Raw genomic sequence first — 65,339 nt, forward strand, 5'->3', positions numbered from 1 at the left:
CCTGAAGTTATCATGGCTGCTTCATTTCACTCTCCAAATGCTTGCTTAAAAGCCATGTTTTAAGTAGATCCCTAAACGTCAGGAGGGAGGGGGCCAATCTGATCTCGCTGGGGAGAGAATTCCACAACCGAGGTGCCTAACTCTCGTCCCCACCAGTCGTGCCTGCGAGGGCTGTGAGACCAAGAGCAAGACCTTCTCAGCCGATCTTAATGCTCTAGCTGGCAAATAAAGGGAGATATGTTCGGATAGGTAAGCTGGACTGGAACCATTTGGGGATTGATAGGCTAAAGCCAGCACTTTGAATTGTGCTCGGTAGAAAACTGGCAGCCAGTGGAGCTGGCTCAGCAGGGAGGTTGTATGCTTCATGTGAGTCACTCTAGTTAGAAACCTGCCTGCTGCTCCTTGGACTGCTTAAAGCTTCTGAACAGTCTTCAAAGCCAACCCCACATAGAGTATGTTGCAATAGTCTATTTGAGATGTAATGAGAACGTGGACCACCGTGGCCAAGTCTGACTTCCCAAGGTATGGGCACAGTTGGCGCACAAGTTTTAATTATGTGAATGCTCCCCTGGCCACCACCGAAACCTGAGGTTCCAGGCTCAGTGATAAGTTCAAGAGAACTCTGAAGGGAGTGTAACCCCGTCCAGCATAGTTTGTGACTCTATACCCTGTTCAGCCTTATGACTGATCAGGAGTATCGCTGTCTTGTCCAGATTCAATTTCAATTTGCTTGATCTCATCCAGATCATCACAGCTGCCAAGCATTGGTTCAGAACCTGAACAGCCTCCTTAACAGAAGGTGGAAACGAAGTTTGGCGAATGGCACTGAATGACAAGCTAACATCAAATTTAAAAGTAAAGAAGGGATTATGGAAAAAAATGATTTTGAAAGTATTTGGAGAAAATTTCTAGAAAAATTATTGGAAAAAGAAGATGGGAATTTACCTCCAAATGAAGAATTGAACTTTTGGTGGGACTACAGAAGAAGAGATGGCTCTGGGGAAGGGGAGCACAGGGGTGAATGTAAATAAAAGAGGGGGAAATGTATAGAATATGTTTATATAATTGTAACTTTTTCTCAATAATAACAATAAAAAATATTAGAAACGACATCATCTGCATACAGATGACATCAAACTCCAAAATTTCGGATGCTCTCTCACAGTGGCTTCATGTAGATGTTAAACAACATGTGGGAAAGTACTGAACCCTGTGGAACTCCACAGGAAAAAGGTTGCGGGGTCGAGCAGGTGTCCCTCAACAACACCTTCTGAGAATGACCCTCTAGGAAGGACTGGAGCCACTGTAAAACAGTACCCCCAAGCGCCATATCTGCGAAACCAGCGGGCACAGCTGTTAATGTGTGGATTGAAATCCATATCAGTTTCATTGCTCTCTAGATGTGGAAGTCACCAGTTGCTGTTGCACTCACCACCTACATCACTGGTTATGCTGGCTAGCGGAGCCCCTGGTGGCGTAGTGGATTAAAGCCTTGTGACTTGAAGGTTGGGTTGCTGATCTGAAAGCTTCCAGGTTCGAATCCTACCCGGGGAGAGCGCGGATGAGCTCCCTCTATCAGCTCCAGCTCCATGCGGGGACATGAGAGAAACCTCCCACAAGGATGATAAAAACATCAAAACATCTGGGCATCCCCTGGGCAATGTCCTTGCAGACGGCCAATTCTTTCACACCAGAAGCAACTTGCAGTTTCTCAAGTCACTCCTGACACGGAAAAAAAAATGCTGGCTAGCATTGATAGAGAAAGCTGACTCCAAGACGGACACAGTTTATCCTATCTGATACATTCCTTTAACATGGATATGGAGGAGGAATTGTGGGCCTTCTGATGTCATTGTACTGGAGGTCTCCTGATAAGGTTTTAGAGCAACACAGTTCCCCAGCTCTGCTTTAATATAATTTACTCCCAATTTCAGTTTATTACTTGTGCCAACCTAGGATGTTGTCAAATTATAACTCTAAGCACAATATCGAAAAGATCATACTGTCCTCACCCTTATGTTGTATGATACCATGTGCTGATATAGCCATATTCAAGGGTTGTCACAATTAGGCATACATAGAAGATACAAATTTGTTTTCGTCTTGAGGGATAGCCTCTTTGTACATATGATAAATATAAATAAAATAAAATATAATAAATAAATAGGTTCTGCTCCTGATTGCATTTATTCCTTTCGCAAGAGCTTGCAAATTGTCATGACGACAGCAAGTCTTGTTTCCCAGTGAGTGGTGGAGATGAGTAAAGTGTGATAGTGGAGCACACAAAGATAGATTTCAAAACTTTCAAGTTTCATGCAGTATATGCAACTTCTATTTGCCTTTATTTATCATAATGATGGGGGAGTGTTCACGTGTGCCAGTATATTATAGCAATAAGGTGTCTTTAAATGGCAATTCATCAGAAATGAATTTTTAAATTTGGAAAGACCTCTCTATTGCTGTCTCAAGAAAATGTGTAAGGATACCCTACTTGCATTTTATATTTCATAACTAAATCAATCTTTCAGAAATCAGAAAAGTACTTAAGGGATATTATTGCCTTTGTGTTATCACATGTTATATTCCATATTTCTCAATCATCAAGAAAGATTCAGTTCAAAAGCCTATGGGTTGAGGGAGGGTGACTTTCACTATCATGCTTTGAAAACATAACTTGCATACATTTTATAATTTCTCTGCAAGGAAAACAGTGAAGAAGAGACTCCTAGCTCCGGTTCTGATCCTGTGGTTGTTACAGAAGCCTCGTCTGTCACATTTCCTGTTTGTAACTACAAAAGGTTTAAAACTCGAAATTAAGAGCCCAACACAACTCGAAATTGGGCTTCGAGAAACCAGTCTTCAGAACCTCTGAGGTTCTTGGTCTTCAAACCCATTTCTATTTCCCCTATTTGAGTAAAATTCCCTTTCCTGCGGACAATTAAAAGGTACGTATATACTATTCCTCCATACTGATAATGTTAAGTGTCCTTATTCAGGTGAAGTTCCTTCTAAACATTTTAAAATCTTAAAGCAGGTTATCCAGAGTCTCTACATTTCTATTGATAGAATGAAGGGCTGGTTATTATAATAATCTTTATAAATCTTAGCTAATATCTACTTAGGGGAAATGTCCATTAATATTTCTTAGGTAAAATAAATGTACATGCTTTATATTGTTAACTTATGCAAGGAAGCACTGTGTTTTACCTTTTGAAGCATGAGGTTTGAATATTATAAAACCCAGTTAACACTTTTCTGATGAACTGCCATTTAGGGACACCTTTTGGGAGAATTTACATTATCTTGAAAGGGCACATGGGTGAATATTTTATGTAAGATGATTCAAGATTATGGAGTCTCTTAATGGATTAAGTTCTGGTAGGGGTTACAGAATCCTTCCTGGAACCTTTTAATACCAGGGAGTATTTGGAGAAGATTGTCTAGGTAGAAATATGAGTCTGTGACCCGTTCCCTCTTGAGAATATGATGTGTAATAAGTACAAAATAAACCATATTTTCTAAAAAGTGATTTCTTAATTTAAAGGATTGAGCTTTTTATGGGTCTAAATTGCCTGCTCCTGTGCTTGAGAGTATTATTGAATGATTATTAAAAATGCAGCCTTATCCACTCAAATACAAGCTCCATAGATTTCAATGGGATTTGATTCCCGACAAGCACAGATTATAAGAGCCCATGCATTGTAATAGTTTGAGTGTTGGGCTATGACTCTGGAGATCAGTGTTCGATTCACCACCAGGTGACCTTTGACAAGTCACACACTCTCAGCCCAGCAGGCCCCATGATAGGTTCTCCTTAAGGTCGCAGTAAGTCAGAAATGGTCTAAAGGCACACAAGTGTAAATGGAGGAGGAGCTTTAATCTTATATGATGGTCTCTTACTATGTGTTTAAGGAGAATGTGTTACATTTAAGAATGTGATTTACTTTTGATGCTAATTTGTATTTTCTTATGTGGTCTTTTAATAATGCTGGCATTTTAAAAGATCTGGTATTTTTATTGTTTGCATCTGTGATCTTTTTTTATGCTTTCCTTCCATTTTTCCTCAGTTCAGTATACAGCTACCATTTGCTGTGTCTTGGAACCTCTTGAATACTATTTTCCATATACATGGGATTGGCATAATCTAGGGATCTCCATTTAACCATAGTTAATTTTTAGGAGTATCTGAACATTACACTGAAGAATTCAGAAAGCATTTAGGCCCCCTCCACACTGCCCCTATATCCCAGGATCTGATCCCAGGTTATCTGGCAGTGTAGACTCATATAATCCAGTTCAAAACAGATAATCTGGGATCAGATTCGTGGATATAGGGCAGTGTGGAAGGGACCTTAGATAGCACCCAGGGGCATCTACGCTGTAGAATTAATGCTGTTTGACATCACGTTAGCTATCATGGCTCAATGTTATGGAATCTTGAGAGTTGTACTTTGATGAGGCCTCAGCACACTTTTACAAGGTAAAAGTAAAACTGCAACTCTCTGGATTCCAAAGCATCAAGCCATGGCAGCAAAAGTGGTATCAAATTGCATTCATCCGACAGCACAGATGCACCCTTCATCTGACAACAGGGACTTACCTAAATGCCTCTCAGATGTCCTCTACTCGCTACTAGCTAATAAACTTAACTATAAACATAATATTGTTTTTTCTCTATGTTTTCTTATGGTAAACATTGACTTTGTAGGGTCAGGAATCATGCAAAAGGTGAGCTTAAAGGGATTTGGGTTTGTTGAATGATGGAGAGGGAGGATCCTGAACTCTGTAACAAACAAAAATGTGAGTTACAGAGACAGAACTCACAGCTAGAAACTATGTCCTTCATTATTATTTAGAAATGTGGCCTTTTAACTATGGTTCCAATCTGAAACATCAATTTGTTTATAGCTGATAATTGTTGTTAGCACCCTGAGAACTCCAAAATCCTGGATGAAAACATTTCACCTAGAGTTCTCTCTCCTTTATTTCCATCAATTTACCCTTTTTCTTTTCATAACTATGAAATGACAAGTTTGGAAAGGACTTCTCTGCCTTAGGTCTTGCTGAACATTCTGTTAGAGGAACTTGTGTCCCACCTTCATAGAAAAAAAAATCTGCATCTTCTCTCTGGTGGATATTTTTATGTTTACGGGCATCCTGTTATTCCACAATATTGATCATTCATTTTAAGGACATCACAAATACAGTGATATTGTTAGGACTAAGGACAAGGGTTCAGAGTTAATATTAAAATGCCCAAATATCAAAGCTCTGTCAATTTTGGCAAGTATGGTCAATAGGAGGCACAGTGTTCTTCTTCCAGGGACACATTCACATTCATCCCTTAGGTTAGTTTGAAACTGGCATAGAAGGAAGTGGTGTTGGTGTATGGATAAGTACACTGGAAACTCTGGAACTGGTTCAAGACCAAAATGGTGACTGCAGCAATTTCAGAATCTGCAGTATTTGTGGCTTGACAGTAATGGGTTTATTTCCCACCTCCACCATTGGAACTTGCATGTACAGATTGGCAGAGTGCTTTGGATGTCCACACAGTGATTCTCATTCTACAGAACCCATTTAATTGTGTGATGTGACTGACACTAGAGTATGCCGGGCCGGGCTGTGGCGCAGCTGTTGAGCAGCTGCCTTAAATCACTCTGACCATGAGGTCATGAGTTCGAGGCCAGCCCGTGGCGGGGTGAGCACCCGTCAATTAAAAATAAAAAATAGCTCCTGCTCGTTGCTGACCTAGCAACCCGAAAGATAGTTGCATCTATCAAGTAGGAGATAAGGTACCACTTATAAAAAGTGGGGAGGCAAGGTTAACTAATTTACGACCTGGTATGAGGAAGTGCCGTCAGTGTGGATGATGAAGCAGCTGCTCCCCCCTGTGGCCAGAATCGAACATCCCCTCAGAAGAAGGTTAACTTGCCTCTGCGTGTGTGTCTCTCAGTCTCTGTTTGATGTGTTTATGGGCATTGAATGTTTGCCCTATGTGTGTTATAATGTGATCCGCCCTGAGTCCCCTTCGGGGTGAGAAGGGCGGAATATAAATACTGTAAATAAATAAATATGCTGATGCATGTTAAGGGTTTTATTTCAGACTTTCCCCTGATTTTGCTTATCTCAGTTTAAAACACTGAAACTAGTTTGAAACTGGATGAAATGATCTGTGTAGACATGATTCAGAAGGGTCAGAGAGAGAGTGATTTCTTAGTGCCTGATGTAGGCTTATGGAGATAGTAACTGGTGATGGTAGGAGTTGGAAGAGACCACAAGAATCATTCTGTCACGCACAATTGACTCTATGTTTAAAAACCCCTGAAGAAGGAGACTCCACAACACTCCAAGGCAGCATGTTCCACTGTTGAACAGCTCTTACAGTCAGGAAGTTCTTCCTAATAGTCAGGTGGAGTCTCTTTACCTGCAATCAGTTGCTCCATATCCTAGTCTCCGGAGAAGCAGAAAACAAGCCTGCTGTATCTTCAACAACCTCTGTCAAGGCAGTCTATGTTGTGGTAGTAACAATATACAGATTACTTTCCTATAAATTGGAAGTCCATTTCTGCTTACCACTAAAAATGCTTCACCCCAACTGCTCCATGCTTCTAAAAATGTATAAGGAATTATAGGAAGCGATTTTTGATGGAAAACCAGGCTAGGTATCTGCTTGACTCCTTTTGCTTTTAACAAGCCGAACATTTAAAAAGATTCAATAGCACAATGTAGTGTTTGACAATAATATGGTCTGTAGCGGAACAGGAAATTATTGTCTATTCAAACCCAAATGAATGGAATGTAATTTCCTGATAAATTCTAATTCAGACATCTAATGTTGTTGTGTTTTTTACATATTTCCTTTCCTTCAATTTCTTTTTCCTATAGGCAGAATTAATATAAGAATGAATATCAATAAAAAAGAAGGGCAAGGAGGTGATTCATTCAGCTCAAACTCTCTATTACAAAATTAGTTCTTTCTCTGCTATTAAGGGGGCATTTTAAGCACTGTTAAAATTAGGAGTTCAGTTTCTGCCAATTCTGTCCAATTTTTCAAATTAGTTGCCTGTGAGTGCAAAATTGCCTTTATTGTATAAAAATATCTTTGCAATCATAATATAGCAGTTGTTCCTAAGTCAAAATTGATGGGTTATAACATTTTAAAATTAAAACATTAAAAGCTTCCACGCAAAGGTATGGTTTGACAGCATCTATATGAAGGAGAGTCTCTTCCATTTCCCCGCTTATGTTTTGGTTGTGTGCTAGTTTTATAAAATGGAGCTGTAAAGGCTTGAAAATAAAGTGGAACATGAAGGTCAATGCCGGAAGAAGCAGTGTTTAAGTTGTTTAGCCATTTTTCTGTTACAGATGCCCCTTGTTATCTGTCACTTGTAGTTGAGTTGTAGAGTTCATATTTTGCATGAAAACTATACTAGATTAAATCCTCAACTTGAGCTACCATAGAAGGTTTCTGATTGGAGAGCCACTAGCCTCACAAATTCGGACCCAGATGGACCAGAATAGTCCATCATAGCCATCTCTATGAAATGGCTTTCTCTGCTCCTGTGTCCTGTTCCATCACATATTATTTGGCCCTCATAAGTATCCTAAAGGCTTTATGTTGGTCTTTCCCAAGTGAAAAGGCACTTTGTGTATTCCATCATTTGATCAACACAATGCACACGGACAAAGACCTTTGTGGTGGTACCTTCTTTGGGCCAACATAATGGTTCAAAATACAGTCACTAGCATTGGAAGCTTTACAGGGTTCTTCACTAGGTAAATATAGAAATAAACAAACAACTGTAGAAAGAAAATGACAGCCTGAGGGCCACAGTGTCTACTTTTGGGATCTTACAGGAAGTATATGTAGAGGAAAAGTGTCCAGCGACAGCTTAGCTTGTTAAACTAAGAAATACAATGCCTGACCAACTGGGTGGTGGTCATGTTGCAGTTTGGGGTGGTGTGGCCTGTTTTATGGCTGCTACAACAATGTATCTTCTTAGCGTGGGGGGAGGCTGTGTAGCTTGTAAAGCCACATTGGTGTTCCTCAGTTTGGCCATTGTATGGCAAGCAACCCATTCACCCAACTGTAATGGTGCAGATGTGGTTTCCACTCCGATTTGGTGTCTAAATTTAAACTTAAGTGCTGGACTGAGATCTTCTCAGTCCGCTTTGATCTTCATCCCATCCACCCTTCCTTTGACTTGTGGAATTATATGCTTTTATTGGTCACAACTTTATGGGGTGGTTGGCATGGGTGACCAGGATTGGGTGACCAGTGTACTCCAGGTATTGGTGGTGTAAAGGGTCCCATCAGGAGTCGAGGTGTGTGTGGTATGGAATAGATCATGAAGAATGTATTCAATCTCTTGGGGATAACTTTAGACAATGGAACAGATCATGTTTGCCAAATCAGGTGGTTTTATCCAGTATTAGATGGGCCAAATCTTTGGAAAAACACTCTCTAGTGAAAGATGACACAAAATTAACCTTCTTGGGTTTAGGATCCACTTGTGTGTAACTGAATTTGGTGTCTTCAGGTTTTTAAGGTGTTTCTGCATCAAAAATGGTGAAATAGCATCCCGGGGAAAGAACATGCCAGCTTCTGACATTTATAGAGAGCATATAACAGTAACACTCCCTTTCCTCTTTTTTTTTAGCCCTAAATGTTCTAAAATTAAAATGTACGTGTGCGGCCAGCGTCTGCAAAAACCTCAGAAGCCCAGCTGAGGTGTGCTGCCACTGAACAGGATTTCCAGTGGTTAGAGGACACAATTGTAGTGCTATTTATATATTGTGTGTCCTACTGCCATGATAGGTCACCTTAAGGTTGTCACTTGCCATATGTCAGAAACAACAGAAGAACCTCACTTAGTAGCTTCAATTACTGTTTTGTTGAGCATCACAAGCAGGTTGAATTATATCAAACAGATAGATCCACAGATTTTTGTTTCATTTATATTTTTGCAGAATTGATCTCTGAGCCTAGTCATCTGGCCCTCGTACCTTTCTAGCTTATGAAAAATAGACATTTTAAAAATGTTAAACAGAGTAGAATGGGCTCTGAAACTTGTGTAAAAGATGAGTTACCACTTCCAGAGGCTTTCAAGAGAGACAGTTTGCCACAAAACAACATAGTTTTGGTCACAAAATGATAGTTCACAAATCGAGGAGGTGAGGACTGAATAAATAATCTTCAGACTATATGAGTCCCAAGACAGCAGTTTGGCCATTCCAATACATATAATATATTGGATATCTGTATTCAATTTTGCATTTGATGAATGGAAGAGACAGAAGACAATAGCTTGTGTTTCAGGGAGGTAATACTTGATGCTTACCTAAGTTGTTTATAATTGACTTCTCTGTGTGTACTTGCACACCTATATGTTTTTTGTATATTTTCCTGTCTACTTTAATAGTGCTTTTGGTAGAGTTTATTGCATGTTTACTTTTTTGGTTATAAGTTGTGGGTATTCCATTTACTTCTATATTTTTGTATTATTGTTCATTTGTTTTTTATATTGGTTGCATATATTGTTTTAATTAATCATTGCTACAATATTCCATAACATTTTTTGTGTATGTATTTATGATACCTTTGTTTGGTTTGTGTATTCTGGGGCAGAACCTCTGCTAGAGCACATGGTTTAAAGTGGAATAGCTACATGGGAGAGGAAGAGAGTCCGTTGTTGATGTGCTAGCAGCCACTAGATCTATATAGCTTCCAGGTAGGGCTCATAAACACAGACTCAATAACTCACAGCAGACATGAAATCACTACTGGACATGTGGTCCAGAGACTTCTGATCTTTATCGTAGGGCAAACTAGGTTAAATTGATTTAGTCCTACACTAAAGAAAGATGGGAAATGGAGTTGGGGTGAAACCTCGGACAGCCCCACATTTTGGGCACAGCGCAATCTGGTCCAATGTGTCTGCTGTCTACATGGGCCATCATTATTCACCAAGAAAAAAGGGGATGTGTTCAGCCCATTTCACTCCTGCTGCCACTGCAGATGGCCACAGTGCTCCAAGAAATCTCTTGGCTGTTATAGGCATCCTATGCTGATAACAGCATAGGCACCCACATGAAAAGTAAAGGGGATTATGGCAATGGCAATAGGGAAGGCAAGGTGGCTATCCAGTGGGGTTGAACTAGTTTCATTCTGGCTGAACCATGTAGACTCTATCTTGCTGCCCCTGCAGGTCTGGCACATAATGCGTGGCCACCTCCTGAACCAGTCTGGAGTTCCAGACTGGCCACCAATTAAGCAGCTAATGTAGTCTTTGTGCATTTGAGAACAGGGAGAGTAAACTGATATTTTATTCATTTGGATTTAGGAGAAAAGTTTTAGAGGGAGATATAGAGTGCTGTGCCAACAACTAAACAGGATATGGAAAATGAGGGGGTGGCATCTGCATCTATTTCATGTTTACTTTTGTGTCTTAATATATAGAAAACTATGCCTGCAGCAAGAACAAGAGGGTTGCCCAGCTGAAATACTATAGCTTGAAATGCATGTGTCCCTATGTCAGTTTATCAGAGAAGATGAAGATCAAATGAGAGCAGATTGTCTTAGGAGAGTAAAAGGATGTGAGAATGTTTCTAGATATGATGGAGAGACAAATACATAAAAGACTGTATCACAAATAAGCTATCAGGAAGCATAATATATCTTTGAAGGTACACATTTCATTCCAGTCCTCCTGTTGTACAATGATTATTGGCCACAATTTCAGCTTCAGCACTTTCAAATCTCAGAGAGTATGAATGTCACCATAGGGGGTTCTGTGGATGGAAAGAAACCTGTCACTTCTCAGAAAAAGAGGAGGATATATGTAGTGTTAATAGTAGACAATTTAGTATTTAGGGTGTCAAAGCTAGTGATATATGAACCCGACAGGATGCCTCAATATGTATGCTGTTTTTCAAGTATAAGACTCCAAGATGTGACACAGAAGTTGCCAAAATTAATCAGTCTGAGTTATCATAATCCTTCTACTGAATCTGTGAAGGAAAAAGTTATACAGCCTTGAATACATAGCAAGTAACAACGAGCTTGGGAAGAGAGACAAGAATACCAATGTGTCACCAATATGTTGGCGGGGGGGGGGGGGGGTCCACCATTGAGACTGTACTGGGAAGGCAGAGATGTGATCGAATATACCAACACAGGGAGAAGCACAACTGAGTCCTTGTGACTGTGAAGCGAGATAGGCCAGAGAGCCAGCATGACAGTCCCCCTGGGATAAAGGTTCTGCTGTTAAATGCTAGGTCTGTGAATGGTAAAACAACTGCCATTCAGGATTTAATCCTGGTTAAAGTAGCAGATCTAGTATGCATTACTGAGACCTGATTGGATGAGCTGGGGGAGGGGTAAACCTCACCCAGCTCTGACCTCCAGGCTTCGGGGTGCATCAGCAGGCCAGGTAGTGGGGTTGTGGTGGTCTATCGTGATTCCATCGCCCTGAAGCGTACACTTCATCACCGCCAGCTCCCCAGTAAACCAGGGGGCTGGTTTGGATTGTTGCGACAAGAGGGGATGCTCAGGGATGATTGTGTCAACTGCCCTAGAGACCTCCGAGTTATAGAGGTCTACCAGAACATCGACAGGATCATCAGCCAGCATGGCAGGAAAATCCCCAAGAGACGTCAGGAATCCATACGGATCCATAAGTCTCCTGGGGCGGACCAACTTAATGGGTCCTCCACCCCTGTGGGGGTTAGAGGCTACAGTGAGTCTAAAGCTGATCAGGTGATTGTTGGTCCATGACAATGGAATAATTTTTTTGCTTTCCCACACCGACATTTCCCCCCTCCGCAATAAAAACTTCCAAAGTGTGGCCAGCTATATGGGTTGGCCCAGATCTCACCTATCTGTCAGGTTTTGTTGGATTCATTTTTACTTGTTCAGCCTGATGACATAGACAAGGTTCTTGGAGTGGTGAGGGCGACCACTTGTGCCCTAGACTCTTGCCCATCTTGGCTTATTAAACTTGCCAGTGGGGGATTGGCTGATTGGTTTATGGGAATCATTAATGCCTCTCTTCAACAGGGGCATATAACATCTTTCCTCAAAAAAGCAATTGTAAGACATATACTGAAGAAGGCAACTTTGGATTCGTCATTATTGAACAACTACCGACCAATTTCCAACCTCCCATTTTTGGGCAAGGTACTGGAGAGGGTGGTCGCTTCTCAGCTCCAGGAATTCTTGGATGAGACCGATTATCTAGATCCGTCACAGTCTGGTTTCAGGCCTGGTCACGGGACTGAGACGGTTTTGGTCACCTTGGTGGATGACTTCCGCAGAGAGCTAGATGGGGGAGTGCATCCCTACTGGTTCTCTTGGACATCTCAGCGGCGTTCAATACCATCAACCATGGTATCATTTTGGGGTGGCTCTCAGGAATGGGTCTTGGGGTCGTTGCTTTGCAGTGCTTCTCCTCCTTCCTGAGGGATCGCACCCAGATGGTGAAGCTGGGGGATACCTGCTCAGACCCCTGGCCTTTGACCTGTGGGGCCCCACAAGGTTCCATTCTATCCCCCATACTTTTTAACATCTGCATGAAACTGTTGGGTGAGGTCATCCAGGGTTTTGGAGTTCGGTGCCATCTCTACACAGATGACACCCAACTCTACTACTCTTTTCCACCGAATTCCAAGGAAGCTGACCAGACCCTAAACCAGTGCCTGGCAGCAGTGAAGAACTGGATGAGGGATAACAAGTTGAAGCTTAATTCAGACAAGACAGAGGCCCTCCTGGTCAGTCACGGGGTATTGGGTGGCAACTTGTGCTCAATGGGGTTGCACTCCCCTGAGGCCACAGGTCTGCAGCTTGGGGGTCCTTCTGGACTCATCACTGACACTTGAAGCTCAGGTGTCAGCGGTGGCTGGGAGGGCCTTTACACAACTAAAACTTGTGCACCAGCTGCGTCCTATATGGATCAGGCCCTGCCTATCTCCGTGATTGCATCTCCCCCTATGAACTGGTGCGGGCCTTGAGATTGGCCGGGGAGGCCCTCCTCTCGCTCCCACCACCATCCCAAGTGCGTTTGGTGGGGACGAGGTAGAGGACCTTTTCAGTAATGCCCCTCCGGCTCTAAAATGTCCTTCCAAAGGAAATCAAGCAAGCCCCTACCCTGTCCACTTTCCATAAGGAATTGAAAACCTGGTGGTTCAGGCAGGTTTTTGAATAATCCACTCTGGTAAACCACTAACTCATGGCCCTGAAATATACTGTACAAGACTCATCTATCCCTAAAATGGATCATGTTAATCTATTTGGTTAATGATCCCCGTCCCCTCAATCGAAGGGTTGTTGTATTGATTATCTTAGTTGTATAGTTTTATTTTGCTTTAATAGTGTGTTTATTGTGCTGTTTATGTAGTGTATGCTGTTTGTATTTATGGTTGGAAACCACCCCGAGTCCCCTCGGGGAGATAGAGAGGTATATAAATAAAATTTTACTTACTTATTTTTACAATAGTTATCATGGTGCATATGATACTGAAGCAGTAATATGAGAACATCTCAATGGGCAGAAAAAGCAATAAAGGAACAGTTGGATGGAATGACTCATGGTTTCAGATGTCTCAACACTAATGAACTTGGGAAATAAACATAATGAACTTAACCCCTTAACATGGAGATATATATATACCCTACTGAAACATGATGGAATGAAATATCATAACTGAGAGGTATAACGTATTCAACAGGAAGATTTTAAATGATGTGAAGGCACTGAAGGCACATTCAGAACAATTGAGCAAAATTATAAGGGGGGAAAGAACCGTGACATCATAGAGAAGGTCAACTATAGACCTTCAAGCTAGACTGAAGACTTGCATGATGTCTACTCAAGTTAACTGAAATACTGAATGAAATATCATGATTAGAAATGCCAAAAAGAAGGGAGTTCATGTTCCATGAGAGTTGATTCAAAGTGAGACACTGGAGGCACAATTTGCGTAAACGAAAGTAGTGAATTTCTCCTTCTACATTAGCCAAAAACATTCAGTACTTTCAGTTATGCCTAAATGCATGCCAACCATATTAGTATTATGATATGCATATATGCACATGTGTGCACACATGACTATATTGCGCACAAAGATACACCATTGTTTAAAATCAGATGATATTAATGGAATGCACATTTCTATCCACAGCTATTGCACCAAAAAAGCTTAACTAGAGCCTATAAGCACAATTCAATTCACAATTGAGTTGGCAAGAAATATAAAGTTAAAATAAATGTGCTAATTTAGGTATGCTGAAACATCTTTTGGACTGCAACTGTTAGAATGAATAATATTAATTTTCTCTGTGTATGTCAACTCTTTTTGTTACAGACATGGGGAATGAGCAGTGCACCTATTGCTGGGTACCTCTTGCTTTGGTAACTACAATTATGATTATTTCCTTGCTGAAAAATATTTCATACTATTTAAAAGAAAAGAAACAAAAAGGTAAGAAACATTGTAGGTTTGGGCTTAGAGATAATTCAGTAAGAATATTAATATCATGCAAAATGTTAGCAGAAAAATAATGATGTTAGTTGTTTGGAAAGATTTAGCAATGGGTGTTGGGTGAGCGGGAAAGTATGGATTCTGCCCCCACAATTTCTCTTCTGTCTTCAAATTGCAGAGAATGAGACGCTGGAAATCATTCCCACCTAAAACTCTTTTATTTGCTATGTTTACACATTCTGGGACCTGTGAGTTACTGCAATGCTAAAAAAATCAGGGAAGGAAAATTTCATTAGGGGATGGCAGAATACTTTTTGAGGTGACACATACCCTATTATTATTATTATTATTATTATTATTATTATTATTATTATTATTATTTCATGTTTTCCCCAGAATTGGGACTGTAGGCAGCTTACAAATTTAAACAAGTAGAATATAGCTACATACAAAACATACAAAAGAGCAACATTGAAATCAATAGCAGCTGATTGAAGGACAGCAAGGAGTGAATCATTCTGTCGTATGTAGCATATCTGGATTTCAGTAAGGCCTTCGACAAGGTCACCCATGACTTTCTGACATACAAACTAGTCAAATGTGGGCTAGGCAAAGCTATGGTTAGGTGGATCTGTAATTGGTTAAGCGAACAAACCCATCAATGCTTGCTCTTCATCCCGGAAAGAAGTGACAAGTGGAGTGTCGCCGGGTTCCATCTTGGGCCTGGTTCTGTTCAACATCTTTAGTAATGACTTAGATGAAGGGCTAGAAGGCATCAAGTTTGCAGATGACACCAAATTAGGAGGGATAGCCAATACTCCAGAAGACAGCAGCAGAATTCAAAATGATCTTAACAGATTAGAGAAATGCGCCAAAACTAACAAAATGGAGTTGAATAGTAACAAATGCAAGATACTCCACTTAGGCAGAAGAAATGAAATACAAAGATACAGAATGGGGGGGCACCTGGCTTGACAGAAGTACGTGTGAAAAAGATTTTGGAGTCCTCATGGAAAACAAGTTAAACATGAGCCAACAGTGTCATACAACAGCTTAAAAAAGCCAGTGGGATTTTGGCCTGCATAAATAGGAGTATAGTGTCTAGATTCAGGGAAGTCATGCCTTGGTCAGGCCACACCTGGAATCACACTATGTCCAATTCTGGGCACCACAATTGAAGGGAGATGTGTCCAGAGGAAGGCAACTAAAATGATCAAGGGTATGAAGAACAAGCCCTTTGAGGAGCGGCTTAGAGAGCTGGGCATGTTTAGTCTGAAGAAGAGAAGGCTGAGAGGAGACATGATAGCCATGTATAAATATGTGAGGGGAAGTCATAGGGAGGAGGGGGCAAGCTTGTTTTCTGCTGCCCTGAAGACTAGGACACGGAACAATGGCTTTAAACTACAAGAAAGGAGATTCCACCTGAACATCAGGAAGAACTTCCTCACTGTGAGAGCTGTTCAGCAGTGGAACTCTCTGCCCCGGAGTGTGGTGGAGGCTCTTTCTTTGGAGGCTTTTAAACAGAAGCTGGATGGCCATCTATTGGGAGTGCTTTGAATGCAATTTTCCTGCTTCTTGGCAGGGGGTTGGACTGGATGGTCTCTTCCAACTCTATGATTCTATGAGTCTATCATCTAGACTACACTGATCCAGAAAGAAATGTCTGTGAAGAAGAAAATCATTCTTCAGCTTGTTCTTTAATGTTAGTGCTTTAGACTTCGTATGAACAAAACCATTCTACTTCAAAGTTTATGCTTCAGCATTTAGACTTAAGTGTTGCATTATTTATCTTGCATTTTATGTGTAAAATCAATACACAGTGCCTATGTAATGCTATAATAATCTCATTAATAAAAGGAAGGCCATTCCTGCCATTGTATTTTACTTGTACATGGGTATGATCCTTGGCATCTCCACTTGGCATTTCCAGGTATTTGGCATGTGCAAACACCTTGCTGCTGCCACTCAGCATTGATTTCGTAGAGCAAGACTCGGGGTTGGTATCCAGACTACAAATTCCATAGTTTGTGGATCACAGAAACACCAACAGAGGCTGATGAGTTAGGGTGCAACCATACCTCAAGTTTAGAAGCTCACAGATTATCCTTCCTTGTTGCAAAGCATACTAAGTGGACTAATATTCTGACTTCTCTTGAATTAATCTGAATAAAATATTTGAGAGCAGAGCTATTTCAAATGCAGTGAGGTAATTGTTGTTCAGAAAGCCGACACTGAATAGTGGTTTTAGCATTGGATTGTGATTTTGGAGAATTCAAATCCTTGTTTAAGTATGGAAACCTTCTGGGGGACCTTGGGCAAGTCACTATCAGCCTCAAAAGATGGGAAAACAATGTCCCTCTGAAGAAATCTTGCCAAGAAAACCCCATGACATATTTACATTAGTGCTGCAATACACTGAAATTGACTCGAAAGCATACAACAACAACAACTTTTTTGTCCATGGTACAAAGTAGGAAATGCAGCAGATTGACTGAATCAAACAGAATCCTTTTGTAAATTACAGAAATAACCGATGTTGGTTTTTCAGTTTTGTGTATAGTATAGTAAGAGGATAAATGCTCCTGATGGTCTCTGGTGGGAGAGATGAAAGAATGTTCAGTTTATATTTACTAATTCATGGACACATGCTCAAGATTACTGTATACACTCTAGCATAAGCCTAGTTTTTCAGCCCTTTTTAGGGCTGAAAAAGCTCCCCTCATCTTATACTCGAGTGAGGGTCCTGGCCGGGTTCTGTTCAGGTCAGCTTATACTTGAGCATATAGGTATTCAGAGTTGGACAGTCTTATCTGAGGATTATCTGCTTTGATAATCTGGATTATATGGCATGTAGAATGGGCCTAACAGAAAACCACAAACAAGACATTATCTGGGTAGCCGTGAATTTTCCGGCTATATAGTCATGTTCCAGAAGCATTCTTCCCTGACGTTTTGCCTGCATCTATGGCAGGCATTCTCAGAGGTTGTTGGCCTCGCAAACTCTGAGGATGCCTCCCATAGATGCAGTCGAAACGTCAGGAATGAATACTTCCGGAATATGGCAATATAGCCCGGAAAACTCACAGCTACCCTAGTGATTCTGGCCATGTAAACCTTCAACAAGACATTAGTTCCTTCCGAGCAATAGGTATGCAGAGTTTACTGACTTGGATGCTGGACTTTTCATCTAGACATCATAGATAGTAAACACCTATGTACTTTTGGATTTTCCCTCTCCATTTTCAGCGTTAAACTAGAAAAAGATAGAACAAACTCTTGAATATCTCAAAGATCTGGGATTTCATCAGAGATAGGCTTGCACAAATGCAGACAATAACTGCATTGTTTAGAGTTGTAAAAGAAGCATGCGCCTATTCCAATGCCCGACACTGCACTGGATTTCCTATTACAGAGGAGGTTAAATATCTTGTAAAATTCTAATTCCCAGGATTTCATAGCATTGTGCATTAGTTGTTAAAGTGGGGTCAAATTGCAGTGATTCTAGAGCGTAGATACACCCCTAAATTAATACTTTTCTTTGCTACCTTAAATCTATGAAAAAGCAAAGAGGAAATAGGAGCTGCATCGAGAGGCAAGATGTTACATAATTTGTTCCATCACATATCTTTTAATCTCTGACCTGATTAGGCAGGATGCAGTCTCCTTTTCTTCTTCTTTATATCATATGTCTAATGGCATTGAATGTTTGCCATGTATATGTGCAGGCAAGTGACAGGAATCTATTTGTACACACTAGCCGTGATTTATTTCTTGCCTCTCTCAAAGCTCTCCAGGGACCAACCCCAGTCCATGGACTACTTACTATGTTGAATAGTGTGGCTCTAAGTAAATTGAAGGTGCATGTGCAATGTAGAATTAATGCAGTTTGGCACCACTTGAATTATCATGATTCAGTGCTGTGCAATCATGGGAGTCGTAGTTTTGTGAGGCACCAGCACTCTGTGGCAGGGAAGGCTAAAGACCTTGTAAAACTACAATTCCAAGGATCCCATAGCTTTTTGCCATGGCAGTTCCGGTGTACATGCACTATGAGTGAGTTATCCTTTCAGGTCACTGAAAAGCTCTTATAAATGACAAAGTCACAGAACTGCATTGCATATAAGCTTTTCTACTTTTCTTCCCAGAATACTTTCCAGGTTACATATATGAAGACAACCCTGAAAATAGCCCAAGGTATGGCCGATATTCTGACCATTTTCTCTCTCCGGAATGGACGAATCTTGTGTTTATATTTCATAGACATGTAATATAATAATAATTATTATTATTTTATTTTTATACCCCGCCCCATCTCCCCGAGGGGACTCGGGGTGGCTTACATGGGGCCAAGCCCAGGCAAAACAGACAATATAAAACACAACAATAAAATAAATCAATCAACAATAAAGCAAGTCATAAAACAAATGAGATCACATAAAACAAGCATGCTTGATAAAATCCTGGGTTGGCTCCTAAAAAGAACTGGGCCATAAAAGTGCTAGTAGTGTCAGAAGTAGGACTGGATCATAAGGTATCCTTTCACAGATAGTCTTTGATGTGAGGGAATTCCCATATTGTTCTAACACAAGAGAGGGGGCATTTTTCCAGCATTATTTTTCATATTAGTTTGTACTTTTCCTCAGCTTTCTAAGCAGAATACTCAAAGTTTAGAGCCAACAGTGAGATAGTCACAATAAATCTGCTGTATCTATTGTTGTGGACACTACCATCACCCTTTCCACTCACATTCATGGGATATAATAATACAGTCCATTATTCAATCAAATCGTGGTGGACTATCATTAATTGCATTGTAGTATTTGACACTACACAATTATGGCACTAGGATTCCCTTTAACAGCCAAGGCTACATCTTGAGGAATCCATGGATCTTCAGTTTGCTGATTCACCAGAGCCTCTTTCATTGTGAAAGAGCCCCTACATACATTCAGGAACAAAGAACTTAAAGAAAAATAACTGAATTTGTATCTCCATTTATATTCTGAACAACTAATTTTAAACTAAGTGTATCTATTGTCACATGAACTGCTTCACAGTATTTTCAGAGATCTAACTCCTGTCACTCTTTTTACAGTTATGGTGAATTTAATACTGAAGAATCTCCTGTTTATGACAACCTAAATCACCGCCGTCTAGAAATGCTAGGTAAGTTGCATTTAAGGTTTTCATTTTATTTCACTTCTGACATGGGAGGTGAAACATAATCTCAACCACACCTACCCCTCTATATTTGCAGGCTGCACCATCCACTCCTTGAAAATACCTCACTCCCCAAAATCCAAAAAGCAAACCTTTATTTTTCCATTGCAAATAAGGGATACTATTTTCCTACACCACTTTTATCATAAGACTTGAGCATCCAGCTTTTAGTATTCATGAAGTTTCCTGGAACCAAGTCCCAGCAGATATCAAAGGACCACTTCCAAATCCATCCATATATTGCACAAGATTTCTCTAGCCTAAAATGATAAATTTTAATATATTGGGTTTATGGTTCCCGTCCCCTTGATCAGGTCATGTAAGTGTTATTTATTGCTATAATTGTATTATTTTACTTTGCTTAAATCATGTGTTATTATGTTGCTATGTAATGTTTGTGTTGTTTTTATGATTGGAAACCACCCTGAGTCCCATCTGGGAGATAGGGCGGTATATAAATAAAGTTTTATTATTATAATATTATTATTATCTTGAGCATTCTGAAACCTGCAGAACATTCCACTTCTTTTCAAGCAAAAAATCACTTCTCTATTGCACAAAAATACAACCTAGATTGGACCCATAATGGCCCTCTCACCCCAGTACCTGCAAACTATTTTCAGCAACTTGATTAATTAAAATACATTAAAGAAAAATTTAAAAACTCAAATATTTAATTTTGGAAGAATCTCCTACCTTCAAACAGCAAGTCTTCCATTAAATTTCCCCAAGGCAACCAAGCTCATACATTTCCAGTTGTAAAAATGGCTGTGCCCTCCAGAATTGTTGGAAATCAACAGGCTCAACCCTGTGACCTCCAGAGTTATGTCAATTCCTTCCTTATGTAAACTTCCTGAGTCCCTCCGGGTGAGAAGGGCGGGATAGAAATATTTGAAATAAATAAATAAATAAATAAATAAAATAAACTTCAATTTTCATCTGAAAAAATGGATGACAAACCTAGACGTGAAAATGGACATACACCACCTATGACACTGATTTTTAGCTGAAATTCCTGAGATATAGCCTGCCACTAGGGCAAAACGTCCTTGCTCCAATTGCCCAGTCAGATAATATAACTGAAACCAAACATTCTATGTGGGGTGAATTACTACATTTTGTTTTGAAAAGAAATAGAACGTCTATGAGAACAAGCCCTATGAGGAGCGGCTTAAAGAGCTGGGCATGTTTAGCCTGCAGAAGAGAAGGCTGAGAGGAGACATGATAGTCATGTACAAATATGTGAGGGGAAGTCATAGGGAGGAGGGAGCAAGCTTGTTTTCTGCTGCCCTGCAGACTAGGACACAGAACAATGGCTTCAAACTACAGGACAGGAGATTCCACCTGAACATCAGGAAGAACTTCCTCACTGTGAGAGCTGTTCGACAGTGGAACTCTCTCCCCCGGACTGTGGTGGAGGCTCCTTCTTTGGAGGCTTTTAAGCAGAGGCTGGATGGCCATCTGTCGGGGGTGCTTTGAATGCGATTTCCTGCTTCTTAGCAGGGGGTTGGACTGGATGGCCCATGAGGTCTCTTCCAACTCTACTATTCTATGATTCTATGATTCTATGATTCTATGACTAACGTCATATTTAGAAATTATGATATTGTAAAATGGTTTTAAGAACTTATAATTTAGAATTCACATTTATTATTATTGCTGATCAAAGTGAGCCTGAAACACTACCTTTGCTAATAATGCCCCAACCAAAAGGTTTCTGAGATTCTGCAAGGGACATTAAGGACATCATCACACGGCCCAAAATTTGGTGGTGGCATGGTTTTTTTGTACTTTTGTCACGGAGCCTGCCGGCTCCCATCACACACATTAAAAGTACTTTTGGGGCAGTTCCATGATGGAACTGTCTCAAAAATCATGCCACTGCTGAAAAATTTCCAGCAGTGGACGATGGGAGGATTCCTGTCTTTCCATAAGAAAAGATGGGTTAGCCCCCTTCTAAGCCAGCTCCACTGGCTGCCGATATGCTACTGAGCCCAATTCAAAGTACTGGTTTTGACCTATAAAGCTCTAAACAGTTCTGGCCCTATTTACTTGTCTGAACGTATCTCCTTCTATGAGCCAGCAAGATCCCTAAGATCATCCGGAGATGCCCTGCTCTCGGTCCCACCTGCCTCGCAAGCACAGCTGGTGGGAATGAGGAACAGGGCCTTCTCGGTGGTGGCTCCTCGGCTGTGGAACACCCTCCTGAGAGATATCCGACAAGCCGCAACCCTTCTGGGCTTCAGAAAAGCTGTAAAAACATGGTTGTGTGCTCAAGCTTTTAATGAGTAAACGTCAAGTCGACATGGTCCGTTGTAGGACTGAAGCATGAGGATTTGGGATGAATATAATTAACTACATATGTTTTTAAGGTTTTATAATGTATTTTAATAGTTTTAATTGATTGTATGTACAATTTTGATTTATAATTGTATTTTAGGCATTAAATTTGCCAACTGTTGTAAGCTGCCTTGAGTCCCCCTGGGTGAGAAGGGCGGGATAGAAATGCTGGAAATAAATAACTAGCTGGCTTAAAGAGGCTTCCCCCTGTGTGATGAGGTAGGGGGGTAGCAGCCACAGCAATTCTTGGTGATTCCTGCAACGTGTGTGAAAAGATTGTAAGATGTAACATCTGCAATGCTCTCCTTTGTGGGGCTCATTGAGAAATACAGTTGCGGCAAGATGCCAAGGAAAGTTTTCAGTTTCTCCTTCTCAATGAGTCCCATGATCAAGAGAGCCCACCAAATGCCATTTCCAGCACCCAGATGTATGGTGTCTCAAAGCCCTTTAGTCAGAGCCTAGCTGAAAAGTTTTTTTTTAGTGAGGTGGCATCATCTGACATAGCTATGATTGTGGAGCTCTGTAATCACAGTTGCATCTGATGAGGCAAGATATTAGACACGGTGCTTCATGGGCAGTTCTCCTAGCTATGATATAAATACAAATATTGTTGGCCTTTCACATTTCTGGTTTTGACTTTTGCAGATTTGGTTATTCACAATTTTGATTAAAATGTTCTCTCTAGGTCCTCCAGTGTGACTCTGTGGTCAACCTCTTGCAAAAGTTGATAATACTCATGCTGGAAGACCCAGAAAGTCATTGGGAAGTATTTTTTTCAGACCCTTTCCCACTGTTAATCATAGTGAATGTGGAGGGCTGACTGTACATTTAAGTTCCAAAAAGCTTTAGGATATAATATACTGACAAAAGGTCTTGTTTCTATCAGAACATGGATTTATTAACACCATAATGCAAAGCATTCTGTTAGCATTTCTTTCTCATTTCCAGCTTCTTATATCCAGAATGTCTTACTCATTTATAACATCCTATTGTGCTCATTTGAGGAGGAGGAGGAGGAGGAGGAGGAGGTTGATCAGTACTTATGAGATGCCCAGAATATAGAGCTTTCTCTCCTACTTTAAAAGTTTTAAACAAAATTTGTATGCTGAAATCAGTGCAGGGTCCTCTTATTTCTTGCTTCACCATATGTGTCCTCTCCAGAAGAGATGCAAGCCAACACTTCTTCTTCTTCTTGGCCACATCAGAGAAGGTTCCTTGGATGAGACGTTCATTGGAGATAGCCAAACTCAAGAAGTGCTGGATTGCATTGTGTTGGGAGATGTGGCATGATTTCCTACTTGAGAGCATTTCTGTACTACTCTTGGGCACAGGATCCTTACAAAAAAGAACAAATAAAAACACACTGATTACTTTGAAATATAAGTGCACCAACCTCCATCTGCTCTCTTCAGCCCATGGATGAGAGAAAGAAGTTCGAAAGCAACATTGTCCCCCTTTTCAGGGAACTGGTGGTGCTGGCTTCCATTCCCCAGCAGAAGCCATTTATTAGTGTAGCACCATATTTCCATATATTCTAATAGCATATTTTTTACATTTCAGTAGAATAGTCTTAAATAAACTATTTTATGACACATGTTGAAAAGTGCCACACTGAATTTTAAGTGGAAATCAAAGTTCAATGCTGAATGCTTAAATCAACCACAAACTTGGGGTGTTGTGTGGTTTCTGGGCTGTATGGCCGCGTTCTGAAGATGCCAGCCACAGATGTAGGTGAAACATCAGGAGAGAATGCTGCTAGAATATGATCATACAGCCCGGAAACCACACAACACTCCAGTGGTTCTGGCCGTGAAAGCCTTCAACAATCACATACTTTTTTCTACTTCAAATATTCTCCAGATGAAAGCTGCTATGAACCAATGAATGCTCAACGTCACCCCTCCACCACTGAAGTACAGGTATTGTTTTTAATAAACTGAGCGTTATTTGCTGTTTAGCATGGGCATTTTGCATCACAGTTGTGTTTAAATTCTAGAATAAGGTGTTCTTTTCTTTGCTAGTCTATATCAGCCTACCCCTTTTATATATGCATATATACTGGACTAAATGCCCAGTTAGCTACCTCCTGATTGGAGATGACCTCAATCAGGGCTTCTTAAACTTGTGCCAAATTTGGTCCAGTGAATGAAAATACATCCTGCATATCAGATATTTACATTACAATTTGTAACAGTAGCAAAATTACAGTTATGAAGTAGCAACAAAAATAATTTTATGATTGAGGGTCACCACAACATGAGGAACTGTATTAAGGGGTCACAGCATTAGGAAGGTTGGGAACCATTGACCTAGATGAAGAAAAATGGTTTGAGATGTGGTCTTCCTCAATCCAGAAAAAAAATGTTTGTCTGGAGCTCTTGAGCTACATTTAATGTAGTTACCATATATCACATTCTCATACACAAGCCCAAAACATTATGTTGCAAGAGACTGAGATAGAACTTCCCTCACTATTAAGCTGTATATTGTTATTGATCCAGTATATTAAGCTCATATATATTGCAGTGCTGTTTTTATGGTTTATATGCAGGCTGGAATTCACTTGGAAACTGTATTTGTAAGTGGACTTATGTCTGTGAGCAGCAAAGCGGCTGTTGTGTATTGTTGCGTACATTTTTATTTGTTAAATAACTGCACTTTTATTTTTATTCATAAGTAATGAAATACAAAGACTCATAGGTAACAAGATGACTATCATTAGGTCAATAATATGAATTAATTTATTTTGAAGCAGGTAGCTGAACATCAGATGTGCTATGCTTCCTTGGATCACAGTGTCAGAAGAAAACAGAAGAGAAACAGAAAAAAGAAATACCCTACAGCAGAAATGGATGAAGACCACCTTACTGTGAGCAGCTCCATGCCTTCAGACACCTGCATTTATCTCAACAGTGAACAGCTAAATGCTGAAACTGAACTGACTGAAGATACTACACATGAAGAGCCCTTCAGTGTATTTGGTATCATTCCCACTACAAATGATGCCAGGTCTGTAGGGATTTGCCCAGCAAAGTAATTGTGGCCAGTAAAACAGGTAATTTACTTGGAAAATAACTAACCAACTGGGGTTAGAACTTGGCACTTAAAAGATGATTAATTGGCAGAAGGAGAAGAGCTCCAGAAGCAACAGCAAGTCCTTTTCCTTCGGAGTTCATTATGGATGTGTCCAAATGATATATGTCGATTGCAGCACACTTCTTCACTCGGTTTCTTACATAATATAAATGTGTAAGTCAGAGATGGGGAAGCATAAATTTAATATGAATTATGCCAGCATCATGAAACCAGGGAATATGTTGATGTGAGGAAAATCAAGCTAGATTTCATTCTTGAAGCCACAGTTAAAAAAACTAATTGAGGCAAGTATCAAAATAGTGTGGTAAACCTTTTCCCAAGTTTAGAGACTGGTCCCAGTGAGTAACTCTGCTGATAATGCAGGGTCCCAAGTCACATCATTTCTTCATTCTACTGAACTGGAACTCCATATTATTGGATGCCTAGACAGAGGAGCCTGACTCATACAAGATATTATATGTACAGTGAAGGTGCTTGAATCTCTTCCTTATTATACTGTCTCCAAATAACACACCGGTGTATATACTGTGTAATGTATTGTTGCTGTGCATCGTCAAGCCATTTCTGGATTATGGCAATCCTATCATGGGGTTCTTGGTAAGATTTGTTCAGGGGGAGCTAGCCATTTTTTTCCTCTGAGGCAGAGAGTGACTTGCCCAAGATTACATCATCTCCAGTGCTGAAACCACTATACTGTATCAATATTGACTCCATAATACATATAGCAAGCTATTTGACCTCAGCAGACTGAAATCAAAATCAAGGTTCCAATATCTATTATAGAACTCCAATATGCCAATGATAATGTAGTCTGCGTACATTCAGAAGACCTACAAGCCACTTCTAAATGCCTTTGCAGAAGCATATGGGCTCGACCTCTCACTGAACATCAAGAAAACCAAAGTACTCTTCCAGCAGCCACCAGCCAACCCCTCTGAAATGCCAGGAATATAGTTTAATGGTGTAATGTTAGAAAATGTTGACCATTTCCGCTACCTCGGCACCCACCTTCACAAAAGTCAACACTGATGCTGAAATACACTGCTTGAGCTCTGCGAATGCAGCATTTTCCCAATGAAGCAAAGAATGTTTGAGGACCAGGACATCTGTAGGGATACTAAAGTACTTATTTATAAAGCTGTTGCCCTCCCAACCCTGTTATATGCCTGCAAAACATGGGCTGTCTACAGACGTTACATTCAACTCCTGAAACGATTCCATCAGGGTTGCCTCCGAAAACTCCTGCAAATCTATTGGGAAGACAGACAGACAAATGTCAGCGTGCTGGAAGATGCAAAGACCACTAGTATTGAAGCGATGCTCCTCCGCCATCAACTCCTCTAGACTGGCCATGTTGTCCGAATGCCCGATAACCATCTCCCAAAGCAGTTACTCTACTCCCAACTCAAGAACGAAAAACGGAATGTTGGTGGACAGGAAAAGAGATTTAAAGATGGGCTTAAGATGAAATTGCTAAACTAATGTATTAATGTATAAAAAATATGGTGGATAAAATGGATAGGATAAAAGATTATTTAGAGACATTTGGAAGGACAACAGGTTTACAAATAAATTGGAATAAATCAGAAATGATGCTATTGAATTACACAAAAAAAGAAGAAAAGGATTTTATAGAACAGAGCAAGATGGGAATAAGAATTAAGAATAAATTAAAATATTTGGGAATAATTATAACCAAGGATTGAAAAGAAATGGAAGAGGAAAATATAATAGTCTTAAGGGATAAGGTTAAAAAGCAATTATTAGAATATGAAAATTTAAATTTATCATGGTTTGGGAAAATTGCATTAATAAAAATGAAAATACTTCCAAGGATAAATTTTATATTTAGAATGCTACCACTCCAAATTACGGAAAAAGAATTGAATAAATGGCAGCTAATGATAAACAATTATTGTAATGGTAATAAGAGAAATAGGATAAACAAACAATTAAGGTACAGACCGCAAAAGGAAGGGGGACTAGCACACTCCCAAATATAAAACAATATTATGAAGCTAACAGATTAAGACTGGTTATTGAAGGACTGATAAGGATGATATAGAATGGTTAAAAATAGATTCTGAAAAAGTAGAGGAAGATATTCGGAATATATTTTTTAAGGATTTCACGAGAAAAGAAATTAGGGAAATTGGAAACCCAATGTTAAAGAATGTATTAGATATATGGATTAAATATAAGAAAAAGTTAATACCGGAGGGTTCAAGAATAATTCCAGTTATAATGGAAAGGAAGTTCCCAAAAAATTTAAAAAATATATTGGATAAAGTATTAAGGGAAAAAAACCTAGACAAAATAGGGGACTGGATTAAGAGGGGAATGAAGAAGGAAAAGATAAAGGAGGAATTTGGGGAAATAAAATTGACATGGTTCCATGGTGTTCAGCTAGAGCAATGGTATAAGAATTGGGTAAAAAATAATAAAGAGGGGAAGGAACCTAACCAATTTGAACAAATAATACAAAATGGAAGGGATATAGATGATTATAAAAAAAATGAAAGGTGTAACTGGTAGAATCTATAGAATATTGGGTGGAATAAAAGAAGGAGAGAGAAAAAATACCACTCTTAAGGAATTATGGGAGGAGGAGTTAGAGATGAAAATAAATGAAATGGAATGGTCGCAATTGTGGAAACAAAGGCACTTGAAAAATTTATCAATAAGAGTTAAAGAAAATTATTATAAGATAATTTGGAAATGGTATTTAACGCCATTAAAAATGTCAAATATTAATAAAAACCATCCAAAAAATTGCTGGAGAGGCTGTCAGGAAGTGGGAACATATATACATATGTGGTGGCATTGTAAATATGTTAGGAAATTTTGGTACAAAATATTTAAAGAGATAGAGGATATAATGAACATCAAATTGGAAAAAAAGCCTGGTATTGCATTATTATCAATATATAATAATAATAAGATGGATAAAAAAGAAAAAGAAGCAATAACAAATTTATTGACAATAGCAAGACTGCTTATAGCAAGGAACTGGAGAAAAGTAATAGATGTACGGATTGAAGAATGGTATAAGGAAGTATGGAAATTGGCAATAAATGATAAGCTAACATGTAAATTAAAAGTTAAAAGAGGGATATGGAAAAAAATGATTTTGAGGATGTATGGGGGAAATTTATTGAGAAAGGACTCCAAAAAAGGGATGGAGGGCTACCGCCTCAGGAAGAAATGAGATTTTGGTTAGACAATGCATAAGAAATGGCTCGGGGAGGGGGGGGGGATACACAGTGGTGAAGAAATATAGATAGACAAATGTTAACGATGTAATAGATATTAATCAACAGTAGATATAAAAGAATGATGCAAGTATTGTATGATAAATTAAATATCTGCTATGTGACAAAAGCAATTATTGTATGAAAAAATTTAAATTCAATAAAAACGATTTTTTTTAAAAAAAAGATGGGCTTAAAGCTAACGTTAAAAACTGGCAAAGACACTGAAAACTAGGAAGCCCTCGCCCTTGAGCGCTCTAGCTGGAGGTCAGCTGTGACCAGCAGTGCTGTGGAATTTGAAAAGGTACGAATGGAGGGAGACATGTGCCAAGAGGAAGGTGCATCACGTCAACCCTGACCAGGACCGCCTTCCACCTGGAAAACGATGTCCTCACTGTGAAAGAACATGTGGGTCAAAAATAGGGCTCTACAGTCACCTATGTATCCAGCACTTGGAAGGCCATCATACTCAGGCAATGAGGGATTGCCTAAGCAAGAATACATAAACATATAAAACCTATAATATATATAAAAACTGTAACTGATCACAGATAACAGCAGGGATTACTATCAGGGGACCTTCTGTGTGCCAAATTTTATTTTCCCTATTCTGTGTTATGAAGAATTTTAGAAGTCTGGAATGTCCAACACTCAGTACAAAAGGTATTGAATTTTCAAAACAAAACCCCGCTTATCTGCTATGTATTTAGTATTTGCCACATTGTTCATGTAGTATTTAAAGTTAATTAGAGAGCAATGTGCTTTGGTTCATCTAATTAGCACTTGTATAGCTAGAAAGCTAGCTAATTTAATGGTCTCATATGTTAAGTTTCCTGCTGGTAAATACTGCTAGAGTCAATCCACATTACTTAATGTGTGTGAAATGTCTTGTACATTCAAATTCAATTGTCTGTAAGGAAAGTGGTAAATGAGGTATAAAATAAATCTCTAAGGAAGAATTTGGTGTATTTTTTGGTATTTAAAATACTATTGTTGATTTTTGCACATCAATTTCATAATCTATTCTGGAGGAAAATAGTCTCCATTATTCCTTAAATATACCCACTGAAAACAGTCTAAATCCTTGCCATGATTGAAATTGCCCTATTTGATACTGTAGGCAAAAACACTTGAATTAAGCAAACGTTATTGCTTTGAAATCAGTGGGTGACATTTAAGTAGGGGCTGTTAAAAAGCAAAGTCTGATTGGTTAATCTTCTTGAAATGATGTTTAATGGCAGTCTTCTGGTCCTAGTGGGCAAATGCAAATGCACATCAACATGGCCCTAGATGATGTTCCACTAACCTTCACATACCAAGACCTTTCAATTAACTTTATGGCAAATAGCCAGAGATTACTTTTGATCTCATTTTTCTGCAAGTAAAATGTAATGCCATAATGTTCATTGCAAGTAACCCTGATCTTGTGATTTAATCAAATAAATGAAGTACTTAACATTGTTATTAATTCATGCTTGATCTGAAGAATTACACAAATGTTAAGGTAAATCCACCAAGCCATCTGGCAAACTATTTGTGCCACCAGCTATGCATCTGTGAGACTTCAGAACACGTCCCCATTTTATGAATGCACAATAAAATTAGTTTAGCAATTTCATCTTAATATAAAACAGAAATAGTAATGTATTCTCATGTAAATATATCACCAATGAAAAATCATGACTCAAATCACCTGTTGTCTGATGAATTTATATGAATTTCACAAGGTTTCCTTAGGCAAGGAAAACTCAGGTGGTTTTACCAATGCCTTCCTCTGAAATATGTCCCACCGCACTTGGTCTCCCATCCAAGTCCTAATCAGGATTGACCCTGCTTAGAGTCCAAGATCAGACCGGTTCTTTAAGGTATAGCTGCCTCCAATAACGAGGCATTAGACTGCTTTTTTTCTTCTTTCTCTAAGGACTCCTGGATGAATCATATTGTCCTAATCTATTTTAATGTGGTTTTAGGCTAGTTATGGGAAAGACAACTGTAGCCTCTTTAACAGGAAGTGGACCAGAATGGATCTGTTGGTTCTACTGGCTTCTGAAACTACCCTATGATAGTGTGCTTCTGGGTCATCATACTTGTGTGAGATTTGAGGGAAGGGTTTATACTGGCATCTCGGAAGGGGAAAGCCAAACAGTGGTATTGGGGAATCCCAGGGTTGTTATGTCTCTCATAATAGCTCTCAAATGCACTTTACTCCTTAGTGAGTTTAGGATTTCAATTTTGCACTAGAGGTTAAAGTGACAGATGTTTTATGTTCCAACTTGTGTGGTGTTGACAATAGGGATTATTTAGCTGATTTATTTGTCTGTTCTGATAGAACATCTCATAATAACCATTTTAGAATGAGAACTCCAGGACTAGATAGTGCATATAACAGCACAAAGGTCTTTTTACTAAGGGAGGTCTCTTGAGCACAAATTAAATTTCTATTCTTTAGGTATTTTCTGAAAGGGCTTTTAGTTAACACATACATACAGACGTTTGCATTTTATGGTAAAAATACAAAGCAATGTGACTGTGCTTAGAAGAGACGTAAAAAAAATTTTTTTTTTCTATCATTTTACCCTTTATACACTGAATTATACTTACCGTTTTAACATCCAGGTTGTTTTCACAAAGGTTTTTGTAAATACAGTAGAGTCTCACTTATCCAACATAAACGGGCCAGCAGAACGTTGGATAAGTGAATACGTTGGATAACAAGGAGAGATTAAGGAGAAGCCTATTAAACATCAAATTAGGTTATGATTTTACAAATTAAGCACCAAAACATCATGTTATACAACAAATTTGACAGAAAAAGTAATTCAATATGCAGTAATGCTATGTAGTAATTATTGCATTTACAAATTTAGCAGCAAAATATCACGATGTATTGAAAACATTGACTACAAAAATGCATTGGATAATCCAGAACGTTGGATAAGCGAATGTTGGATAAGTGAGACTCTACTGTACATACCTAAAATTGAGTTCTAACCTTTAAAAATATTGTATAATATTCAGAACTTTCTAGGGAATATTCTCTCCCCATTCCCCCATATAACACAGAAAGTAATAGACTATGTAAGTAGCTGCTTATTACCTAGAAGAAAACTCCCAGATTTAATAACATTAACCTGCTAATGATATATAATACAACCATATATAAAGATTTATTAGGCAATAAAGATATACAACTGTCAAATGTGCACTCCAACATGTTAAAAATTAAATTTGAAATATAGAATTATTTTCAAATAAAGTACTTTCAGAAATAGAATAATGCTCTGTATCTAAAGCTGGTGCTCATATAAAAGGCTGTTACATAATATTATGGATTAAGAATACATCTTGATTAGCCAAGCAAAATAGCTGAAGGTATGTACAAGCGATGTACAAAAAGATCTGTTCTCATTAAAGAACACTTAAATTTGAGAAGCTTTCAAGGAGGAACATCACGTTCTCTTAAAAAGCCAAATGGCTCATGGGCTCTTGAAGCAAAAAATAGGATTGTCCCAATGCTATAGATGTGGTCTCTAGTTAACTGCTGGGAGGTTATTCTTTTCTTAAATGGCCTTCAACAACAAATAAATATAAAGGATTGGATTCATTCCTCATGAAACAAAGTACTCGGAGACCCCTCTTCCTTTTGTAGCCTCTGCATGCTTTTAACATCTGCTCTTCTTGCATCTTCTGTAAGAGGAGTTAGTGGGTTGCAAGATTAAGGAGAGTGTTTTCTGTTTCCAGTCATGAAAAGACCATTTGGGACGATGTTCCTTTCTTGCATGAAAAGGCACTAAGGATACAATTAAGTTACGCTTTTGCTTAAAAATTATGAGGTTCCCTTGAATACCCTTGCAGAGATGATCCTTCATAATCTTTACATACAAGTTCTTTGGCATTTTTACTTCTCATTTGCTTATCATGGCAGTTCAAGCAACTGGAAATCCTGGAAAAGAGAACATTATCAGTAAGAAATGAAGAACAATGACTATCCTAGAGCAAGGCTTCTTAAACTGTTTCCACTTGGGACTCTTTTCTGCCCAAGGAATATTTACATGACCATAACAATGTACGTATACAGGTATATAGAATAGGTATAAAATCAAACATTAATGCAAATAAATCAGCACTGCAAAGCTTGCTAAAGCATCTGATTTTCCTTTTTATGAAGTACAGTTGAAGGGTTTTCTGCAGAGTCCACTGTAAACACTGCACAACAGATTCGTGTAAATGTTTAAAACAGCCACTAGGTAGCAATTTTTAACTAAGGGGACCCCATTTGGGGTTGAGACCCACTGTTTAAGAAATAGTGTTCTAGAGAACTGGCATCTGAATATGCACTGTCAACAAACAAGCTTTTTCAACTTTACTTTTACAGAGTGGGAAAAATGCTCATACCTCCTCTCACCATTTTCATAAATAATTAATGCACTATCCAATGGTTGCAGCATGTCAAAGAAATCCAAACAAAAGATAATCAAATTCACAGTGTATTAGCTCAGGAATACAATAAGAATATTCAACCACAACACCAGTTAATAGTTTTAAATTCATTACTGCACCAACTCTTAAACTTTGGCAGAGTTGAGCTAAATTAGAACATTAACACTATTCATCTGTCTTCCCAAATGATACAATACACATACCTAAACTTGCTCATTTGGTCATACACAAAAATGGCATCAAGATCAAACATTTTTAGCTTTTGAAACAAACAAGCACACTTGTAATTTTGGCACACTCATATCAACTATCTATACCTTGCCTTTCTTGCTGTGGGAACTGAAGGTGGATAAGAATCACATAATCCAATGATAATTTAAAATAAAGCAAATACAAAAATTTAAAGAAATATTTGTGTGTGGATATAAAGTTAAAATATAATTAAAATACAAGAAATACAATTAAATTTGTAAGAGTCTGCAGCAATTATGGGACCCTTAGACTGAAAGAAAATATGAAACAATCAGTTGCATATGAATATCTATGATGATGTAAGACTAATGAGTCTCTATTATGATTTTTATTAAACACATTTATGGCAAGTCTTAGAATAAGACAAAATCTGTATTCCTAGTGTGTTAGGTGTAATTAATAAGAACCTCTTTACAATTATTGTGTATTCTCCATATCCTTCCATGGATAGAGACAACGAATGGATACTAAAGGAAAATTCAGGTGTCACTTACTCTATTGTACAGTTTTGTGATCCTCCAAGAGAGACACAACTTGGCAAACAGTTGGAAATATTTTCATTTACATCTGCTATCCTGGATTCTGTGAAGAAGTTAAATGTGACAAATAAATATCCCTCTAAGAATTTTGGAAGTAAAGGTTGACAAAATAAATCAGCTTGTCTTGTAAAAGGCAAACGATAAAGCAGATGAAGACTTTTATCTTAGCAAAGCATATATAATAAAATGAATCAAACTCTGATTTAAAAAAAAAAAGAATGTTTTTATTTCATCCTGTACTAAAAACAAAAAAGCAGACCATGTAAATAGAAACAATATGAAAATTTGATGGTTTTTAACTGTGAATTTTTTAGTGCTGTATGTGCTTAATTCTATTTTAATGTTTGCATTTTTGCATAAACTGTATAGTAATGTTTTTATGTCAAGCCATTTTGAGTCCCCTTTGGGAAATAAAGCAGGGTATAAACAAATATAATAACAACAATAATAATTAAAATACATTTCAATACTTTCTATTAATATCTTAGTTTCTATAGTTTTGTCTAGTCAACACTGACTCCTTGTCCAAACCTTTTTTCACACAACCTCTGTAGTTTTGATTTCCATTTCCATTATAAGAAAGGAGACAGAGGCACAAATGAAAGAAAACAAGCATTGGTGAGTCAACCATCATCCATTGCATGTTCTGCTATGGAGAGTTCACTCTCAAGACAACATCTACTGAGCATTAAAGAGCCTACCTGTCCTATTTGTGCTTGGAGCAGTCAGAAAACTGTGATTCAAAGACACGGGGAATCCAGAATCCTGGAAATTACACATTCAGTCATTAAAATGATGCAGTATTACAATACGGATTATGGATATACAGGGATTAGTGATAATCAATATTAATAAACTTCCATTCCTCCCCCCCCCCCCCCCCCGCGCAAGCTGTCAATGCTTTATAATTGCTGTATGTGAACAGACTGGGAAATAGATAGACCCACTGTACAAATATTCCTGTTATACATACAGAATATTATGTGTAACAAATTACCTTGGTAACTGCTTCCTTTTTCATTAATGAACTGGGACAGGGTTAGCCAGGGATGTAATTATAACTTTTCCATGTAACTAAAAAGATTTCTTTTACTTGCTACAGATTTTTAAAATCTCAGTCTGAGCAATGGGAGAGGTGGAAAGATGAGTGCAGTTAGTGGGAAGGAAACCACCAAAAACAAACTTGTGCTGCATTAAAGACAGCTTAGCTGAAAATATAAAGAATTTTTTTTTTAAAAAAACTAGCATACCTTTTACACTTTGTCACTGCCAAAAAGGCCAATATGATCACCAGATTAGTTGCTCAGAACAGTGACACAAGGCACATATGAGGAGTGTTTCCAAAAGGTACCAAATTAAAAAGAAAAAGAAAAAAAGAAAATGTGCTATAGGTTGTCATTTGTCAGCACATTGTCAGCTAGAAGAATATTTTCTACAGATAAACTATCAAGATGCATCTAATTACTTCAATACAGGGCTTGGAAAATAGCATTTTATAGCAAAAGAATGTATCTCATTATGTTTTTTTAAAAATTCCTGTAAAACCTATTCAGTTGGATTTGGTACCTTTTGGAAACAAGTTTCATAGATGCAGACTAGCTGTGATGCTATCAATTATGACAGCATTTTAGTTTTTCTCTGTATGCTTGAGACCAGACCAGGAATGAGATTTAAAACAACTGGAGAAGTATGAGACGAAAATAAAGGAGGGGTAACTGCCCCTGCCTGCCTGTCTAAAGCAGTGGTTCTCAACCTTTGGTTCTCTAGCAGTTTTAGACTTCAACTCCCAGAAGTCCCAGCCAGCTTACCAGCAGTTGTGAGCTGAATTCCAAAACACCTGGAGGACCAAAGGTTGAGAAGAACTTGTCTAAAGCATCTGTGCTGTGACACATCTGCTACATAGTCTGATACAGTACATCTCTGTGTGGGGTTAGCTTGGAGAGAGAGAGAAGTCCAGGCAGAGTAGTTCATTCATTGCCAGATGAGGCTGGAGATAACTAGAGAACAATTTATTGTATTTTCTTCAATGGCATAACAAATAATAAGGACAGCAGCAAGCAATCTAACGAATTCTTTTTTAAATCTTACACTGTTATCTTGCTACAAAATAAGTTTTATTGCAGTACAGGCAGTCCCTGGAGTATGGACAAATTAGGTTCTGTAGGTTTGTTCTTAAGTTGCATTTGTTTGTAAGTTGGAGGTATATTTTTAAGTGTAACTCCAGTCAATTTTAGTTTTGGATAGTATGGGGAAAGTATCATACCCCTGCAATGTTTGCTTCGCTCTTTGTGTCCCTTTTCAGATGATTTCACTTTACTTTCTGTCCCCATGACAATTGGATTTTGAAAATGTTGGACTGTTCTGGAAATAAGGATTGATGATAAAACGTCAGTGGAGACCCCCCCCCCCAACTCTTAAAGCAGTAATTTTTCCTTTTTATGGGTAGATTTTCTCTCACGTCCTGTTGTCTCACCCGTTCTTAACAGGTCATATGTAAGCAGTATGTCTGTAACTAGGGGACTACCTGTACTAGTATTCAAATACTAATGCTGTCATGTATTCACTTTGACTGAAAACCAAGTTTTGGTTTTTTTTAATCAACATTGGGTAGAGACATATCAATCAGTGAAATTTTGACCTCTATCATAGGAAGTATGTCCTTACCATATGTGAAGTCCAATAGTTTATATTAGGAGTACACACTGTGAAAGTCGTATCAACTTTTTGAAGATTATGTTTCCAGGAAGGCAGTTTTTGACAAACTCTATAAGAGTTATCAGATAGGTTTTTAAATCTTTTTATGGGTGAACATTTAGAGTCCTCACTGAAGAAGTTTGCTGCTCTTTTAATTCTGGAAACTACTGGTGAAGTTCTTACTGGGGAATTAACTAGAGCATTTACAGTTTCAGACATATGTAATCCTTCATACTTTCTTTTTAGGTTTGCTGCTCTCAGAAATGTAGGACTTTTGGGAAACACTTCAGAACACAATTGTTGGTATATGCTATCAAATGTATCATTACATTTCTGATGCAGTTCTGAAGATACACCATTAAAACTAGATGTACATAATTTTGCAGACTTCCCTGGACTTGTACACCTATTTGAAAACGTAAGTGACTTCTGCAATATTGGAGAACAAAGTTCCTTATACATTTTTTCAAATGCATCTTCAAATTTCTGACTTCGATTAACAGGAAGCGATGATAGCGAATAACTCCGCTGTAATGAAATGGCTTTATTGAACGTTTTAGTCTCATGATTCCCCAGTAATGTATTTGAAGTTTTTACTGAAGAAATATTGTTGTTTTGCAAACTGGAATTTGCGGTATCATTAAAGGACAAGCTTAAATTCGAGGCACTCTTGAATGCAATTGTGTTCATTTCTGCAGGTTTATCTTCTATTGTTAGATTAAATACTCCTCCTGAATCTGAACTGTCAATTGCACAAGACACCTCAAAAGGATGACTTAGTTCTACAGAGTCTAAAGATAATGAAGTGCATTTTGGACTTCTGACTAGAAACGTTTCTTCTGAAGAAATATTTCTAGAAAAAATTGGAGTTTCCATGTCATTTTGTCCCACATCTTCAGCATACGTATGACCTTCCACGAATCCAGAAGAGTCTATTTCCATGCTATTTGTATCACAGCATACGGAAGACACCTCTCTAGTCGCATTGTTCTCTGAAAACTCGGTTTGATGCTTATAATCATCAAGAGGACTGTTACTTCTCACATTTCTCATAGATAGTTGATGTTTCTTGTGTTCTTCATCTGTTACTGTGAAGCTAGATTTCAACTTTAATCGTCTGATGTTCCTTATTCTCTCTTTGCTAGTATTAAGCTTTCCTTTCTTTGCGTGCCAATAGCCATATTTGTTACTTCTAGTTAATGGAAAGAAAGAGGCTTTCTGCCACAGTCTGCTAAGTGTCTTCACCATGTTTGGATACAAATCTGCTAATGTGACGTTATTCCAAGAACAATGTTCATCTGCAGACTCATACATTTCAAAAAAGCTACTGAAGCCACTTTCGTTATTCCCCCAAAGGGACTGATTTCTAGGGATCGTGGTCCTATTGATTAAATTTGAAGCATCTGGATTAGACAGCTGATGACCCAGCAATGCAGATTGTCCATTTGTAGACAGCATTTCCTTCCTTAGGACCACATCAGGATGGCCTATTAGATAAAAAATTAAAAAAGGTTTTAACATGCTGCACTTAATATTCTTTGGAGTCTTGTTGATGTTGTCTACATTAAACAGTTAACATTTAACAGTTTGCTGATTTCTTGAGTCTCAGTTTTGAGAAAAAATAGTATAAAGTAATGAAATAGAACAGTTAATAAAAACAAGGAAATAGTAATCATTCTCATCTCTTCTGTCATTATGAAACTAGCTGTTTTCTATATGTTTTCATAAGGGGGCATTATCTTGGTTACATCTGGATTAAAGGTAGTAACACAGATTTACTTTATAGCAGTGTTTCTCAACCTATGGGTCCCCAGGTGTTTTGGCCTAAAACTCCCAGAAATCCTAGTCAGTTTACCAGCTGTTAGGATTTCTGGGAGTAGAAGGCCAAAACATCTGGGGACCCACAGGTTGAGAACCACTGCTTTATAGGGATAAACCACCTACTATTCAGTTAACCAGCACCCATGAAGACTGGCGAATGCCAGATAGATGTAGTTTCTGGCTGTTTGAGAATTACTAAGAAAAACAGGGCTACCTAATATTATACCCTAAACTATACCATAAACTCTGTATTGACTTGATATTAATAGTGAAATAGAATATTTCAAACCAATAAAGTCAAACCTAAGGTAACATTTCTGCTAAATACAGATATTATTTTATTAATATTACTTATTCAATTTTTTAAAGTTGGTTGCTTGAGCTCCAGTTAACTGAGTCTACCTTATGATTGAATTTTAAAATCTTTTAAGAGACATTTGTTCTGACCCAATGTTTTGGCCCAGTTTTCTAATCTTTTGAGATCATTTTGAATTGTGATCCTGTCCTCTGGAGTATTAGCTGTCCCTCCTAATTTGGTGTCATCTGCAAACTCGACAAGCACTCTCTAAACCTTCATCTAAGTCATTAATAAAGATGTTGAACAGCACTGGGCCCAGAACACAGCCCTCTTTATGGCACTCCAAAAGTCACTTATTTCCAGGATGAAGAGGATCCATTGATGAGCCCCCTTTGGGTTTGGTCGCTTAACCAATTACAGATTCACTTAATAGTAGCATTGCCTAGCCCACATTTGATTAATTTGCATGCAAGAGGTTCATGGGGGACTTTGTTGAAGGCCTTACTGGAATCAAGATATGTTCCATCCACAGCATTCCCTGCATCTACCAAGCATTTCACCACCTTCTCCACACAGAGGCCCTACTGTTTTCTTTCTCTTCCTTTTTCTACTGACATAACTAAATCTCTTGGGCAAACTTGAGCTCATTTTGCACTTTAGCCCTTCGGACCTTTTTCCTACATGTGCTGTTTATTTGTTTGAATTCTTCTTTGGTGATTTATCCCCTTTTCCATTTGTTGTACATATCCTGTTTCACTCTTAGCTCAGTTGAAAGTTCTGTTTGCATTTGTGCCTTCAGTATCTCACTTTAAAAAAATCCCATCCATCATTAACTCTCTTTTCTTTTAGCATTACTATCCATGGGATCACACTCTATATTTCCCTACATTTCTTGAAGTCAGCTTCCCTTGAATGCATGTCTGACTTCTCTTAGTTTCACCTTTCCTCTGTATCACAAACTCCAGGAGCACATGGTTACTCCCACCTAAGGATCCCACCACTTCCACTCCATTTGCCAGGTCCTCGGTGTTGATTAGGATCAGACCCAGAATACTGAAACTCCTTGTTGCCTCTTCCTCTTTCTGGACAATAAAATTGTCTGCCAGACAAGTGAGGAATTTGTTGGACTTTGTACTCTTGGCAAAGTTTCTTTTCCAACAAATATCAGACTTAATTATATGCAGATAAGTAAATAAGGAAGTTAATAAATTGGGTCTTGGAATAATCTTAGCGTGTCTCTCAAGAAATGATTACCATTACTTTATTAAATTTATTGGACAGTGTAATAATTTCTGTTCAATACTGTAGAATCTGCTTTATTATTATTTGGTTAATCCCAACCAGAAAAAGATCCACTGAATAAGTTCTGAAGGGTGAGTCAACATGTAGATAAATCCAACTGAGTCAATAATTTTATTCTAGTTAGGACTAACAACAGGATTTAGTACTTCAATGTATCTCATCAAAACATTTACATCTCTTTTTAAGAACTTGCTTTTTTACCAAATTATTCTACTATTTGTTATTATGCTCACCACTCAAGGAGACATCATCCAACCCTTGGAAAGGACGCCACTGATGACAATCCATTGTTTTTGTTCTTACAACCTAAGTACAAATCCCCAAAGTAGACACTTAGTACATGGAGCATAGATTTCCAGAATGGTCTTGTGTCAGTAAAATAGTTCAACCATTTTTATTTATGACATACATCTTATTTAATTACCACTGGATGTTCATTATTATAAGACTTCTCAAGATTAGACAGTTGCTATCCCATTTCAAACGGATGTGTCTGAATTAGGTATATGAATAGATTGAACCAGATTTCACTTCAAGTAAATAGGAGTTACTTCAGTTCACTAAGGCCCCTTCTACAATGCCATATAAAATCCCGCTTATCTGATTTGATAATCTGGATTATATGGCAGTGTAGAAGGGGCCCACATTTTTACTGCTCAGGAGTTTCCATGCCCACACCTGTTATACATAAGGCCTCTGCATCCATTTCAAGAGATCTGTGTACACATTTGAGATGGATGTGCTGTAGTTATACTAAAATCATACCATACATTACAATCAGCAATTGTAACTGTATGTGGAAAAATGTTTTAATAGGGTCAACAGAACAGCTGTTACCGTAAGCACTTTCGAAGCAGAGCTGATACCATCCTCCAACAACAAGTCCATTTTCACTCTGCATTTATTCTTCACAGGTGACCCAGAAGAGCACATGGGAAGAATACTCTTCTTTGTTATAAAAGAAAAAAAAACACAGTTATTTTGATTAAACAAGAGGTTGTATCCAGACTATGTAAGCTGAACTTCATTCCCACAGAATCACTGATAATTCGAAGTTTTCAGTATTATGTCATTGGAACTCAATTTCAACTAGCGTAGTCTAGATTAAAACAGACTATATTTGCACAGTGAATAAATAAAATTAATTATAAGCAGTAACAAGAATATATTAACCGACCTATAATCACAAACTGAAGATTTTTAGATTCCTGTAATACAAGTTTTCTTTTGGGAGGTTCAACTCACTAATTATGAGTGTGTCTTTGTACTCAATGAATAGGTACAGGCTACACTTAGAATTCTAAGAAAAGTCAGGCTGTTATGAAAACACATAAAGTTTCTATTAAAATTACTTGTGTAGTGGTTAGAAAGAAACTCAATAAGAACTATGGCAGACACCAAGTGTATTCAGATGGAAGTGGAGTTTTCTAAAAAAAAATAAAAATGGTTCAAATCTGAAAACTCCCAAAAGGGGTTGTGTACAAATGAAACGACCATATATGTGACATAAGACCAGAAATTACCTATATTTCATATACCATCTTAGGTCTTATTTTACATGATAAGAGTGGGACACATTTTGCTGTAGACAGTAATGATAAAAATTTCTGGTTTTTATTATTCAGTGTTATAATAAAAAAAAATCTCAGAAAACCTCTTTATTTTTATTTTACATTTCCTTGGAGAATTATAAGCATTGTAATCTGAAATATAATTTATCCAGGTGGTCTTATTCTCGGACACTTTTCAAAGAACAGCATTTTTTGGGGGGGAGGGGGGAAGGATCCAGCAGCATCTTTCAGAAAAATTCCATTTCTTTTCTTAATTCATATCCTCCCTAAGACGCAAATACCCGAGGTTTTTAAATGGTCTAATATCTTAAGCAAAACATTCATTTTACCTTGACATGTGTAGAATTGTTACCTTGATAGATATGCTCTCCATGTTTCTTTTAATGGATGGCAGCTCAACATTGTTCTTGTGATCTATGGTTGAAAGTTCATCAAGAAATACGTTTTAGGCAGGATAACTAATATCTACAATGTTATGGTCATTTTAAAGACCCCCAATTTATTTAGCAAGTCAATATCTTCAGGAGAATTAACTCCCTGAAAGAACTTAAAGCAATGCCATCTATGTATAATTATATAGCCCTATCTGGGCATTCACAAAAAAGTGAGAATAAGAACACAAATGCCCTGTCACCTTCATCATTGCACTCTACATGTGAAGAGTAAGAACCTGAAGAAAATATTATCACCACAGGATTTTGAATTCTGCTTTTTAAAAGTTTTCCAGTTGTGTGGAGGATCTTCATCTGCATTACAGGTTCCCATTTTCAGATTGTGACTCTCCATTTAAGAAGAACAATAACAGAAAAGGCAGGCTTACATGTATGACTTGCCGAACAGCTGCCAATGCAAACATTAAAAGTAAAGGGATAGTGATGCAGTCAAGTTTGTTCTGAGTTAGCTAAAGAAGGCAGTCGGTCACATTCTGTGAAACTAAAAGCTTCTGTAATAACTTTTCTTTTGGTTACGGAAAAGTTCATCTGCTATTGGTTTATGATAAAAATAAAGGGCAGAAGGGGGCTGTGATAGGGCAAAAAGACACATTGGATAAATATAGGTGTGTGAAGTGACTCTTCAGTTCCATTTGGGCAGCTATTTGGGTCTAGCAAGTGACATGTTAACAGGCAAGTACTTAATTAAGTATACCTATCATATAGATGGCAACCATCTCATATTCATGATTATTACTTAGTCACTACTATGACACTATTGCTATGATTTTAACTGGGAATCAGATGCCGGCATTCAGAACATGACTTTTTAGGACATGGACCATGAGAAGTTACTTAGTTAACTATATTTAGCTAAGCATATTTCACAAAGTAGCTAATGTAGAATGCTAGCCCTAGCTATTTCACTCATTAATAAAACTTACTAAAGCACTGTTTGAACAAACAGACTTGGAAGAAAACGAAGAAATTAAATTTTCCAATTAAGATTGTTTGTCAGTTACCTACAGATAAATAAGTGAATGCAAAGGAATTATGACTGAAAGTATTTATGAAGACTTAGATCAATCCAATAAATATATTAGAACTTTATTTCTTTTAAATTTGCCATACCTGTATTAAGTTGACTCTCTCCACACAGCTCTGTTTCAAATGACTATTAAGAACAAATATTAGATTAAATTTAGACTAAAATATCAATTATATGGAAATAAAAACTCTTTCAAAATTTTGTTGATTCATTTACAGTACTCAAATTTCACTATTTATCAATAGAAAATTGTCCATTCATCCAATTAAAATAATAACAATAATAAATTATTTCTAACCTGGCCTGGGAGTTTAACGCATACAAAAGGCAAATATTCGTTGCCATATATATATACAAACATAAAAAACAGAAGCAAACATACATAAAAATATAACACAATAAAATACAGATCATAATTAAAAGCACATATAAAATAAGCTCTATGGGAGAGATGTACCTTTCTTGCTCCATTTTTGGAAGCATGTGAGCATTTTTTAAATACACCCACCCACACAAAAGTTTCCATTATACTGTATGTAGTACTGTCACTTATATATTTCACTGACCAACTTTTGACAATTATCCTGATGAGCTGGAAAATATATTTTTAAAGATACAAAAGTGTCATTGTTTGGAAGTTTCTAATAAATGTCTTAAAACCCCACTGGTAAAGAAAGGCAATTTTTGCCAATGCAAGAGCATGAAGATATTAAAAAATATTGAGCATTAATGGAAGAAGCACATCTATTTTGAAATTGCAAATATAAACTTAAGTAATTTCTTAACTATTGCAAACAAAGTACTATTTTTTTAAAAAAAATTATTAAAATTACAGAGGAAGTGATTTTTTTGTTGTTGCTCACTCCCTTAAAATAGCTTAACTGGAGTCATAATAAGAACGTTTGAACATGTGGTCAAGATCAAGTTAGAAGCTAAAGGACACATATAAACTTCATAAACAAGAAGACTATGTTACACATTTAAGCAGAATTGTTGATGGGACACTGCTTTTTTAAGAAAACGACTTTGAAGAGTATTCTGAATGCAATTTAAAAAATACTGCTTTAAAAAAAATTCTTTTATATCCAAAATCATGTTTGGTATTGAGGGTTTAATTTAATTTTAATGTTTTGTAAATTTAATTATATTTGTTTTAAATTGTAAGCTTTCTTAAATTCTAGTTTTGGCAAAATGCAGGTTATAAAAAAATAAACAACCACTCCCCTCTTGGCTCAGATATACATATAATACGTTGCATGGAACTAAATGACTACTAGGGCTCTACAGAGGTAGGGTACGTTTTTCTGCTGTTCAATTATTTACCGAAACATACCTTATAAGCTTCACAACCCTCGTTTTCAAAATCAGAAGTCTGCTGCTTTTGTGTTTCTTAATTAGAAGAAAAGGGAGAATTATTGATTAGATGTATGCAGATGAAAAGAAATGTTCCTTTAAAGTCGGTTCACACATGCAAACCAGCCTCTTATTTCCTCCATGTGAGCTCTCTGTTATATTAAATAGCAGAAAGCAATATTGCCAAATTTACAATCATTTTTTTCTAGTCTGCAAAAATAGTAAAAACTTTTGTTCTGTTTGGAGGAAGATACTGAAATACATGAAGAAAATGATCATCATCATACTCCACCTAAAGTTAGCTAAGTTTCAAAACCTTTCTTACCTATGTTTTGTTGACGTTGCATAGTGATCTGTAAGTTTAAAAAAAGAGATTTCAGTTTATGATTTACTCTCTACAAATTCAACAAAGGACATCTCATTTTCCAAATGCAATGATGGGATTCTTTGCTTGAAATGTCTTCATATGTACAATCACATCTTGATTATTAACTAAATATTACGTAGGGTACATTTCCTAGTTGCAAGCACACAATGCTCTTGTCATAGTTTTCACTTGGCATGACTATACAACTAAAGTTCCTTTGCTGAGATGTCCTCCTTTTGCTTAAATGTGAAGAAAGAGAATATATTTGCAGTCTTTGTAGGTTGAAATGGAAACAAGAACGGTATTAATCAAATTTTGGTGTCTCAGCAAGTTCAGACCTAGAACAGAGGGATCAACAAAGAGATTTGAAACATTTTTATATATTCAAGTCCAAAACACCTGGAGAACCAAAGTGTGCCCATGCCTGTCCCATATTGCTAATTGTCCCTGTTAATATGAAGAAATCAAAATTAATCCTTATCCGTTGGAAGCTCAGAAAGACTTGGTGGCGTGGAGCACTTGGATCCAGCTTCAATTGGTCCATGAGCTATGGCCTTTCCTGGCAGGAATATTATAGCCATAATAATAATAATAACAACAACAACAACAACAACTACTACTACTACTACTACTACTACTTTATTCTTATATCCCACCACCATCTCCCAAACGGGACTCAGGGCGGCTTACATATGGGACAAAATACCCATAGACACAAATACAAACAATGATCCAGGCACTGGTAACTAACCGATGAGACTACTCCAATGCTCTCTCTGCTGGACTACCCTTGAAGATGACTAAAACTAGAGCTAGTGCAAAATGCAACAGCTAGACTGATCACCGGAATTCCATTCAGATAACTCCTGTTCTGAAAATATTGCACTGGTTGCCAATACATTTGCAATCTGAATTCAAAATTCTAGCAATATCATTAAAGTCCTAAATATAATTTCCTTAGTGGAAACTATTGAGGTATCGCCCTTTTAACCTACGCTGGGAAAATCCTCGTAAGAATTCTTACTAACCGCCTGCAAGGGACGAAGGCTCTTTTAGGCAGGGGGGAATCTTTGTATCCCACCGCTGCCACCATTAAATGCAAGGGTCCACTTCATAAAGAGGCAGGGGGCAATCCTTCTTTCAGGATCCCAACCACTGCCAGTTATAAACCCTTGAGTCTGTACTTGTGCATGTACAATATGATGTGTCACTGAGGGGCAATATTTGAGACAAATCTTCTACTGATACTAAGTTGAGCAATTTATCACTCAGAAGCACTTTCTTTATTTAAAACAGAGAACTATTTATTTATGGTTATTTTAGTCCAACAATCGTAACTTGTGTCAATGGTTTACTTCTTCAGTTTCACATATAGACAATATCAAACATATCTTTCATTCTTCAACATTAACCACTTGACTGAAACTTTGTCTCTCCCCTCTTCCTTTTCTTTCCAGTTCTACCTCACTAGAAAACCCAGATCTGACTCAATAATAGTCACTTTTTCCTTCAGTATTCCAACTGAAGTCCCAAACTTAAACTTGGATCCTTTTCCCTCTAGCTCACCCAGCTAGAGACTACCATAACTGAACCTCAGACACACACATCTTTTGCTCCAGTTTCCTTCCTAGCTCACTAGCTATAGAACTTCACTAACTGCATTTCAGACTTTCATAACTGACTGACTCTTTTTAAAACATCTCATTTTCTCCTCCAGCTAGCTCTGCCCCTCTCACTAGCTTAGAATTGTTACATTTCTACTGAAGCAGCTACGTTACTATGGTGACACATGGCCAATCATCAGTAGCTAACTTCTGCCCACTTTTATCTCTAAATCAACATTAAATAACTTAGGCAAAATTTACCAATAAAATAAGGCTTTCCGTTACACCGCCTTATACCTATCTCAGAAAACTGCGAGTCTTCTTGAAAGAAACAGAGAGTATTTGAGACTCAGGACGTTCATAGGGATACCAAGATGCTTGTTTATAGCTATTGTCCTCCCAACTGTGTTATATGCCTGCGAAACATGGACTGTCTATGTCACTCTTAACTTCTGGAATGATTCCATCAGCATTGCCTCCACGCATACTTTTCACTTTGTGCTTATAACAACAGCAAAATTAAGGGTCTATTTAATACAAAAACAAAGGAGTGTTCAGCAGGGGGCAAGGCCATCCTTTTTGTTCACACCACCTACTTTTCCCAATGCTCCAAAAGAAATATTGACATATAAAAAGTATGAAAACATAAAATATGTACAGTCTCCGAGTTACAAACATATAGCTTACAAACAAATAGTTGAGAACGAGGGTGAGACAATAGGAAGTGAGAGAAATTTATCCCTCAGAAGGGAAATTCACTCCTAAAAGAGTTTTCATGCGGAGTTTTCATTATCTCCAATCCATATTTCCACAACAAGTCCAATTTTTAAAAATCTAATTATCACAGGGGTATTAACTCTTCCCTATGCGATTCAAAGCTTTTATGTGTATATGTGTGTGTGTTATAGCTGGAGTTACAGTTGAAATGTACCTGCTTTGACTTACAAATAACTTCAACTTAAGAACAAACCTACAGAACCTATCTTGTTCGTAACCTGGAGACTTTGGGTACTTTAAAAGCAATGCCCAAAAGGATGCAGATACAGTAATCATCCTCCCTGAATCCCAGAAATGCAGGGAACAAAATCAACCTCTGTACATGGCATTCATTGACCTTACAAAGGAATTCATCACTGTGAATCACAATGCTCTCCTAAAAATTGGATACCCTTATAAATTTGTGAACATCTTGTGGCTCCTCCATGATGACAACAGTTTTGGACAGCGATGGCTCACAAAGTGACCCATTTAAGGTGGAATCAGGAGTCAACCAGGGATGCATTATTGCCCCAACCTTCTTTTCCATCTTCATAGCTATGATTCTGCACCTTGTTGATTGGAAGCTTCCCACTGGTGTGGAAATTATCTATCAAACAGATGCCAAGCTATTTAACTTCAGCAGAATGAAAGCCAAAACCAAGTTCACAACGTCTCTCTCTGTTCAGAAGACCTACAAGCCACTTCAAACACCTTTGCAGAAGCATATGAAAAGCTTGGCCTCTCACTAAACATCAAGATCTGCTCTACCAGCAGGCACCAACCCATCCCTCTGCAAGGCTATAAAGCTCAATGGTAGAAAATGTTTACCATTTTCTCTATCTTGGCAGCCACCTCTCTGCAAGTCAACATCGACACCGAAATACAACACTATCTGAACTCTGTGACTACAGTATTTTTGTGTCTGAGGGGGTTGCTAGTAAATGAAGGGGGTGGGGCCTAAAGACAGTGGGGCCTACCTTTCTGATTGGCAGCCAGGGAGAGAATTGCTCTTCCTCATCCTCTGTAATTTGGACTATTTTTCTAGGATTTTTGATTGAAATACATAGATTGGATGACTATGTCTTTTGTGGCCAAATTTGGTGTGATTTGGTTCAGTGGTTTTGTTGTTTACTCCATGGGGAAAATGCACATTACGTTTATATGTACCCTATTTCCCCTAAAATAAGACATCCCCAGAAAATAAGACCTAGTAGAGGTTTTGCTGAATTGCTAAATATAAGGCCTCCCCTTAAAGTAAGACCTAGCAAAGTTTTTGTTTGGAAGCATGCCCGCCGAACAGAACACCAGAGCATGCAGGATCGGTAAATGTACGTACCAGAGTGTTGTACATGGAAATAATGGTAGTAACAAGAAATTCTTGATAGGATTCACAGTTTGTCTGGTTATGCTGGTTTGTGATGACAACTACTGTACAGTATATAATAATATAATAAATGTTCATTCTTTTGTTCAACAATAAATGTGAATTCTTCTTCATGGAAAAATAAGACATCCCATGAAAATAAGACCTAGAGCATCTTTGGGAGCAAACATGAATATAAGACACTGTCTTATTTTCGGGGAAACACGGTATATATATATATATATATATATATAGAGAGAGAGAGAGAGAGAGAGAGAGAGAGAGAGAGAGACTAGCTGTGCCCGGCCAAGCGTTGCTGTGGCAAGTATGGTGGTATGGGAAATAAAGTATTGAAGAATTGGTGGTAGTTAAGGTAAAGGGTAAAGGTTTTCCTCTGACATTAAGTCTAGTTGTGTCTGACTCTGGGGGTTGGTGCTTATCTCCATTTCTAAGAGCTGGCGTTGTCCGTAGACTCCTCCAAGGTCATGTGGCATGACTGCATGGAGCGCCGGTACCTTCTCACCGGAGCAGTACCTATTCATCTACTCTCATTTGCATGTTTTTGAATTTTAAGGTTGGCAGAAGCTGGGGCTAACAGTGGGGGATCTCTCCGCTCCCCCAATTCAAACCTGCAACCTTTCAGTCTAGAAGTTCAGCAGCTCAGCGCGTTAACATGCTGCACCATCAGGGGATATTATTTCCTAAAGGTTGTGAATATACAATATTTCTGATTGTTTTTTGTCTGTTGGACGTAAGTATGAATGCTGCAATGAGGCGAAATGATTAGCATGTAATGGCCTTGCAACTTTAAAGCCTGGCTGCTTCCTGCTGATTTTTTTGTTGGGAGGTGTTAGCTGGCCCTGATCGTTTCCTGTCTGGAATTCCCTTGTTTTCAGAGTGGTGTTCTTTGAGATATTTTATGTAATTGTACTGTCTGTGGTTCTCAGAAAACAGGATTTGCCAGACTTTGGTGATGGGAATACTTTGTTGGGAGGTGTTAGCTGGTCCTGATTGTTTCCTGTGTGGATTTCCCCTGTTTTCAGAGTGTTGTTCTTAATTTAGTGTTCTGATTTTAGAGATTGTATTTTTCTGTTTTATTATACCACAGTAATTTTTATATATTTTGATTTAATGTTTTTGAATACTTGGAGCCAGATTGTATTCATTTTCACGGTTTACAGCAACACAATAATAATAATAGGAATGATAGTAATAATAATGACTTTGGTAATATACACTGCTTCTCTCTCTTCTGAGCTTCCTTTCTGGAAGAATCCTTTCTTGGGAGGTGTTAGCTGGCCCTGATTGTTTCTTTTGTGGAATTCCCAATTTCCCTGCTTTCAGAGTGTTGCTCTTTATTTACTGTCCTGGTTTTAGAGATTATATTGTTCTGTATTATTCTACCACAGTAATTATTTCATATTACAGTAGAATCTCACGTATCCAACATTTGCTTATCCAATGTTCTGGATTATCCAATGCAGTCTGCCTTTTAGTAGTCAATGTTTTTGTAGTCAGTGTTTTAAATTCATTGTGATGTTTTGGTGGTAAATTTGTAAATACAGTAATTACTACATAGCATTACTGCGCATGGAAGTACTTTTTCCGTCAAAGTTGTTGTATAACATGATGTGTTGGTGCTTAATTTGTATAATGATTACCTAATTTGATGTTTAATTGGCTTTTCCTGAATTCCTTTTTATTATCCAACATATTGGCTTATCCAACGTTCTGCCGGCCTGTTTATGTTGGATAAGTGAGTCTCTACTGTATATTTAAAATCTTATATTATCTGCTTAGAACTGGATTATATGAGGCCCCTTCTACACAGCTGTATAAAATGCACACTGAAGGGGATTATATGGCAGTGTGGACTCAAGATAATCCAGTTCAAAGCAGATAATCTAAGATTATAAATGGGTTAGCTGTGTGGAAGGGCCTTGAGTCTACACTGCCATATAATCCAATTCAAATCAGATAATCTGTATTTTATAGGCAGTGTGGAAGAGGCCTAAGTGAGGCCTAACTCTGCCTGTCCTCTGGGCTGAGTGGGTTGCTAGGAGACCAAGTGGGCAGAGCTTAGCCTTCTAACTGGCAGCAATTGGATAAAAACAATTATTCCTCTCCCTCTAATTAGGACTTTATTTTTATTTTTTTTGTTGTATGAAGGTAGAGGCATAGATGAGGGGTTGTACTGCCAAGTTTAGTGTTTTTGGGATGTGTAGTTTTGTTGTTTTGTCCTAGGCCGAAATTTCATTACCCTTTTATATATATAGATATAGATAGATTGTCCTTCCAACTGTGTTATATGCCAACTGTGTAGGCCGACATGTATGGTTCCAGACATTTTTTTAAAATAAATTCAACATCATCAAACACAGAATACGGTATTACCTAGAAATTGGTTGCATAAGAATATATTCATTGCCAGTTATACATTTTTAAAAATACCTTATAAGATCGAGCCATAATTTCAGAGGTTGACTCTTCACCCCAAACCTTTTCCCCTAGAAATAATACAAAAATCATTATAATATTGTCATGTATATAAAATTTTGTTAAACAAACATGGTGCTATGCTCAATAAGAGTAACAGGAGACAGAAGTGTTAAATAACGTTAAATTGGTTTTCTGCATACTACTGAATACACTCATACAATATCTCTATTCCCTCCCCCCCTCCGCCCCCAAACTAGTCTTGTCTTGCTTCCTGGTCATGGAATAATACAATACAATACTGGAAACTGCCTATTATCATCAAGAATGCAGTGTTCAAGCAGAAGGTTTCAAATATTGCCTCTGTTTGCTTCATCCCCACACCAGAATTGAATGTGAGAAAAGTTATGCAAAATGCAATGTTTTATTTTTCATCTAGAGTGCATAGCAAACCCTGGTGTATGTGAGACAAATATGCCCCTGACAGCATTACTGAAGCGAGAACAAAGCACGATCCAAAATGATCTTTCATCTATATCTATATCTATAATAAAAGTGAAATCGGAGTATGTATCAGCATTTTGATTGGCCTGGCGGAATATGTGCTCGCGTTTTGATTGACCACCACTATCCCAGGCCACTGAGACCAACAGGAATGACGGATCTGCACCAAACTTGGCACACTTCATCCCCACGATGCACTTTATGACCTGCTGCCATTTGGGGGAGGATGGACCACAGATGATGGGATTTGCAGTACTTTCAAACACTTTAACTCCCACAGACTACTGCAATGCCCACCAATGATAGAAATGGACCAAACTTGGCACACAGAACTCCTGTCGACCCCTTTACATCCTGATGTATATTGGGGCAGGATGGACCAAGGATGATGGAATTTGCAGTACCTTCCCTCACTTCTTGAGACCACAGCAACTGCCACAAATCACACAACTGAACCAAACCAGGCACACATATCCCAAATGACACACTTCACATGCTGCAGCAGTTTGACAGAGGGTGGACCAAGGATTATGGGATTTGCAGTACATTCATCCAATTCACCTCCCACAAACCACTGTGATGCCCATGAATGACAAAACTGTATCAAACTTGACACGCACGTGCAGGCTAGCCCACTTTACATCCTGGTGCAGTTTGGGGGAAGAGGGACCGTGGATGAGGGGACTTACAATATCTTCAGTCACTTCCTGGGACTACTGTGACCCCCACCAATGACTGATCGAGACCAAACTTGGCACATAGAGCCACCATGGCCCACTCTACATCTTGGTGAGATTTGAAAGAGCTTGGACCTTGGATGATGGGACTTGCAGTATATTCATTCACTTCCTGAGACCACTGTCACCCCCATCAATGTCTCATCAAGACCAAACTTCAAACAGAGAACACCCATGACTCACTCTACACCCAGGTGCAGTTTGGAGGATGATGGACCATGCACGATGGGACTTCCAATACCTTCACTCACTTCCTGAGAGCACCGCGACCCACACAAATGACTGATCAAGACCAAACATGGTACATGGAGCCCCCATGACCTACTCTACATACTGGCTCTGTTTGGAGGGGGATGGACACTGGACGATGGGACTTGCATATGGGAGTTGGAGCTCACCCGCGCCCACTGAACCCACCTGACATTGGATATAGGCTACACTTGGAACACAGGCAAACAAGGCCTTTCTCAAATGACCCGGGCATCGCCGGGTCTCCAAACTAGTATATAATAAAAGTGAATGTTTGTATGCGAGTATGTATCAGCGTTTTGATTGGCCTGGCGGAATATGTATCAGCGTTTTGATTGGCCTGGCGGAATATGTGCTCGCGTTTTGATTGGCCTGGAGGAATATGGGTCAGCTTTCTGATTGGCCGGCCGGAATATGGCCCAGCTTTCTGATTGGCCTCCACTTTCACAGGCCACTGGGACTGCTGAGGCAAAAACTACTACCAACTGGCTTTGTTCGGCCTACTTATCTCCTCAGAACGATGCTAGCTTTGGGACAGTTAACAGCCTCGGCCTACACTTTGGTAATCCAAAACACCACTGGGACCATCAGGAAGGCCGGTGCTGGACCAAACTTGACACACATCACCTCTATGACCCATGAACCCACTGACAACGGATCTGGACCACATAGACCCAACATGCCCAACTGTCATACTGATAATAAAAATAAAAAACTTTGGTTCTAAGAATTACAGTTCACTCACACATTCACAGCATTCTGAATCCAATTAATGATGGAAAATAATTATGTTTTAATGCTTCCTTTTCAACAATGGTTGCGGGTATGTTTATGAAAACTTCTACCCCCTCACCTCACCCCTCTTCAGCGATTCTACTGACAGGTCAAGGCCTTTGCAGGCTGCTAGGCCCGGCTAGGCCCAAAGGAGGGGGCCATCTTGCCTCCTCACGATTGCTCCATTTTTTCTGAAGAGAAAAAATGACTATCTTTTTAATCTTTGCTGTCATTATGAAAACTTTTATCCCCCCCCCCCCACCTTACCCAACCACCACTGGGCTCCTCTGCTGACATGTTTAAGGCCTTCCAGGCTGGCCCCATGCTCCTAGGCCTAAAAGGACGCCATCTTGCCTCAAAAGAAGGCAGCTTTCATCTTCTTTGTAAGGCCCTACTTTCTTCAAAAGATAGCAGACAACATCGTTATTATCTTTTTAACGATGCCTTTTCATGCTTAATAGGTTGATCTTGGGCTGATGGAAGTACAGTAGAGTCTCGCTTATCCAACATTCGCTTATCCAACGTTCTGGATTATCCAACACATTTTTGTAGTCAATGTTTTCAATACATCGTGATATTTTGGTGCCAAATTTGTAAATACAGTAATTACTACATAGCATTACTGCGTATTGAACTACTTTTTCTGTCAAATTTATTGTATAACATGATGTTTGGGTGCTTAATTTGTAAAATCATAACCTAATTTGATGTTTAATAGGCGTTTCCTTCACCCTTCCTTATTATCCAACATATTTGCTTATCCAACATTCTGCCGGCCCGTTTATGTTGGATAAGTGAGACTCTACTGTAGCACCACATCAAGTAGGAAATAAGGTACCACTTATAAAGTGGGGAGGCAAATTTAACTAATTTACGACGTTGGAATGAGGAAGTGTTGTCACAGTGGATGATGAAGCAGCTGTTCCCCCCTGTGGCCAGAATTGAACATCCCCTCAGGAGAAGGTTAAATTGCCTCTGCGTCTGTCTCTGTTCTGTGTGTATATGGGCATTGAATGTTTGCCCTATAATGTGATCTGTTTATATATATATAAATGGTTCTGTTTATATGGTTATGCATTTTCTAATAGCTTTATTCTTAAAATCCAAAATCCAAAAATGCCTATAATATATATCCTTACCAAATGAACCCAGGCAACATCAGGTACTTAGGCAACATTATTTATTTATTTATTTACGGTATTTATATTCCTCCCTTCTCACCCTGAAGGGGACTCAGGGCGGATCACATTATATACATATAGGGCTAATATTCAATGCCCATATACACACAGAACCGAGACATCATCCACTGTGACGGCGCTTCCTCATTCCAACGTCATAAATTAGTTAAATTTGCCTCCCCACTTTATAAGTGGTACCTTATTTCCTACTTGATAGATGCAACTATCTTTCGGGTTGCTAGGTCAGCAACGAGCAGGGGCTATTTTTTTTAATTGACGGTGCTCACCCCGCCACGGGATGGCCTCGAACTCATGACCTCATGGTCAGAGTGATTTATTGCAGCAGGCTGCTCACCAGCCTGCGCCACAGGATGTTGTGGATGTTGTCCATCTACAACCTTATGCATTTTATTAATGGGATAATTCATTTAAAAAAATTAAAATCCCCTTTCAAATAACCCGGGCATCGCCAGGTACCCAACCAGGTATATAGTAATAAAGTCAGTGTTTGTGGGTATGTATGTGTGTATATATGTGACAGTGTATACTTCCGCCTTGGGATCTGACTCCCACAGACCACTGCAACCCCCTACAAAACATGCATCTGGAGCAGTTTGGACAAGGATGGACCACGGACGAAGGAATTTGCAGTACCATCACCTGCTTTACAGACCACACAACCCCCACCAATGACAGACTAGGACCAAGCTTGGAACACAAACTCCCTATGACTTTCAACCCTGGAGAATTTGGTGAAGGATGGAACATGGATGATAGGATCTGAAGTACCTTCACCCACATGCAGAGACTATTCCTAACCCCCTCAGTCATGTATCTGTACCAAAGATGGCACAGACCCCCATGACTCTTCTTATATACTGCTGAGGTTTTTGGGAGGATTGACCACAGACGATGGGATTTCCAGTACCTTCAGCCCCATGCAGAAACTACTGCAAACCCCATCGGCCATAGATCTGCATCAATGGGCCCATTCATAATATCCAAAACAACTCAATGCCGCTACTAATAACCCGGGCACCGCCGGGCCCCCAAGCTAGTTTAAAATAAAATCTAGTACTATCTTCTCTATAGGGTTAATAGGATTTTCTTTTGAGTCATTCCAGACTATGACAGAATGCAGAATCTTGTATGAAGACATCTGAATAAAAAAAATGAAGTTTAATCTCACACTAGAAACCAGGAGTAGCTTCCTAGTTTCATGTCTGAACTAAACCTGCGTATCCCAAGAGTTCTGTTATTGGAAATGACTGCAAAGGATTCAGTTTTCAGAACTTATATCAATTTCTGGTTGCCAGTTGTGACTGCTTTCCTTTTATTCCTAATATCACCATCATCACCATGAAGAAAAAATATATCTATGTTATTTTTATTTATTTAAAAAATTAGCATTATAAGTGTGCCAAGTGTTTAGCATTCTTTTCCATTTTTTGCCTCAAGTTTTGGATAAGATAACATGTTGCTATAGAAATATTTTTATATAATGAAACAGTTTTTGCAGTTCCCTCCTTTCCAGATGTTACAGAAATGACTTTGAAAACAAGGATCTTCAAGGCTACACATATTGGTGCATTGGAATAAGATTACTGCAGTGCTATACTAATATTCAGGACATGTGTTAACAAAACTGAATGTATTTTCATTTAAATGAATGTATCCCATTCACATAATTTCCACGGGTTTCAGAATATTGTTGTATCACATAGATTTAAAGTCCAATGAAAATTAAACTGCAGTAACTAGTCAAATCAAACTTACCATCATGTGTTGAGTAAGTCATTGATCCAATAGTCACAATCATATCATCATCAAAGGGGACATTGTACTAGGTTTGAAAAACAAAGACACACCAGTGTTACAGGACAGCTAACTGCTAAAAATTAATTATATGAAAATATTTCAAAAAGAAGTGCAAAATATACATTACATTGAGATAGTAATTCCAAGATATATATAATGAGATCTCTTGCACATGAGACCCAAGTGTAAACATGAAATGCATCTATGCTTCAATAAACACTTATACACATATCCTGAGGATAATTTTATAAACATGAAACAAAGATTATGGACACTGAACCATCCATCAGAAAGCAAAGTGTTACTTTCCATCTCATAGATAGGCTTTATGAAATGAATGTACTATTTACACATTAAGAAATGTCTCTCCAACTGTCAGAGATCTAACTATAGTAGCTGATGTGGTGATGTCTACTTTTTTGTTTGAAAAAAGTGTTTCGCTGCTATAGAACATCTATGTTATTCACTTTAGCTTGTATTTTGCATACTTTTTTAATGTTGAAAGTAGGTAAATAATCCGAGCAGACCTTGATAGTGTTAATCTTTAAGTATTGTTTTAAATGCTTATTTGTCAAAACGTGAAATTTAGTCATGTTTTGCTTAATCTATAGTGGTAATGTTTCACCATTATTTGATGTTGATATTTAATATGTTATCTGTTTTATGATTGTTTACTCACCTTTTTATTGCACTTCATGGCATTGAGTATTTGCCGTGTAAACCGCCCTGAGTCCCTTTGGGGAGATAGGGCAGGATAGAAATCTGTACACATAATAAAAGTGAAAATGTGTATGCGGAGGAGGTGTCCGCTTACACCAGTGATTCTCAACCTGGGTTCCCCACAAGTTTTTGGCTTACAACTCCCAGCAATCCCAACCAGTTTACCAGCTGTCAAAATTTCTGAGAGTTGAAGGCCAAAAACATCTGGGGACTCCAGGGTGAGAAGCACTGGCTTACACAGACAGACTTTGGCTTCCGCAAACAGCTTTAACTCACAATGCTAGGGAGCTACCAAAGCCCTCCCTCTAAGGACATTGCAGGTTACAACGAGCGCAACATCCCAGTGCCCCTTTCTCTTTCCATTGGTGTGGAATTTGCATGACCTCCCCCACTTTCCTATTCTTTTCTATGGCACACACAGCAACTGAACATACTAAAGAAAGAGATTTGGGAATAATTTACCATGATTTATAGGTGCTGAAGGAACTGGGCTGTATAGTTCACCGTGAGCACTCTGAACCCCATCAATGACAGATCTGGACCAAACTTGGCACACAGACCCACTGCTGTCAACTTTGCACACTGGTGGACTTTGGGGTGATTGACTTTCGCATCGGAGATTTACAGTTCACTCTTATCCAGAGGACACTGAACCCAGCTAACAGCGTACCTGTACCAAACTTGGCACAAAGACACAGCATGGCCAACTACGAGTACTGGCACAGTTTGGTGGTGATTGTCCTTAACATATGGGAGTTGTATTTCACTTGCATCCAGAGCGCTGAACCCAGCCAACGACGGATTTGCACCAAACTTGGTACACAGACACAACATGGTCAACTTTGAACCCAGCAGATGATGGATCTGGACCGAACTTAGCTCACAGACCTAAGATGGCCAACTGTGAATACTGATGGAGTTTGAGGAGGATTGACCCAAGATTTTGGGGAAAGACAGAGGTTTTTCCTAAGAAATAGTATAACATATGACCAAACTGATATTACCTAACATCCAAAAACAAACAACACCCTTTTCAAATAACCCAGGCACTGCTGGGTACCCAAGCTAGTAAACTAATAAATATAGTGACGCTATATCAAGAGGAAAAAGAGATAAAAGTAAATAAAGGAACAAAAATAAAATATCATTATTTCAGCCAAAGATTTGGAAAGTTCTGGATGGGGAATGAACCTGTATCTTTTTTTATCTTTTATTGCACACCAGGCAATGAGGGCGGGACTAGGGTTCCCAGAATTGCCTCATGGAGGATTATTTAAATAAATAAATAAATAAATAAATAAGTGGGTTGCTGTGAATTTCCTGGGCTGTATGTTCAGGTTCCAGAAGCATTCCCTCCTGGTGTTCCACCCACATCTATGGCAGGCATCCTCAGATGTTGTGAGGTTTGTTGGAAACTAAGCAAGTGAGGTTTATATACGGTATCTGTGGAAGGTCCAGGGTGGGAGAAAGAACTCTTGTCTGTTGAAGACAAATATGAATGTTGAAATTCATACAGACTAACTCAACCATAGAAGTCAGCTATAGTAAAGCACTTGATGAACCAACCTGGATACAGCATATAATTTGAGACCACGTAAATGCTGGGCCACTCTAACCACCACCATGTCAAACTACACAGACGCCACTGAAATCCACAAGCATGTGGACAATTTCAACAGAAAAGAGGAAACCATGAAAATGAACAAAATCTGGCTGCCAGTATTAAAAAACTCTAAAATTGGGACAATAAAAAAAGAACAACACTATGAAAACTGGGGAATTCCAGACATGAAACAATCAGGGCCAGTGGGTTGCTGTGAATTTTCCAGGTTGTATGGTGATGTTCCAGAAGCATTCTTTCCTGCCGTTTCGCCTGCATCTATGGCAGGCACCCTCAGAGGTTGTGAGGTCAGACCTCACAACCTCTGAGAATGCTTACCATAGATGTGGGCGAAACGTCAGGAGAGAATGCTCTGGAAAATGGCCATACAGCCTGGAAAACTCACAGCAACCTAGTGATTTTGGCCATGAAAGCCTTCGACAACACAATCAGGGCCAACTAACACCTCCCAACAAAGGATTTCCCCAGGCATGAATCAGCCAGGCCTTGAAGCTGCAAGGCTTTTCAATGCTAATCAAAATGATTAATTGCAACATTCACACTTGCCTCCAAGACACAAGAGTTCTTTCTCCCGCCCTGGACATTGATATATAAACCCCACTTGCTTATTTTCCAACCGATGTCACAACCTCCGAGGATGCCTGCCATAGATGCGGGCGAAACGTCAGGAGAGAATGCTTCTGGAACATGGCCATACAGGCGGGGAAACTCACAGTGATTCCGGCCATGAAAGCCTTCGACAACACAATAAATAAATAACTTTTGCATCTCAAACAGGCAAAGCTCGGGCAAGGGCATTTTGGACTTCAAATCCCACAATTCCTAACTGCCGGTGCCTGATCTACACTGTAGCATTAACGCTGTTTGGCATCACTACAGCTGGAGGCAACTGAATCCTGGGAGTCGGCAAAGACGAAAGGCCTTGCAAAACTGCAATGCCCCCGATTGCATAGCACAGTCATTGGAGTTAAAGCGGTGTGAAAGTGGGTTAATTCCACAGTGTAAGAGGCACCCCTCGCGCCTCTAGTCGATACACAAAAGAGTCGCCTGCTGAGTTCAGGCCTGCCTGAACCCTGAATCCTTAAAGAGGTCAAGGCGCTTCAGAAGCGAGGAAGATTGGATTTTGAGGGCCCGAAATCGAGCCAGGCCTTGCCCCGTCTCTCAGGCAACCCCGAGGCCTTCCCGCCACGACAGGCCTCACCTTTTCCACGATGGCGATCATGGAGGACGCGAACCTCCTTCGGCTGCGCTTCAGCAAGCGATCCATGGCCAGACTTATCCGGGAGTTCATCGCAGGGCCGCGCCTGCTTCCCCCGCCGGCCGAGTTGGTCCACTCCGCGCCCTCCCGCCCGGGCCGCGGCATTGGTCGCTTCCGGCTTTGCAGCTTCAGGAGAATGCAGCGCCCTCGGCCGATTCAAATTCGGCGCTCTTCCAATCCCGTCGCCCTTTCCGCTGCCTGATTCGTGAACGCGCACGTCTGTCAAAGCAGAGCGCCCAATCAGTGGGAGGAAGGAGAGAAGCCTTTGATTCGATTGGGCACCTTCCTTACGCTTGGTTGATGCAGAGGGTGCCGTGCTACTGGACATTCAATACACTTTTGACGCTGTTAACTGCCCTGGCTCAAGGGAGTTGTAGTATTACAAGGTCTTTGGCCTTGGGTTGTTGTGAGTTTTCCGGGCTGTATGGCATGTTCCAGAAGTATTCTCCCCTGACGTTTCGCCCTCATCTATGGCAGGCATTCTCAGAGGTTGTGAGGTAAATTTGAAAAACTGAGCAAGGAAGGTTTATATATTTGTGGAAGGACCATGGTGGGAGAAAGAACTCTTGTCTGTTGGAGGCCACTGTGAATGTTGTAATTCATCACCTTGATTAGCATTAACGGCCATGCCAGTTTGGCCACCTCTGCCAAAGAAGAGTGCTGCTGCCTCACCAAACTACAGCTCCCAGAATTCCACAGCACAGAGCCATGTCAATTAAGGTGTCAAACTATGTTCATTGTACAGTGTAGATCAGGCATGGGCAAACTTAGGCCCTCTCTCCAGATGTTTTGGACTTCAACTCCCACCATTCCTAATAGCCCCAGGCCCTTTCTTTCCCCCCTTCAACCGATGTCACAACCTCTGAGGATGCCTGCCATCGATGTGGGTGAAACATCAGGAGAGAATGCTTCTGGAACATGGCCATATAGCCTGGAAAACTCACAGCGACTCAAGATTGACGCTTTTGAACTTTGGTGTTGGAGGAAAATTCAGAGAGTGCCCTGGACCTCAAGAAGATCAAACCAGTCCATACTCCAAGCAATAATGCCCGGCTGCTCACTGAAGGGAAAGATATTAGAGGCAAAGATGAAGTCCTTTGGCCACATATTGAGAAGACAGGAAAGCTTGGAGAAGATAATGATGCTGGGGAAACTGGAACGAAAAAAGAAGAGGGGCAAGATTGATAGAGGTTATCCTTGAAATGACTGATTCAACCTTGAAGGAGCTGGGGATGGCAACGGCCGACAGGAAGCTCTGGCGTGGGCGAGTCCATGAGGTCACAAAGAGTTGGAAGACACTGAATGAATAAACACATCAAAGGGTGCCTCACCAAACAATAACTTCCAAGATTCCTTGGCACTGGGCCATGGCAGTCAAAGGAGTGTCCAACTGCACTCATTCGACAGTGTAGATGCACCCCTGGCTGGAGTTACACTTTTAAATGTACCTGTTCTGGCTTACATACAAATTCAACTTAAGAACAAACCTGCAGAAACTATCTTGTTTGTACCTTGGAGACTGCATGTACAGTAGAGTCTCACTTATCCAACACTCACTTATCCAATGTTCTAGATTATCCAACACATTTTTGTAGTCAATGTTTTCAATACAGCGTAATATTTTGGTGCTAAATTCGTAAATACAGTAATTACTACATGGCATTACTGTGTATTGAACTACTTTTTCTGTCAAATTTGTTGTATAACATGATGTTTTGGTGCTTAATTTGTAAAATCATAACCTAATTTGATGTTTAATAGGCTTTTCCTTAATTCCTCCTTATTATCCAACGTATTCACTTATCCAACGTTCTGCCAGCCCGTTTATGTTGGATAAGTGAGACTCTACTGTACTTTATTGTGAAAGCAAAAATGATTATATAGACAGACATAATAGTGATTTGAACTGCACATGCCCTCACTATGTAATGCTCTTGATCCATGGATTCAACCCACTACAATATGGTAATAAAAAAAAACCTAAATAATACATTTTGATTTTGTCATTTTATACACGGGGTACCATTTGACTATGTCGTTGTATATCATGAGACTTTAGCATCCATGGATTTTGGTATCCATAATTTCCTGGAACAAACTCCATGGATACCAGGGGCCCACTGTATGCAATAAGCTTTTCCACTTGGCTAGGCAAGCATCTTTATCTTGCCTTTAAACCTTGACCAGGCCACAAAACAAATGGGAATGCAAAGAGGAGGTCCTTGGTTGTCTCAAGCATCTGAGCTGTTCTCTCTAACAATGAGAACAAAGGCAGCAGTTAGTACATCCTCTTCTCTTAAGGAAGCCATGGGAATTATAGGCATGCTTTCCTAAATGCCGATAGGGCATCACTTGGGCAAAGCAGCAGGATAGAGATTGAGAGCGTACACTTCTTGTGAAATATAGCCTACAGTATCTGGCTTTCATTGGTAATGTACCATCCACGTGTTAACCAGGGTTGGCCCTGCTTAGCATCCAAAATCAGACACTATCTAGTGCTTTTGGATATTAAGGCTGACCAATCTAAAATACCAGTCTTACTTCAACTATTATATAAATTTCCAATCTATATTACTTAGTGATGACAAATTAACTGTTGTAAAATGGTAGTGGCAGACAACATGGTGTAGTGTTTTGAATGTTGTCCCTGTTGTCCCCTTCACTATGACCCTAGGAAGTGAGGGTCCGAATCCCCACTCAGCCATGGAAACCCAGTGGATGACCTGGGGTAAGTCACACTCTCTTAACCTCAGAGAAAGGCAAAGGCAAACCTGAAGGTGATTAAATCCCCCCCCCCCAACATTACCAAGAAAAAGACCAAATATCTCCAATAGAACTTGTGATAAGGAGCATTTGGATCTGTTTGACTGAAAGCACCCTTGGGAGCAAGAAGAGAAACCAACCAATTTTGGTCATTTTACTTTTCCACCCAGTGCTTTTGTTCAGCATGTGCTAATAAGACTAAAAAAAGAGTAAAACTTGTGTTTATTGTTTTAGGAAATCCATTTTGGGATAGAAAAGTAGGCAGAAGAAGAATTTCTATACTTTTGGTACAAGAGCCCCTAAAAGCTGGCTCTCGTGTATTGTGTGCCATCCAGAGGCAGGAGCCCCATGCTTGCTTGTGTCTCAGACAAAGCTTCATAAAATGTTACAACATTTAGGAAGAAGTGGAGGAGTTTCCTTTACATTTGGGCAGGCAACAACAAGCTGGGACAGATGGATCTGGGGGGAAGGACAGAAGGATATCTGTCCCTAAATTGTCTGTATACAAGTGTAAAGGCTTCTCGATTCCAACAAAAATAACATGCATGTTTGTAAGCAGTAATAACCTCAATTATTAGACCATCCTTGGAGAATAATACATTTATTTTTCACTCTGTGCTTATAACAACAGCGAAATTAAGGGTCTACATATTTAATACAAAAACAAAGGAGCATTCAGCAGGGGGGCAAGGCCATCATTTTTGCTCACACTAGCTACTTTTCCCAATGCTCCAAACGAAATATTGACATAGAAAAAGTATGAAAACATAAAATATGTGCAGGCAGTTGCCAAGTTACAAACATACGTCTTACAAACTCATAGTTAAGAACGGGGGTGAGATGACAGGAAGTGAGAAAAATCTACCCCTCAGAAGGTAAGTTCACTCCTGGAAGAGTTATCGTGGGGAAAAGATGTTTCAACTGAGGTTTTATCACCAGTCCTTGTTTCCATAACAAGCCCAAGTTTTTAAAATCCAATTATCACAGGGACAGAAAGTGAGGTGAAATCTTCTGAACAGGAGCACAGACAGCAAAACAAATACCACAGGGGTGTTAACCCTTCCCTATGCAATCCAAAGCTTTTAAGTGTGTATGTGTGTATATATCTGGAGTTACACTTAAAAATGTACTTGTTCTGACTTATAAACAAATTCAACTTAAGAACAAACCTACAGACCCTATCTTGTTCTTAACCTGGAGACTGCCTGTACTTTAAAAACAATGCCCAAAAGAAGGATGCAGATACAGTATTCATTCAACCAGGACTTCTAATAATACCTTGGGTTTTCCAATAATGTCAAATTGCAGTTATTGAAAGCCACGGAGATCTGGTATTTTTGTTGTCCTGTTGTTTTACAAATTAGTAGAGCAGGGGTTTGATTTGGATGAGTCACCAATGACGGCGGGGGCAAGGATCTTTACACTCTTGCCTTCTCCCTATATAGTTTTGATCCAGTACATGTCCTCTGCTTGCCATTTGCTTTGCAAAGAAAGCCTCCATTCAATTCCAAGATTTCTAATGAAAGTAAACATAGTCTGCAAAATAACCCACCGTGGAGTTCAGTGGGGTGTATTGTGCCAAATTGCTATGTGTGTGTGTAAAAGAAATCCCTTGAAAGATTCTTGCAAAGAAAGAGCTCTGCAAAAAGGGAGCTGATCTTTTTGCAGAGGCAAGCCACGCCTCGAAACAATGTATCGTTAGCTGGCAGATGGCTTGGTTTGTCAGTTGGTTTGACAGTTGGGATTTGAGCTTGCTGGGAGAGCACAGGAAAAAGAAGGCTCTCTAATAGCTACGGTCAAGTAGCTGATTTAATATGCTATGCTGTATATATTGATGCTGATTGATTAGTTATTGATCTTATGCAACTACATGGACATTGTATGATTGCAGAACTGTTTTGTATTTCAACTCTACAAGCAAGAGTAAAGTTTCCTTTGTTCATTTCAATTCCTCTGCCTGGTCTGAGTCTTTTGCACATGGTGTTAACTGGACGCTACTGATTCCGCTTATACTCTCACCTGGTAACAGGTTATGGGCCCAGTTTAGCCCAGTACAAACCAGTTTAACCCATTATTTTTGCAAAGACTTTAGGAGAGGAATGTATTTTTGGACTTTATTTTTTTGTGAGTCTGGACTCTGAAGAATGGATCCAGGAGTGAACATTGCAGCATTCCCTATCGCCAGGTTGAATGGCGGGAACTACTCCGTCTGGAAGATTCGCATGGAGAGTTACCTGAGAAGGGAATCTCTGTGGGACTATGTCGTGAACCCACCACCACAGGAACCATCAGCAGAACAGCATAGGGCCTTGGACAAGGCAAAAGCAAGTCTCATCATCGGAGTGGACGATGACCAACTCATTCATGTAAGCAGTTTGCCCACTGCACATGACATTTGGGAGAGGCTGAAGGAAGTGCATGTCTCGGACTCTGCAGCATCAGTGGCTGTACTAGCCAGGAGGCTGTACAGGAAGCGTCTCCAGAGAGGAGAGGAGCTGAGAGATCATCTGCAGACATTGCAAAGCTTATTTATGGAGCTGGAGCAAAGAGGCTTCATGCTCACAGAAGCAAATAAGTGCTTTATTATGTTATCCTCCATGGACGATTCTTTCGATGGAATTATGAATTCCTTAGAATCACTCCCACAAGCGCAGCTGAACCTGCAGTACATTTCTTCTCGTCTTCTTGCGGATTGGCAAAGAAGAAAGGATCGGCTTTTGGAGACCACGAGAGTGACCAGTTGGGTCCAACAAAGGCTGCCAGCTGGGGAGACAGCGGAGCAAGAAAGAGAGACAGTTTGTGCCGTGAGAAGGTGTTTTATTTGCAATTCTCCAAAGCACTTGAAGAAGGACTGTCCAAGACTACGGGTCAAGCCGAAGGAGGAGCAGCTTCATCAGAGGAAGGATCCTGCGCACGTAAGGGTTGTTCAAGCCAGCACAAGCCCAGAACTGAAAGGGAACTTTCAAATTGACTCAGGGTGTTCACAACATATTGTTAATGACAAGAATTTATTTAGAACATTTAGTAAGCAGAATGGCTTTAGTGTGA

At 39.0% G+C, this 65,339-nt stretch overlaps 2 protein-coding genes across 4 annotated transcripts; one reads left to right on the top strand and one right to left on the bottom strand.

Moving 5' to 3' along the window:
* The first annotated feature begins 14,215 nt into the window (after positions 1-14,215).
* Positions 14,216-28,004, top strand: LOC103278398 (T-cell receptor-associated transmembrane adapter 1). The gene is made up of 5 exons (XM_016992554.2): positions 14,216-14,481; positions 18,627-18,675; positions 19,577-19,647; positions 23,902-23,960; positions 24,794-28,004. Exons 1-5 carry the CDS (start codon positions 14,343-14,345, stop codon positions 25,076-25,078), a joined length of 603 nt encoding a protein of 200 aa, XP_016848043.2. The 5' UTR covers positions 14,216-14,342; the 3' UTR covers positions 25,079-28,004.
* Positions 28,005-31,531: 3,527 nt separating this feature from the next.
* hjurp (Holliday junction recognition protein) lies at positions 31,532-59,698 on the bottom strand. 3 transcript variants are annotated; one of them, XM_062974869.1, is made up of 14 exons: positions 59,472-59,698; positions 55,888-55,954; positions 50,682-50,737; positions 44,463-44,490; positions 44,118-44,173; positions 42,868-42,910; positions 41,658-41,719; positions 40,572-40,679; positions 39,968-40,040; positions 36,284-37,800; positions 34,321-34,384; positions 33,575-33,662; positions 32,784-32,816; positions 31,532-32,331 (listed from the first exon to the last, which is right to left on the bottom strand). In XM_062974869.1, the coding sequence occupies exons 1-14, from the start codon at positions 59,631-59,633 to the stop codon at positions 32,208-32,210; spliced, it is 2,481 nt and encodes an 826-aa protein (XP_062830939.1). In that variant the 5' UTR covers positions 59,634-59,698; the 3' UTR covers positions 31,532-32,207. The 3 variants fall into 3 exon arrangements, with proteins under 3 accessions (XP_062830939.1, XP_062830938.1, XP_008105994.1); XM_062974868.1 differs by having other exon boundaries at positions 40,572-40,682; XM_008107787.3 differs by lacking the exon at positions 32,784-32,816 and having other exon boundaries at positions 40,572-40,682; positions 59,472-59,696.
* Positions 59,699-65,339: the final 5,641 nt, after the last annotated feature.

This window comes from Anolis carolinensis, chromosome 3 (genome assembly GCF_035594765.1).
Source record: "Anolis carolinensis isolate JA03-04 chromosome 3, rAnoCar3.1.pri, whole genome shotgun sequence".
Lineage (NCBI taxonomy): Eukaryota > Metazoa > Chordata > Lepidosauria > Squamata > Dactyloidae > Anolis > Anolis carolinensis.

What these genes read in the sequence shown, in the direction of transcription:
- LOC103278398 (XM_016992554.2), top strand. Translation starts at nt 14,343, where the DNA reads ATGTCAACTCTTTTTGTTACAGACATGGGGAATGAGCAGTGCACCTAT. An exon ending in CCGCCGTCTAGAAATGCTAG is followed by an intron (nt 19,648 to 23,901) that starts GTAAGTTGCATT and finishes AATATTCTCCAG; the next exon opens with ATGAAAGCTGCTATGAACCA. An exon ending in CCTCCACCACTGAAGTACAG is followed by an intron (nt 23,961 to 24,793) that starts GTATTGTTTTTA and finishes TTTATTTTGAAG; the next exon opens with CAGGTAGCTGAACATCAGAT.
- hjurp (XM_062974868.1), bottom strand. Translation starts at nt 59,633, where the DNA reads ATGCCGCGGCCCGGGCGGGAGGGCGCGGAGTGGACCAACTCGGCCGGC. An exon ending in TGATCGCCATCGTGGAAAAG is followed by an intron (nt 55,955 to 59,471) that starts GTGAGGCCTGTC and finishes TTTCAAACCTAG; the next exon opens with TACAATGTCCCCTTTGATGA. An exon ending in ACTATTGGACTTCACATATG is followed by an intron (nt 34,385 to 36,283) that starts GTAAGGACATAC and finishes TGTAATTTCCAG; the next exon opens with GATTCTGGATTCCCCGTGTC.